We start from the raw sequence: 60,948 nt of genomic DNA on the forward strand, positions 1-60,948 counted from the left end.
CGTTTATGCGTGTTTACGGATAGTTTTAAGACGAATAGTGTCAGTGGGTTGTTCGAGGGTAATTTCCTCTTCAATGTAGGCGATATGATTGTCGATGTCAACAGATGCGATGGGTTTCATTCGTGACGTTGCGTCAGACGCAGGATTTAGTTCTCCAGGTATGGGGATAACTTTGAAATTGTACATAAGCGTTTTTTCACGGAACTTAAACACTCTAGGATTTTCGATTTTCTCTAGAGCGCGACTGTTGAAAATAGGAGCGAGAGGTTTATGGTCGACTGTTACGATTAATGAAGGGCAGGCGAGGACGAACATTCTGCAGCTGTGAAGTCCGATCATAAGGGCTAATGCTTCACCCTCGATAGGGGCGTATCGGCTTTCCGAGTCTCGTGAATCGGGAACCAGCGTAAATTGTTTTCCAATGATCGGGGCAATGTTTTTGAAACAGGGTGAAACTTATACCGGTTTTCGACCAATGTGTCGATAACCAGGTCTGGCGGTTGAGCTGAAAAGATTTAACCCCGTCTTTGATAGCGTCAATAATTGCTACCTTCGATCGTTGAAATACAGTTTCTAGGGTATCGTCCCAATGAAATTTCTTACTCTTCTCTAATAATTCTCGAAAGGGTGACATTACTGGGGCTTGGGCAAAGGCGTATGTAGTTTGGTTGATTAAGCCGAACCAGGAACGTATATCTTTAATGTTTTTCGGTGTTGGGAATTCCTGGATGGCTTGTAATATTCGAGCTGGTGGTCGGTAACCATCCTCAGTTATATCAAAACCGGCAAACTCTACAACGTCCCCAGCAAAGTGAAATTTTTCTGGATTAAAGATGATACCGTTTGTTGCACACAGGTTGATGTATCTAACGCAATGCCAAAACGATTTGGTAATGTCATTATCCCAAAGGATGGAATCGTCAATACATCGAGCTACTCTAGGAAAGTCTTTGGTGATATCATCAAAGCGCTTGGTGTATCCGTCCCCGGAAGCATGGAAACCTTGAGGTGCGCGAAGGTATCTATAGCGTCCCCACTCGGTGATGAACGTTGTTGCATCACGGGCTTCTTCGGACAAGGCGACACTGTGATATCCGTTCCAAGCGTCTAGGACGGTTTTCTTGACTCTTGGGGGTATGGCGCTGACAATATTGAACGGCGTTTGGGTGTGGTGCGTCTCTCGACGAGTAGCTTTATTCAGCTCCTGTAGGTCGACGGTTCGCCTGGGTGTTCCGTCCTTTTTGGGGACAACGACCATACGAGAACACCATGTTGTTGGGTGACCAGAAGAAATGGGTTCAATGATCCCAAGCGCCACGTCGGAATCGAGTTGGGATTTCACGGTGTATTTCCAGTGATGTGGAATCGGGATTGGGGTGTGTACGGCCTTGGGTGGATTGTCTGGTAGGTACGATATGCGAAGAGGTTCACCAGTCATTACTTCGAGTTTCTGGTGTATACATACATTAAACGAGCTACTGGCGTAATAGTCTTTAATCCATTTCTCAATATCCATTCGGTGGTCATTTGTTGGCAGAAATGGTAGCTTGTCAGGTAATGGGGGGCATTCTGTTCTAATATTACAACCACACGGTGCGATGGAGGTGTCTGGTGTGCTGGGTTTAGTTATAGCGGCGTTAACGGAAGGATCGTTGCGAAACGAATCGCGTAAAATGTCTAAGCGTTTCAGGGCGGTTTGTGAGAGGTAGGTGGTGCTAACCCCCTCACATATGTATAACAGTTCTGTAGTTTTGCCGTTGGCTGTGATAATATCGACGAGGAGGGTTCCGATAATTGTTAGTTTGTTATTACCCACTCCCCTCAGGCGATTTTTTGTAGGTGGAAGCCATCGCTTGGCTTGCGTAATGTTCTTGAGTATATGTGGTCCGGTAGTGCATATCTGTGCACCGGTGTCGGCAACAGCTCTCTCGTTGACTAGTTGTGGAATTTCAGGCCAGTGTTCATTAGGCCGTAGGTTCATATAAGCTTTCTTGTTTATTTTTCTGGTGTGCTTGGGATAAAACGATTAATGACTAGATCACCATGTGGGAGTCCATCTAGTCACAATGGGGATGGGGTATCTACTGCTGACAATAGGAATTCGGCAGATTTATCGGGTGGGACTTCAATCGCCGAGGTCTTGGGGCTACGGCAGACGTTAGCGAAGTGGTTCAACTTATTACAGTTTCTACAAGTCTTACCGTAGGCAGGGCAAGTTGAACGACCCTTTGGGTGGAAAGGCTTTCCGCATCCGATGCAAGTTTTGTTGTTGTTGTTGTTGGTGGGTGGACGGGATGATGGCTTTGATTTCAAGGCGGATACGTCAGATGTCGACTGGTGTGGTGATTGAAATTCGGATGAAGCGCGTTCAGTTGATTCCAATGTCAAAAGACGGGTTGTAAGCTGGCTCAATGTTGTTAATATTTCCATTTCAGAAAGTACTTTCGATTGATGGGACGAATTTTGGAGACCGGCAATCAGCTGGGATCGAATCATTTCGTCAGCGTATGAAGGGGTGCATCTGTTGTCTCCACAGGTTCCAGAGCAACTAAATCTACAAAGCATAGCTTGGGCTTTCAAACGGGAAATAAATGACGTAACTGTTTCACCATCACTTTGTTTTAATTTGTAAAAGTGTTGGCGATAAACTTCGGGGTGTACGGCTTTTATGGATACTGACTTGATGAATCCAAGCAAGTCATTCTCAGACGCAGTAAGCAGAGTGTCAGGGCCGATAAAATTAAACAACATCTCGTTTACCTTTTGAGAGCATGCAGCTCTGAGTTCGTTTCTGATGTCCTGCTTACTCGACAAGCCGGCCATCTCCTTATAGCGGCTCCATTCGTCCTTGAAGATGATCCAACGGTTATCGGTGGAATCGGCGTCAATAATGGGTCTCGTAAGCTTTGCACGTGATCTTCCTCCGACCTCTCGGCTTGACTAGGGGACGGAGCGGCGGGTAACGGGGCGGTGGGCGGTATGCCGTTATCTTGTGACATGGCCAAAACAAAATGGCGGAGTGACCACGGATGAAAACGATTCAGAATGTTTTGTAACCCCTTTGCAACAATTATGAGCAAAAGAGATATGAAAAGTATGCTGAAGTGAGTTGGTGTGTTTTATACAATATACAACGTTTCAATAATTAATGTAATGTTCAAGGTGCGTTCGATGTGACGTGAAGAGATTTCGTTTAGAAGATACAGAATGTTTGTTATGTTTTTGTTGTTGAACGTGTAAACGAGCGTGGAATGTGTTGAATGTCTGTTTCTGATGTGTTCAGTTTCCACTTACGATGTTTTTTGTTGATAAGAGAGTGCTTGCTTGCGTGCAATCTCACCAATTGATAGAAAAATATCTAGGAGTCGAAGGCCCACTTCTGACACCATGTATATTCGTTGACAACTGAATGTTATTCTCTGACCTAACATACTAAGATAAAATACAAATCGGGTTAACTATCGGATAAATATAAACGGGATACATATACAGTATTGCGCCAATGTGATTATTCCAAATTGCATTTTGCAAGTTGTAAGCAAAATTGCAACCAGCCAGTATTTTGTCTGTAGCGCTTGTTATTTCTTTTCGATATATTACGGCGCAGTGCTAACACATTGCAGCTGATGTTGGAATACATCTTAAAGTTACCTGTCATTAATAGAATTAAAGAGCGCCAATAATCCCTGACCGTACCCTTCGTATATCAATTTTGTTATTACTAACTCGTCTATCTACCTGTGATTCTTCGTTAACCCCTTTCACTAGGCATTGGATCTTCTGGATAGTCATTGTCCTGCTTAATTTAATTAATTGTCACTAAATTGAGCTTTTCGATTGCTAGGCGCCCCAAAAGGATTATTTTTACAAATTCACACACATACAACTTGTCACTAACAGTTTCCTCGTGAACTTTCAGAGACACGTTTATAAATCCATAACATTTGAATCGATGCGAGTCTGGTCCGATTAACTTTTTAGTTGTTGGATGGAGGTCGTTAACTTGATACCCTATCTGCTCCAAATGATTAAGTCCAATCACAGAAATATCAGCACTGGTATAGATTTTCATTTTCAAATTGTTTTTATCAACACGCTCATTAACTTTCCACCTGCTTTCAATTGAATCTACAGAGGCCCCCACTCTCCCGAGACAAAGGGCATCTACCCCTTCACCAGTAGCTTCACTGCAATGATAGAGCTGTGACAAAATTTGACGTTCGGAAGGAACTTAACAGTTTCGAATGACATATTTTATATTCCACTAAAATATTTGGAACATCCCTTTTTTCTGGAAAAAGCCTTTTCAGAGGTGTTTTATCCTTCACACCTTCGAGATGAGTTGAGCATATTTTTTGTTATAAAAAATCATTAAAAAAAATCAAAGTTAAGGAGTATGCATATAAGCTTTCTCTTGTAACCCTGAATTCCGTCTGTTAATAATTCTGAACGCGTGCACGCACATTTAGCATAAAGAAAAAGTTCACACTTCCATCTTCTTTCCGTATACTCAGTTCACACATTTTCATAACACCTACGAAAATCTTTAAAAACAAATATCTCGTTAGTAAATTTTTGCATACATGCCTTTACGATTGTGGTCTCTTTTTCCGAAAGCTTCCTATTGGCTCATTGAAATTTTCGGTAATGGAAAGCTGAATAAATTATGCACAAAAGGTTCCCGGATTTTTTTGTATAAACTACTGATTAGCGAATTATGACGATAAAAAGAAAATAATATAATTTTTTTTTTTGAATGATTATATATAATTACAAATCACTTTAAAAATTATGGAATGTGTTGGGCTATACAACTAGCAATAAAGAACCAATGTATATATGTTATGTTATGAAGAATGCCCTTGTTCCACCTATATTGGATCTATCAGTAGACAGGTTTCTTTCTTAAGAGGTGGAAGAAGAGGTGGACTGACTATGCAATGTTGACTGGACTGGAGGAAAAAAGTCCACAACACATCAGTGCAATGATACGTTACACTTTCACTAGCGAGACAAGAAGTATATATGAGTTGTTTTCGTTAACAGAAGAGCAAAAGAATGATCCAGTAGCAATAATTGAAAACCTTGAAAAGTTTGCTAAAGGACTTGTGCATGAAACATTAGAACGTCATATTTTTAACTCACGCATTCAAGACGAAAGTGGGAAATTTGATGACTTCCTGACAGATGTTACAAACTTGAGGAATAACTGTAATTTTTGCCCAACTTGCCATCCAGGTTTAGTGTGAGATCGAATTGTCTCTGGTATTGCCCGTAGTGCTACTCAAAAGAAACTTTTATCAAGCCAGATCAACACTCGAAAAAGCTGTGGATATTTGCAGAGCTGATAAAAAAGCAACCGAAGGTCCCATCATATTGAAAGCGAAAAAAGAAGAGGAAGATAATGTCAACTATCTCCACGGTAAATCAAAATTTGCAGTTATGAGGAATAATTTCTCCAACAGAAAAAATGTTTCGTGCAAATTTTGAGCAAATATGCATTTGGGAAAAGGCACTGCACCGCATGGGGGGAAAAGTGTATTAATTGTGGCCAACTGAATCATTTTGCTAAAAGTATACTCTATGGGAAACAAAATTATCAAGGCGGATTTAATAAGGACACAAAGGGAGCGCATGACATTCTGGGAGAGAAAATTTTGAACATTGCAGCAAGGCACAATGAAATACTCAACCTGTTAAGTTTTAGGGTTAAATCATAGAGGTTTTGTTCCTCCAAAGTTACTGACAAAAAGACAAGTAAACTTCCTTTTCGCAGGATACACAATATCAGTGAAAAAAAACACACATACACAAAAAAACACACACATACTCACATCTGCGCCTTCTGGGGACCAAAGTTAGAAAGCGCCTTCCCAGCCAAACGCGAAAGTAAAAAAATAAAAATGAAAAATATCCTTCTACATGAGGTTGTTATATATAATTGTTTTTATAGTTTCTAAACATAACATCTTACCTACTCAATAATAATAAAACGGTTTATTGGACAGATTTTCGCATGGTTCACAAAAAAGTTGGAAAGCGACTTGTGGGCCACATGTCAAGGTTGTGAAGTTTCAAAGTGCCTTGTGGGGACAAATATTGTTTCCCATGATTATAGCTTTCTTATATCTGTCGCGATGCATCAAGTTTGTTCTGGGGACCATGGATTGAATCCCGCTCACTGACAGACAGTATGTTAGCAATACAAGAAGTAGCTTTACTTCAATTACATTACACCAATAATACTCGGCCGTCATGATGGATGGTTCGATCGTAGTGAACAATTCTCATGAATGCTTGTCTTGGCTGGAATTTCCATGACAAGCATTCATGAGAAACGCCAACGTGGGCGTTGTTAACATATTGACACACGCAGTGTAATTAGTTTGTCTGCGGCTCTGAGTTTTGGGACGGCTGACCCAATTCCGCTTACTGCCAGTCATTGTGTTGACAATTCTAAAAGTGGCTCTACTTTAATTACGTTAAACTTTTTAATTAAACAATGTTTTTTACGGGAACAATAATCAACCTTTATTTTTTTTCTCCGGGACTCGGAAAATTGAGGAGTATCCCATTGTTTTGCCAGGACTTTTGAGCGCTGTCCTTGATACTTTGAGGGAAGAAAGTGTTTGCAGAATAAACTTTTGCGGTTTTCGCGATTTTTGGAAAATTCGCACAAGTTTATTAGCGCAAAATGTTCCAATTAGAATTTACAACTATGTTTTTAAAAATAAAAAATAACTTAATACAGTACAGTTTGATCTGGTAATAATATATTTAGTAAAACACCCGTTTTAGTTCCCTCTCGAACAACTATTTAATTTAACTTTTTGGGAACAAACGTCCTTTTAATATAACTAGTGAGATGCAAATGTTCTGTGCGTTTAATAAACTTAAACTATCTAAACTTTCAAAATAACTACCGGTCAACACTATAAAATTTATATCAGAAAACGAGGGTAATAAAGTAAACTGAGCTTTTACAGTACTCAGAGTTTCATGTATTCACTATACAATCCTCAGCTGTAAAATAAATTCAACTGATCTAAATTCCTATAAGTATAACAAAATTAATTGAGGCTGTAAAACGTGCAATAAAATCAGTAATTTACAATAAAAAAAGTGTCAAAATGTCATTATCAGTCTTTTGACTTATAATTGGCCAATAAATATTTGTTTATATGGCGGCATTTTGAAACGATCTCCGACCTTTTGTTTAAAAGTTCGTCTTTATTTTCGTAACTAAGGATTTCCAATTTCTCTTGCAGACAAAGTGGACACGATTTGCTTTTGTTCGAGTAACTTCTCACACATTTTACGATCGACCAGTTTAACTCCGGCGTGATATTTTGGTCCTTTAACTGCCAGATGTAAGTGGACAGCGTGGTACTGTTCATGTACTTTTTGTTGTTGAAAGATAATTTGTGCCCACCGTAGCGTTCTTTGAACTCTTTCTCAGTTAACCCGATGTAGGCCTTTTTTGGTTGGTTTTGAGCGGTGACTTCGCATTTGTAGATGACAGACTGAACTCTGCAATTTCCTTGTAGAGGGCACGTTCTTTTAACTCTGCAATTGCATGTTGGTGTATCGATTATTTGTTTTGAAGAAACTTTTTTATTATGTGAATTAATGATGGACTTCACGTTTTCCGTACAACTGTAGCTGACTTTAACGTTATTCTTATTGAAAACTTTTTGAAGGTTGTTTTCTTTTGTAAAGTGCTTCCTAATTAGTTTCAGAAAGGATCTTCCGACGTCGTTAACAACATTCTTATTGAAGGGTGGGTTAAACCATATCACGTTTCGTTTCCTATTTCTGCCAATCCGATTGGGTTCCTTTTTATTGAAGGACAAGTTCAGGTTTTTGTATCCGCTTTTTCGGAGGGCTTCTTCGTATTCCGGTTTGGCTTGGTCAAAAACTTGTTCGTTTGACGAATTTTTGACAAGCCTATCGTTGATTGATATTGGTAGTTGTTTCAAAATATTTTTTGGATGGTTAGATAAAATGTGGACGTATTGGAGCTGATCGTTTGGCTTTTTGTAGGGTTTGAAAGTTTCTGAATCTAAATCAAGTGTAACGTCGAGGAAGTCTACTCTTTTTAGGTTAGTTTGAATCTCGATGTCGAATCCGCACGTTTTGAAGGTTTCGATTATTTTTTTACGTTTGGTGTCTGTTGATCTACCTCTTGAGTTTCTTAATACTAATAATCCGTCATCACGGTATAAGCCGATGTCGTCTTTTCTCACGATTGAAGAGAGCTTTTGCAGAATAAGAATGCCAACTAACTCACAAATTTCGGCTCCATCAAAGCTTCCCATCGTAACGTCAAAACATCCATGTATATCTTTTTTCTTCCATGGCTCTTCATTGAAAAACAAAAGTGACTTTCGGCAGTGTAAGATAGTTCTTATTTCTTTGTCTAATATCGTAGTGTGTTCCTTTGCAAAGCGTAATGCCTCGTCTAGAATGTGGTTTGTAATTGATGGGTAAAATTCTTTGATATCAAGCTGGATGAAAGTACAGGTTTGTTTGTTGTGCAATGAAGAAAACCAATCCAATACCTGGTCGGTGTTTTTCCACTGGTTAACATGAAGTAAGTTTCGTAGGTCTGAATTAATTCGGTCCAAAATCGATTTGCTAATGGCACCAAGTTCACTTTTACATGGGTTTATAAGACGACAAGGATGTTTTTGATGAAAGTTTCTTTGTGATCTTTCAAGGATATGAATGCAGGAGATTTTGCGAGTTTTTCAGCGCGATTGTCTATTTTGTAAGAAGATGCAATTTCTTTTGCTTCGGAGTTGATCGCTTTTTCGAGAAGGGGCGGTGCTTTTTTGTACGTTTTGGTGACGTTTTCTTTCAATAGCTTTTCGTGGAGGTCTGGTGCCATCGTGTAAATGTTTGAAGTCTTATCGGCAAAAACGTAAACCTTGTTTGATTTGCGAATGCTTGAAATGTCCTTTTTCAGTTTTCGTTGGAAGGTGTCATGTGTGTTACGAAATTCGATGTTTTCAAATAGGTCCAGTAAATCTGATTCGAAGTTTTCCAGTTCGGTGCAAGGTGGAGGAGTGTTCTTACTTTTAAATCCGAAGGTTTCTGCTTGTGGAATTGTATTTCCGTCCCTGTTGTTAATCCAGTACATTTTCCAGCGCATACGTTTTATAACTGCTTCGATTTTATCAATTAATTTAGTCTTGTAAGAATTTTTATGTTCTTCAAGGAGTAAGCAAAGTTTATTTTCTCCATTGATAAAAGCAAAACAAAGTGCTCGACAAGATAAATCCAGGAGCTGTTTATATTCAATACAGATGCGTAATGCTATCCTCAAAACAGTGCTCGACTATAACATTAAATCACAGGAGCCATATAACAAGGGTAATAAAGTAAACTTAGCTTTTACAGTACTCAGAGTTTCATGTATTCACTATACAATCCTCAGCTGTAAAATAAATTCAACTGATCTAAACGTTTTGTTTTCGTTATTCATCAAACAGGATAAGATGTTGTTTCCTGTGTAATAAAAAGAGAAAAACCTAAAAATAACGGTGCACAAGAAAATATTGCATGTTGTTGTGATTTTTTTGCGGATTTATACTATTTGTTGAAAATGTGTTGTGCGAAGGTCTGGTACGTTTATTCAACAAGCGATTGAGATGGATTAAGGAACTTGGGTGTTAAAAATTCGGTAAACCTAAGTCGATGCATGTTGCTGTTTTGTAAGAAACACGATTTTAACTTACGAAATATTGAGAAGATTAATTTTTAAAAAATCAGTTTAAGTTAAAAAAAGTTTCCAGCTGAGATAAAAAAGTATGTTTCTTATAAAAAAAAGGAGTGCAAGTCATAAGAACGTTATCTTAGATATAAAAATCGCGAGCACCGTTTTGTCATATCGGTTGTCTATTTGCATCGCGCAATTATAAAAACCAGCAAAATTGGCTAATATAACTTGTAAAGGCTGGTTTACGTTTTGATTGGCTGTTAAGTTGAAGCGCAAAATGTAGCTCGCAAAAAGTAGAGCTTGTTCAACTTTTTTTCAATCGCCCCTGTGCATGCAAAAGCGCGAGGTCAGTGGCATTATTTTGATAATGCGCATGCGTAGATTAAAAGTCTCGGAGCAGTTTACGACTGGGCGCAAAGTGCAGCCGTATGGAAACCGACTTTAAGGCCGATAACAATTAGATAGCTTAAATACATGCAAAAATAATAACGTCCGAAATTTTTTGAATTTGTAACGTCTGATAATTGTCCAAACTGTAATTTTGTTTTATCTTGAATTTCGGACTGTAAAATCACAAAAATTATAAGAATTACAGTGTTTTACTGAAGCATGAAAACTACGGTAAACATCGAAGCCGTTGTTCTGATAATAAAAAAATTAAAATATTTTTTTTTTTATTGTTGTTCTTAACAACACTTTTAAGTTTAAAGTCTGGTCTGAGGATTAGGTGAAAAAACATCTGGAATATTTCGTGATTAATGTAGTAATCTAATAAAAAATCTCAAGCATTTTATATTTCTTTGCTTGCCAATCCTTTAAAAATAAAATATTGAGAATATAAAGTTAAAAAGTTAAGTTAAACAAGTTAATTTTATATCAAAAAAGCTTGAAAAGGTGTGTAGGAATTTGTATAATTTCCAAAAATTTCGATATTATAACAGCAATTACATGTTTTAGAGCTAGTTGATGACGTCATAATTTCACACAAATAATAAAACTCTAAGAGTTATCTCAAAAACCAATAAAGAGTTTTTAAAAATTTTTAAAAGATTTCAAGATTACTTTCAAAGGCCTTTTATATGAACCCAACTTGTTTTTCGCAGGAGGTACGCTTTAACTATAAATAGTATATATTAAGAACGTACTCAAGGACATGAAATACATTAATGAGTATATTATTAAATCCTGCTAGCTTCGCTTTTGCACGAAACAACATAAACGTCTTTTCCATACAGTCTAGTTTGTATTTGAATGAACTTCGATAGAATGCGCAGCACCGAAATGAAATTTGCCGGCCCACTGTTCTGATATAGTTTTTTCCCTCAAGCAGTTTCTTTTAAAAAAATATTGTAACATCAGGAGTGAAATAAAACCAATCAACGTATGCGAGATGAGAAGCATTGTAAATCTCATTCGATTCCTGTATTGCCCATGTTCATTATCTCCATATGCAACTCTCAAACTTAAATTAACCCTTCGCGAATTGTGTGATCCTAGACCTTCATTGGTAATGAATATCTCACTTGTTTTCCACCCAGATTCCGATATTGCGAAAGAATGAGTAACATTTGGGTAAAGAGTCTCGTACAATTTTGTCATATGCTTTAATGGAAAGCGTTTTTAGATGGAATGTCAACTTGGAATCAATCCAGTATTTTTTCCCAATAGGGTCAAACTTTTTTTAGGTATATTGCAGGTACAGGGGAAGCTCATGTGATAAAATATCATTTAACGCACTCCTTCCTTTTTGATTATTAAGAACACTATCAATAAAAATCATTGGTTGAAATTCATCACCAAGGTTGTATTGGTTGTTGAATACATGTCTCGAATGAATCTGTTCATAACTTGAGACCCAACGTTTCGTTTGTTAGTATGGCAATCGGATTTTCGGAGATATGCCTCAGAGAAGTCCATTATATCTACATCAAAAAAAAGAACTAACTCTGTTAGAATACTGTATGATTCATTTTTACGTTAAAGTTGTTGACTTTTATATTGACATATCTTCTTATTTCACATCTAAGTTTAAATAGAAGGAAAAAACAATGACTTCAGGTTTAAAAAGTATTCTTAATTGTAAGCTTGTTTAACAATTAAGATTTACACATATAAAATTGCTAAACTAAGACAATTTGTAAGGTATAAAATATCATATTATCAGTACATAATGAGGCAAATAAAGCACCATATCTTTCTTACCTGAATAAGCAGAACAAATATGTGGGTCCATTGTGCAACAGACATGCAAATAAAAAAAGTGTGAAGCATAAATCTGATAGATTAGTCGCACTAATTTGAATCAAAATTGTCATGAAGTAATTACTCTCAAAAAAAGTTTGCACAACACTCACGCGCCTAAAAAATGTGTTCTTCTTTTGTCCTCAAAACCCAATGAAAGTCATTGGTAACTCTTTTTGCTAGACAATGTTTTATTTTAGACATATTTGAGGGATACTTGTTTTTTTCATAAAAGAAATTGCGCTATTGTTGCTGACAAATCAAATATTTCTATATATTTAAACCAAAGTTTCAGTTATTTTTGAACTTTCATAAGAGCTCATTCCACGAATGGGAAATGTCGAGTCATTGTTTTACAATAGGCTGATTCCTGTTCCTCAATTTAAACCGCTGCTGTGCATCGTAAGGTACTTGTGCACTAAGTGCCAATCCCGGTGCGTGGCAACTTAACTCAGTTACAAGAGCACCAGACAACTTGAACTTTCATTATCTTGAACTCTTATGTCCCTTAAACTTTTCTCAAGACATTTTTAAGAAAAACTCCGGTTAACTCAAATCATGATAACTGGAACATTCGTAACTCAACCCATTGTTAGCTTCCATAAGGATAATTTCACGGAAAATTAACGCATTAGCGTTAATTTTCTTCGTGTCAATTTCGTTATCGTCAATTTTGGTCATTGTTAATTTCCTGGAATAAGCTATACTGCTTTTATTATAAATTCCATGAAATAAATTTCTCTGCCAAGTGTCAGCGTCAAAAATGTAGAAGAATGTTACTGGGGTCATTGATAAAGGACGTTCGCACCTTAGCGCAGGAGGGGTTAGCAAAAATTATGACAAAAGCAGGAGGGAGGGGTTGTTTAGCCTTAAGCATACATCCTTTACAAATATTCCTTTGGATTTCTTGCTCATTTCGTTTTCTTTTTAGAGAAAAAAGATTAAAAAGTAATTTTATTTTTCATTAGAGTGGAAAGCATTTTGAATAGCAAATTCTTCAAGAGTCGTGCACATTTTATGTGCACCTGCATTGGGTATATGTGTTATAGATATAAATATATGTGTTATAGATATAAATATAGAAAGTGTTGCGGAGAGGTTGCCAAGGCAAAGGCATTAAGCACGGCAAGGAAAGGGCAAAGGCAGGCAAGGAAATAGGAAGAGGAATCAGGAAGGCAGGGGTAGGCAAGGCATGGGAGCCACAGGCAAGGACATAGTAGGCAGGCACCGGAAAAGGCATAGGAAGGGTAGGCAAAGAAAGGCACGGTCAGTGCTGGCAAGGCAATGGAACGGCAAGGCAGGGGTGCATGACTTTAATAGAAAATCTCCACCTTACAACTCAAAGATTGCGTATACTCAATATTATCAAATTTTTTAGGTCAATATACAGTGAATCATAGCCATTACAAGTATTTAAACAATCGGTCATAACGACATATCATTTTTTGATAAATCTGAGATTAACTTGGTTCCAATGACAACAACATTAAAAAGTCAAGATATAGAAATAATCAGAGAAGTCTTACTTAAAGATTACCTATTATATGAAAACCTGGTTGTTGTAGGTGCAAGATAATTATGTTTTTCCTAGCCCTGTCCAGGATTTGAACCTGGATCTCTCATTTGCATGAGTGTCATAGCCATTAGACCAGCAGGGCATAAACATAAATATATATACAAAACTTTACAGGTGAGTATTATATACACTTAGGAATTTACGCTGGTTAAGCCACAAGTAACTGTGTTACCTGGCGTTAAACGCTTGATGGAACAATTAATACAAATTTTAAACTGTACCACACAATCATAAATCGAGTGAAACACACAACATTTAAGGTGTGTCGGGTGTGTAATTATATTTTTCAGATTCACAAAATATATATTTCCTTCAACTTTAGCTTGAATAGAAACACAATTTACATATTGTGCCATATCATAGCGAAAACTGTTTCACAAAATGTTCCCGGTAAAACTTAAAATATATATGTACTTTAATCTGTGGTGCGCCATTAGTATAGGTAAACAAACCCTTTCAAAAAAACTTTAGCACAACTTCTGTTAAATAGAAACACAGGTAATAGCTTGTCGTTAACACTAGGCTGAGTGATTAGTACAAATATACTGTGGCGCACATCCGAAAAACTTTGGTTCAAATAAACAGACAGTAAACACCCTGTTGTTATCCTACACAGCTAAAACAATCATGCAGCACTTTTATTTTGCGGAAAAGTTTTTGTAACATTTAAAAATAAAAACACTGCTCAAAACCTGTTTTTATGCTCCAAAAGAATCCTGCAATATTTTATGGGAAAAGTTTGTGCTAGATCAAAAATTAATCATAAAATCGGACAGCCGTAATACATTTTTAAAAAAACCTTTACTGCAACTTCGGTTTAAAAAAACACAGCGGAAACAGCCTGTTGTTAGCCTGTGCAGCTAAAAATCAAATAGCAGTATATGTTTTGTTTGCAAACAAGTTTTCATGACAGTAGGATAAAAATCTCTTATTCCAGACTGAACAAAAACATCATTAGAGCCACATGTGTAAGGATCGGGTCAAGTTACAAAAACAGAAATTATTGGGACATTATTTGTATACATGTCGTGAAATTAGGTAAAAAATAATGAATACACTTTGAGATTTTGAATACATGTTGACGATTAAACGAGATATCTATCTACATCTACATCTACATCTATCTATCTATATATATATATTGAAATAATTTTCGCTTCTGCAACTTAAGCCGCACTGATGTATGCTCAGCGGCAGGGTTAAAAAAATTTATTTCCTGACGTGTGTACAATATATACAGCTAGCTACAACCGTCCTCGAAAATATAGCTCTCTATTCCCCCTTAATGTTAAGAACTGTCCATTTGTGGCTAAGCAACGTAAACAATTACACGTGACATACCTGTATATAAACATTTACTATCTGCAAAATATCTAGCTGGCTATGTTTGGCCATTTTGTGGACGATTGTAGCTAGAACAAGCTGTATGATGGGACATTCCTACAGAGTAGAATTATCTCACTCACTGTGTAGTATAAATGTATAATAGCTAGCTAGATAGAGGATAGGTAGAAAATCAGTCTCAAACAATTTTTCTATGCTAGCTATGTTGCTGATTTTATGCCAGCAAAAATAGCAATTTATTGCTAGCTACATGGGTAGTTCTATCCCAGCTAAGTAGTTAATTTTCTGCAAGCTTTGTAGCTAGTTTTATGCTAGCTATATTGCATTGTTTGTTTGTTTTTATGCTAGCTAACTCTTACAGTAGCTAGGTAGCTAAATGCTATCTAAGCTCTATTATTATTCTATCTAAATCTGCAGTTTTAAGCTAGCTAGCTTTAGGTGTGAGTGAGAATAAGAATGGGTTCATTAAATGTAAAAAATAGTGATATACAAGCGAGCTAAACATACCCTTTCTTCATTTTTTCTTGAACAAGCCCTTCCGTCAGTTGCGATATAGCTTAGATTAACGAAAGTTTCAGTTTGAGGTGCTATGTGTCCGAGAAAAAAGTCATGTGATATTAGCGAAATTAATATGTGTATCACGTGGCTAAAAATTGTAAGCAAAATTAATCTCAACTGAAAACAGCACTATTTACGCTTGGTTAAAAAACAACAAAAACTCCATCGCCGTGCTAAAAACATATTGTCTCGCTTACTAAAAAATGTAATTAAGAATGACCATATTAAATCGCTGGGAAACTGACTCAAAAACGGCCGAATTTTGGATATTTTTGATGTATAGGGGGACGAGGCGCGGAAATCGTATAGAAATCCTATATACTCTCCACCGTACTTCCTTTTTCTTTTATATTTGGCTTATTTAATGAGGAAATGGGCTCCGCTTCTCTCCGCAAAAATATAAACAACAGACCAAAGTCTGCCCTGAGAAACAATTCCAATGTAATTTTAATCTTATATTCCTAATCAACAAATTAACGTAAATAGCCAATTTGACCTATGTGATCCTCTTTTTTTGCCTGTCTAGACGCACGCGCATATAAGAAATATCGTAAACATTCGCAAATCATCTATAGCTAGCTATGAGTCAGGAAAGAACTGTTAACTAAGTTGGACGTAATGCTTCTCCAATAAGCAGAGTATTCAAAATTTGGGTGATGACCGCCTAAATTTACACACAAAAAAAATCACTGACCAAACCAAAATATATAGCTAGCTACACAACACTTGCTTCAACACATGGTGAGAAGCCATTTGTTTGGAAAGTAAAAAAAGTCTGCTTGAACCCTGGTAGTAGCAAGCTGGTTAATAGGCGAATTTATAGGCGCTGACTAGCTAATTAAGATTTCTGCCTAAGAAATAGCTAGCTAGCTACAATCCCGGTCAAAATATATTGGCAGTAAGCTACAAAAAGTGCAGTATAATTCTTTCTTACCCCCTCTCCCCCATTATCAATGTTTGGAAACGCGTTAGCACAACTTTTGAACATTGATACTGGGGGAAAGGGGGCTTTGTACTTATCTTGCTCTTGCTACACGTGTAAAAAGGGTTTACTGCCATTATTTTTGACCGGGATTGTCTGAATTGCAAGAAAAAAAATTGAAAAGAGTTGTGGCCTTTTTTTTCCTAGAGAAAGTCAAAACGACCTCTGTAACTCGAATTTGTTACACACACACGTGGACTAGAGCCTAGGTTCTATGAAACTACTATTCTGTAACAAATCCAGTGAAATGATAAGAAAAATTAGCCGCCAAAATTCGAAGAAAACGAAAGTGAAATCAAATGATATTCAACACAAGAAATAAGCTCTCATCCTAGCCTAAAATAACGTATAAAATAAGGTATAAAATACCTGCCAAGGCCTAAAAACCAGTTTGCCATTGACATGGTTATAGGCAGGGAAAATTCCATGCTAATTTTGGCTACAAGCAAAGGTTCAATTAAACATGTTGAAAAATATAGCCAGAGATCAACGCGAAACAGATATGATGAGTTCAAGAGGACGAGAATTTAAATACATTGAAGAAATCCTAAAGGAATCGATGAAAGACTTAGCTAGAACCTTGCCCGCACTGTTTTTGCACCCCGGTTATCAAAGGTATGGATGCCTAAAATGTATAATATATATAGAAAAACTATGTTCGTATTTAAAAGTTCTTATATTCCATGCGTCACAAGTGCGTCACATATGCGTCACAAGCTATATAGTACTACGCTGTGAAGGAATTTAAGGCGTCACATGCGTCACATCTAAAGTTTTAAAAGAATAGTACATATTTCTTAAAAAAAATGTTGTGACGCATGTGACGCATACATTTAACAGTTAAACACATGCAAAAAACCGAGTGACGCATTAGTGACGCACTGTGACGCATGGAAATTACAGCTAAATATCTTTAAAAACTTAATATTTTGTTCTGGCACCTTTCTGCTTTTGCACAAGTGCCAACCTTACATGCAAAACAAACATAAACAAGGTCTTTTTTCAGTTTGATCTTCCCTTACAGAGCTTAGCACTACCTTATTGGTACTAATTTTCTGAATTTTTGACTCAATATACATGTACCCTTTCATTCTTGAAAAGGTATATATAAATTCTTTGCGCGTAGTACTTTTCACCCAAAACATTTTGCGCGTTGCTTCTGTACTAAATTTTGCGCGCAAATAATTTTTTTTCGCACAACTGCGTCAAAATTAATACCCACAAAAATTAGTAACAATAACGTATTCATCTAACTACAATTTTTCACGGAATATTATAATGTCTCGCGATTATCGAAAAATGCCCCATTCGCCTCGTCATCTATTGTTTTAGCATTTCTATTGTTTCCAATTTTAGCATGGAACAAAAGAAACAATGCTGGTACATACTTCAAAACATATATATAGTATCCACCTTTAGAATTAATTTAAAAATTAAGTCAAAAAAATTACTGCAAAAAATTGCCGAAAAAATTCTAAGTCTAAAATTTCAGAGACAATCCCGGTCAAAATATATTGGCAGTAAGCTACAAAAAGTGCAGTATAATAAAAACACTGCTCAAAACCTGTTTTTATGCTCCAAAAGAATCCTGCAATATTTTATGGGAAAAGTTTGTGCTAGATCAAAAATTAATCATAAAATCGGACAGCCGTAATACATTTTTAAAAAAACCTTTACTGCAACTTCGGTTTAAAAAAACACAGCGGAAACAGCCTGTTGTTAGCCTGTGCAGCTAAAAATCAAATAGCAGTATATGTTTTGTTTGCAAACAAGTTTTCATGACAGTAGGATAAAATCTCTTATTCCAGACTGAACAAAAACATCATTAGAGCCACATGTGTAAGGATCGGGTCAAGTTACAAAAACAGAAATTATTGGGACATTATTTGTATACATGTCGTGAAATTAGGTAAAAAATAATGAATACACTTTGAGATTTTGAATACATGTTGACGATTAAACGAGATATCTATCTACATCTACATCTACATCTACATCTATCTATCTATATATATATATTGAAATAATTTTCGCTTCTGCAACTTAAGCCGCACTGATGTATGCTCAGCGGCAGGGTTAAAAAATTTTATTTCCTGACGTGTGTACAATATATACAGCTAGCTACAACCGTCCTCGAAAATATAGCTCTCTATTCCCCCTTAATGTTAAGAACTGTCCATTTGTGGCTAAGCAACGTAAACAATTACACGTGACATACCTGTATATAAACATTTACTATCTGCAAAATATCTAGCTGGCTATGTTTGGCCATTTTGTGGACGATTGTAGCTAGAACAAGCTGTATGATGGGACATTCCTACAGAGTAGAATTATCTCACTCACTGTGTAGTATAAATGTATAATAGCTAGCTAGATAGAGGATAGGTAGAAAATCAGTCTCAAACAATTTTTCTATGCTAGCTATGTTGCTGATTTTATGCCAGCAAAAATAGCAATTTATTGCTAGCTACATGGGTAGTTCTATCCCAGCTAAGTAGTTAATTTTCTGCAAGCTTTGTAGCTAGTTTTATGCTAGCTATATTGCATTGTTTGTTTGTTTTTATGCTAGCTAACTCTTACAGTAGCTAGGTAGCTAAATGCTATCTAAGCTCTATTATTATTCTATCTAAATCTGCAGTTTTAAGCTAGCTAGCTTTAGGTGTGAGTGAGAATAAGAATGGGTTCATTAAATGTAAAAAATAGTGATATACAAGCGAGCTAAACATACCCTTTCTTCATTTTTTCTTGAACAAGCCCTTCCGTCAGTTGCGATATAGCTTAGATTAACGAAAGTTTCAGTTTGAGGTGCTATGTGTCCGAGAAAAAAGTCATGTGATATTAGCGAAATTAATATGTGTATCACGTGGCTAAAAATTGTAAGCAAAATTAATCTCAACTGAAAACAGCACTATTTACGCTTGGTTAAAAAACAACAAAAACTCCATCGCCGTGCTAAAAACATATTGTCTCGCTTACTAAAAAATGTAATTAAGAATGACCATATTAAATCGCTGGGAAACTGACTCAAAAACGGCCGAATTTTGGATATTTTTGATGTATAGGGGGACGAGGCGCGGAAATCGTATAGAAATCCTATATACTCTCCACCGTACTTCCTTTTTCTTTTATATTTGGCTTATTTAATGAGGAAATGGGCTCCGCTTCTCTCCGCAAAAATATAAACAACAGACCAAAGTCTGCCCTGAGAAACAATTCCAATGTAATTTTAATCTTATATTCCTAATCAACAAATTAACGTAAATAGCCAATTTGACCTATGTGATCCTCTTTTTTTGCCTGTCTAGACGCACGCGCATATAAGAAATATCGTAAACATTCGCAAATCATCTATAGCTAGCTATGAGTCAGGAAAGAACTGTTAACTAAGTTGGACGTAATGCTTCTCCAATAAGCAGAGTATTCAAAATTTGGGTGATGACCGCCTAAATTTACACACAAAAAAAATCACTGACCAAACCAAAATATATAGCTAGCTACACAACACTTGCTTCAACACATGGTGAGAAGCCATTTGTTTGGAAAGTAAAAAAAGTCTGCTTGAACCCTGGTAGTAGCAAGCTGGTTAATAGGCGAATTTATAGGCGCTGACTAGCTAATTAAGATTTCTGCCTAAGAAATAGCTAGCTAGCTACAATCCCGGTCAAAATATATTGGCAGTAAGCTACAAAAAGTGCAGTATAATTCTTTCTTACCCCCTCTCCCCCATTATCAATGTTTGGAAACGCGTTAGCACAACTTTTGAACATTGATACTGGGGGAAAGGGGGCTTTGTACTTATCTTGCTCTTGCTACACGTGTAAAAAGGGTTTACTGCCATTATTTTTGACCGGGATTGTCTGAATTGCAAGAAAAAAAATTGAAAAGAGTTGTGGCCTTTTTTTTCCTAGAGAAAGTCAAAACGACCTCTGTAACTCGAATTTGTTACACACACACGTGGACTAGAGCCTAGGTTCTATGAAACTACTATTCTGTAACAAATCCAGTGAAATGATAAGAAAAATTAGCCGCCAAAATTCGAAGAAAACGAAAGTGAAATCAAATGATATTCAACACAAGAAATAAGCTCTCATCCTAGCCTAAAATAACGTATAAAATAAGGTATAAAATACCTGCCAAGGCCTAAAAACCAGTTTGCCATTGACATGGTTATAGGCAGGGAAAATTCCATGCTAATTTTGGCTACAAGCAAAGGTTCAATTAAACATGTTGAAAAATATAGCCAGAGATCAACGCGAAACAGATATGATGAGTTCAAGAGGACGAGAATTTAAATACATTGAAGAAATCCTAAAGGAATCGATGAAAGACTTAGCTAGAACCTTGCCCGCACTGTTTTTGCACCCCGGTTATCAAAGGTATGGATGCCTAAAATGTATAATATATATAGAAAAACTATGTTCGTATTTAAAAGTTCTTATATTCCATGCGTCACAAGTGCGTCACATATGCGTCACAAGCTATATAGTACTACGCTGTGAAGGAATTTAAGGCGTCACATGCGTCACATCTAAAGTTTTAAAAGAATAGTACATATTTCTTAAAAAAAATGTTGTGACGCATGTGACGCATACATTTAACAGTTAAACACATGCAAAAAACCGAGTGACGCATTAGTGACGCACTGTGACGCATGGAAATTACAGCTAAATATCTTTAAAAACTTAATATTTTGTTCTGGCACCTTTCTGCTTTTGCACAAGTGCCAACCTTACATGCAAAACAAACATAAACAAGGTCTTTTTTCAGTTTGATCTTCCCTTACAGAGCTTAGCACTACCTTATTGGTACTAATTTTCTGAATTTTTGACTCAATATACATGTACCCTTTCATTCTTGAAAAGGTATATATAAATTCTTTGCGCGTAGTACTTTTCACCCAAAACATTTTGCGCGTTGCTTCTGTACTAAATTTTGCGCGCAAATAATTTTTTTTCGCACAACTGCGTCAAAATTAATACCCACAAAAATTAGTAACAATAACGTATTCATCTAACTACAATTTTTCACGGAATATTATAATGTCTCGCGATTATCGAAAAATGCCCCATTCGCCTCGTCATCTATTGTTTTAGCATTTCTATTGTTTCCAATTTTAGCATGGAACAAAAGAAACAATGCTGGTACATACTTCAAAACATATATATAGTATCCACCTTTAGAATTAATTTAAAAATTAAGTCAAAAAAATTACTGCAAAAAATTGCCGAAAAAATTCTAAGTCTAAAATTTCAGAGACAATCCCGGTCAAAATATATTGGCAGTAAGCTACAAAAAGTGCAGTATAATTCTTTCTTACCCCCTCTCCCCCATTATCAATGTTTGGAAACGCGTTAGCACAACTTTTGAACATTGATACTGGGGGAAAGGGGGCTTTGTACTTATCTTGCTCTTGCTACACGTGTAAAAAGGGTTTACTGCTATTATTTTTGACCGGGATTGTAGCTACGGAATTAAAAAGTAATATAATAATACTAACCAGGTTGTTTTTTACGCCAACAGCAGTTTTACAGCCATCACTACAGTCAAAAGTGTTTTTTTATTCAATATTTACATCTCTAGTCACTTGTTGATTATCCATTATCTTGTAGGATCTTGTGATTATACTACTATAGTAGAACAAAAAGTTAACTAATCAGAAACGCAACGACCTCTAACGAAAAACTGCTTTAGCTGATAAAATTGTGCAGCTACATCCGCAATATTGCATCGGCTATTACCAGGCCTTTTTCCCGCTTTGAAGTTTTACTGTATGGCATGAATATAAGGCGGTTTTGTACCTTTCACGCTATACATTAATATTATGTATGAGGATGCGTTGTATCTCTGCATAAATCGGAGATTTACATTATCCGAGATCAAAAGATTAACAGGCGTCGAATAAGTCTTCTTCTCGCACTTAGGTGAATAGATTTGGAGAACGTCAAAACCGAACAATAAAGAACTCATTCGAATAATTTGAAATGTAATCCTAAAATCTAGCCGAAAATCATCGAGAATATCCTTTTTGTTTATTGCGTTGGTCAACATTATTTTGTCAAGTACTCCACCTTCATGCTGATTTATAACCTTGTTTTTTGGCTCATCCTCGAATCCTTTGGGAAACAGGAGCATGTACGTCTTTATGGCTCACCAATGAGCTGTATGAGCTCACTGAAGGTGATAAGGAAATATAGAAAGTAAAGGTGGACCAATACTCTCATGGACACAGGACAAAAGTTAATTTGTAAGGCTCTAGCAGCCTTGAAGTCACCAAGGGATATTAAACTACTTAAAAAACGTCGACCCACTTTCCGGCTTGTGGCGACCATATTCAGTGACTGCACGATGGTAGTGGGTATTATAACTCATTCCGAAAAAAATGTAAAACTCGTTCTTTTTATGTCTTGTGAAGAATGGAAGGTTGTAGTAACATTTCGTCTTCTCGATTAGCAGATTTATGGTTTCAGTTGTGGTCTTTCTGTTTAAAGTTAGGTAGTTTAAGTCTGATGACGAATCCCCCGTTGATTTAGGCTTTCTTTTGTTTCGACTACAATTTACTTCCATATGGTAAAGATTTATTACACTTTTTTTGCGCCTAAGAGCGACTTGATTTCATTTTATATGTCCCTGTTATGTATAGTATTTTAGATATTTCTTCAGAATAATCAGGTTTTTGTGGCGTTGAATAAAAAATACCAAAAATACAGTTTGAAATTTAGTTGTCAGTTGTTAAAGAAGATCAAAACATATTGAAGAAAAAGAACATTTATTTCACCTACTAGCTATATTGTTCTGCTAATCAATCAAGCGCTTAACAGACCTGTGTCATCTATTAAAATTCTCACTACTAGAAATTGTTCCGCTGAAATGTTTTCGGTGTTCTATAGAAGTCCTAACTCCCTGGAATACCATAAAAATAATCCATAGAGTCAAAATTTTGCGTTTCACTCTTGATTTTCTGCCACTTTTTATTCAAAACGTTTCCCGAATAAAACTAGACGCGAAAGTCTTAATTTCACGCTTCCTACTTCACCGCGAGACAAGGCTGCACATTGCATTATACAGGCCATAAATGCAATATCAAGTAAAATATTTAAGATTTATAAGACGTGTAATTATTTAAAACTTATAAAAAAATAAAAAATCTGTTTCTCAGTCTCTTATGTCGCTGGTTCGGTGTTTGTGTTATTAATGTAGAATTATAATTAGAATGTTGTGAACATATTTTCTAACTTTCATTAAATATGGTAACATTGTATTCGTGCACGAAATTAATATCCAGCTGCCACACCTTCTTTTCTGGGATCAGATTTCGCGTAAATTTTTCCACCGTCAACATATATACCTTGAACTATAGCATTAAGACTGGATTGTAGAATTCTGTGATTCTTTTTTTTCAATCCCTCCACAATATCGTCGGAGAGGAGGTACCCTTTTTCATTTCGAATGTATTCTGGAAAAAATGCGTGTTGCGGACGAGCATCTTCCACAGCCGAAGTTAGATTGTACGAAAACATCAACTTCTTGATGATAACCTAAAAAAGGAGTTAGAATGTTAAAAAGAAAGTTATGACAGCAAGCAATGCAATTAAAAACTTTTCGATGACTACAACCTAAGATTTAGACACTTCTTATCTCATTATTTCTTCCAGATAAATTCGCTTAACTAAAGACCTCTTTGGAAGGACACTGAGTAATAATATAGCGCTAATTAATAATACTTTATGCTTTGCCGCAAAACTGCGTGTGGACGCGCTTTTAACTCTTATAACTCAATTTAAATTGTAAGGAGGTTTTATAAATGGAAGTTATGCTTCTTGTATAGAAATATAATTGCTATTTACTAAACTCTTACCCAAGCGGTAGAAAGTGTTATCCTGGTACCTCCCGAACCACCAACCACCATCACAACATTTCCATCTTTATCAACTAAAATTGACGGACAGGTCGATGAAAGAGGTCGGCGTCCAGCACCGGGAGCATTATATAACGGCGTTGGATATTTATCACCGTAAGTGGAGTTTAAGAAAAAATCAGCTAGTTCGTTGTTGTATATAATACCAGTTTTCATTGATCGAAATTTTGCGCCAAACCTAGGAAGGAGGAACTTTAACTATGCTATTCAAGCAATGAAAAAAGTGAGTTTTTACTAAAGTGAAGTATAACATTATTAATATCGATCAAGACATACAGATAAAAAATCACGATTGTTTCACTGGATGTGAAGATTACTTTATTGCATGTTAAAGTAGCAGGTGGCACGTAAAAATGCAATGTGACAAAATCAAGTTTTTTTAAAATAAAATTAAAAAAAAAACTTGAATGCCTGCTGAAAATTCATAAAAACAGACGAATAATTAGTGAGCCATTTGTAAATAATACTTAAGAAGATTATTTATCGTTGTCTAAATTTAAAAGAATCAAGTTAATGGTAAGAACCGCATTTCTTGAGAAATGTAAATTGAAATTTCTACAAACTATGCGGGTTTAGGCATCAAGAGATTAAACAAAAATTTAAATAAAAAAGACATACGCAAAATTGATCGTATCCGTAGCTGATACAGCATTCCCATCTTTATCAATCACTGAAACATGTGTAGTACCATCGTCTTCAGTTGTCGTAAAGAATTGATCGTAATAACTATTTTTTTGCGTGGAAGTGTCATTCACTTTCATACGATTCATTTCAGCTTTCGCTAGACTTATTATGTCTTCTTTCATCTAAAATACAACGCACGCGATTATACTTTTATTGAATAGGAGAGTAGAAGTTAAAAATGGGATATATTTGTTTAAGGAATGAAAATAAAAACTTCCACCGCAAAAATATGTATAAAATCAACTGAATGTTTACTTTATCAAATTCGGTTTTATTTTCAACAGGTACTTTATTGGGATCACCAAGATGTGGACGTTTCGAATAGCTAAATTTGAAACTTTCCACAATTCTGTGATATGTTAACACTTTCTCATCGACTGTGTCCAAATATGATGCGTTGAACTTGTAGCCTATGAAAGCGTAAGGAAATGGAACCAAACTAATACACTTTGGCACTAGGAAAAAGAAACACCGCAGTTAGTTGCTATTGTCTGTCTCCTATTAATTTTTTCCTTTGACCTTACGATGTTTTATTAGAGGTTACAGGCACAGTTGTTATTTTTTTAACCTCACAAACAGTTACACAAACCAAGCTGTAACCTGGAGAGTGCAATGAAAGTTGAAAATTGATGCTTTTTGCAACATATCGTTAATTCTTGTGTAAGCCATATTTTACTACATTGACGCGATCACATTTTAAGATGAGAAAACAGAAAGTTGCAAGGAGTTTTTTATCTTATTTACTCAGGTAACCAGACTGGATACTCTGATGAATTAAAAGAAATCCCTTTTCTCGTAGTCGCAAACGTTAAAAAGTTTTGTTGTTGTTTTATTTAGCAATGCCGTAATACACAACCGATAAATAAATAATAAAATCATACCTTTTACCATATTTAAGATGTGTATTAAAACAGAACCACCTCCTGGTAAAGGAGTTGTATGAAGTGTCAAACCATTCAATGTTGTGGTTATAGGTACTTTCTCTAAAACTTTGTAATTTTTCAGATCGTCCGCCGTCATGTTACCATTATTGCTGTTGACATCACTTAAAAATGACTTCGAGATATTTCCTGTGTAAAGATCTTCTGGATAGTCTTTAAGTATTCGGAGTGTATCAGCGTATTTCTTGTTAACAATAATATCTCCCGCCTTTTTGAAAGTACCATCTTCTTTTACTAGAATTTCTCTAAAAAAAACACGGTTCGCCCGTGTTACATATTACGGTCACCATTATGTGTACCTTTGCCCCAAATTTGCAATTCGGTTACTATTTTGAATAAAATTCTACTTTAATATAAGAGAGTACGGGTAATAAAAATACAGAGAATGTTTAGAAGATAACGTACCCTCATTCTTTAGGCAATGTCATGCAATGAAAGTTTTTCTGAACAATTTAGATCCGGAAATTTTTGTGTAACTTCTGGAATGAGTTTATATCCCTTTTTTGTTAATGGTCTACTGATTTGTCGGTATTTGGAGTATACAGGTAACTAATTATAGCTTGCCAGTTATTTATTTCGCGCATGCTCGAATTGATAGCTGAACTTCCACATAATTATTTATTCACCAAAAATTGATAAAATTATTCATTTTAAGATTTATATTTCGGAAGCTTCAAAGAGGTTATAACTGAGAAACAACAACTTTGGAATGAGATTGTAACAACCTCAATTAACCTTAGTTGCCAAGTTCTTTATTCTTCGTCCTCAAATGATGCAGCTTTTAATAATAGAAACTCTATTTTTGATACTTAATACAGCATAAGTTTACAGGCGTTGAATTCTTTCACGCTTCGATATTTGCCAACAGTACTTCTTACAGAACGAGCTAAGTGTGGGAGAAGCCTAGTTGGCTTTAAAGGTTACCTCCTGCAAAAAATCAAGTTGAGCAAATATGAAATAACTTTTAAAGTTCTCTAGAAATATTTTTATTTTTTTGAAAAGCCTTTATCGAGACATTTGTCTTAAAAGTTGCACTAATTATGCAAAATTATGACGTCATGATTTAACATTGAGTATAATTATGTTTGAAACGCGTCAAAGTGAACGGCCAGAATTTTTTTAACTGTATATGGCTTGTCAGAAATGTTACATACAACACTCTCGCAGAGCATACTTATGACATCATGCATAGTTAGTGAATCTTCTTAAAAACAAATCAAGAATTTTAAAAAAATATTCAAATTCCTAGACACCCCTTCAAGCTCTTTCATATGCAATTAACTTTATTCAATTGAAGAATATTGTACTAAGCTAGATAAACGTTTTTATGGGTTCTAAATCTAAAGTTATTATCGTAGAACTTTTCAGACATTGGAAAAATGTTTGGTCTTGGGTACGATGTGGGTATAATCCCTGAACTGAAGTAGAGTAATCTTTAGGAGTAAACACTTGCTGCCCAGGGTACTCTGATATATCTAGGATATATCTTGATATATTTTCCCAATTGGCAAGTGAAATACTATAGTCAAAATAGAGCATGTTAACATGGTAACAACCAGAAACTAAATCCGAAATTATGTAAATGCTTCTCCTCCACTTTTTTAGTCCCCTATAACATTGCAGGTAAAAAGTCGGTTTTGATTAGAATTTTGACGTAAGACAAAGCACACTAAAATTTCGAAGCAGCTTGCCCAGAAATTTCTGGTACTTTTTTCTAAATATAAATATGTCGTCTCTTACTTCAATCCAGGATCCGCCATGATTGCTTTCTTTGTAGAACTTGATAATTTCGAAGCCATGTGCTTTCCGACCGTGATACCTTTTTCAGCCAGCTTGATTGATGGTTCAAATAATTGAGACCAAGGTAATTTTCCATACCTTTCATGAACTAACTTTAAACCTCTGATCTCTCCAGGAACGCCGACTGCTAATCCACCTTAAAATAAAATTCTGAGGGTTGTGCAATATAGCTTTTAGTGTTATAACAACGTCAGACTTTGAAGCCAAAAAACAGAAAGAAAACGTCGTTTTTGTGGACCAAATTATTCCAGAAGAAACCGCTATTCTAAAAAACAACAAATTTTTCAGTCATATGTGTTTACAGAGCTTTTTATCCTTTTTTTCAAGTGTTTGTAGCGATGTTGTTTGATGTATAGGTATCATTAACAGACGATTAAATAGGGTCTCACACAAGGCCCACAAAAAAGGTAAAGTTATATGTGTATACAGAGCGTTTTACAGAACTTGCTGACCAGAGTTATTTCTGTACTTATAATTTGAAAGATTTGGACATGCTTACAAAAATACCCGGAAGTTAAAAAAAATTAAGCTGGAAGATCTTTATCAGGAGCAAAATTGTGAGCACTGAAATGGTATGAAGTTTATGTTACTTAAAAGTGCTAAAATTAAAAGTTTTTTAAATCTGTCGCTCTGAAATTTTTGTTGAAAAGATGCATGAATTAAATATTGCGACTTTTGTAAGTTTCAGTTGCCTTCAGGAAAGCTTTTTTTTTAAACAACTTCTGTTGTCATGGTCATTTCTCAAGGGTAAACCGGCCACAAAACCGACCTGAATAAAGTTAAATTACTATGTACATACCTACTTTTGCGGCGTTTTTGTCATGAGCATAAGAGTTTGCATGTAAGCCAGCTGGACCAGTTTCTCTATAGTCAAACACTGTAGTTTTCTTCTTTGCTTTATCGTACAGCGTCATAAAACCTCCACCACTGATTCCAGTAGAGTGCAGATTTACCACTCCTACGCAAATTAAACTTGCAATAGCAGCATCTACAGCATGCCCTCCTGCTTTTAACATTTCCAAACCAATCTTAAGAGATATGTTATGTGGCATGCAGGTTGACGTTATGAATTATATACGATTGTTAAAAATAATTGCATTTAATGCATTAGTGAGAGTTTTTTGAACTAATGTTGCGGCTATGATGTGAAGAATAGACAGCAACATTAGAAGAAGGTAGGTTTACATACGACTGCATTTTCCGCTCGAGCGGAAAAATCTCAAGAGCTTTTTCCACAAGCATGTGCAATGAAGTAGAATGACCGCTGACCCGACGTAAAAAGATGCTCCCCAGCTACTCTGAAAAAGTTTAACTCATTCAAATTTTTCAGCGCGTATTTCTCTCAAGCTTTTCGGCCAATGAAATTTAAGAAAAATGTAAACATTGCGTAATCCTTTTAGTGAAATAAATTTTGGCGCAATTCCTTTTCATAACAAGCTCAAGGAAATATCAAGATGGCAGAGAGACGTACTCTTGAAAGCTCACAAGAAAAACTTAACTCGATAGGCTCAATTTTATAATCGCCCACAAACTAACGAAGCCAGTATAGCAGAAGAAGGAGATATAGTGAACGAGGATGTACAGAGACGAAGCAACGACTTTGTAACCAGAGGTTAAAATTTGATAAATTTACGAACAGGATCAATCAGGATACAACAACAGAATCAACAGTCATCACGACAAGATGAGGATGATATTGTAACTGACTTCTCACAAGTAACAGGAGAAAACACTGTGGCCAATTATGACGTTGAAATCTTCATAAACGAGATGGAAGGTTTCCCATGCTTATGGAATACTTCAACCAGGTCACACCATGACCAAAACATAAGAAAGATAGCATGGCAACAACTGGCAACAAAGTTCGGAAAACCAGGTTAGAGTATTATCGTACATTGAATACTCAATATAAACCCTAAGCAGACATAGAACAATTTATCAACAATTACTGCATTAGGTTAGCTAGCTATTTTTTTAAATGCTGTTTTTCAATAAAACTATCTAGATAAACTTAAAGATTTATTTATTTTAGTTGAATTCCTGAAAGCGCAGTGGAAAAACCTGCGTGATAACCTAAAGCGATGCTTGGTAAGGCGTGCAGAATTGACACGATCTGGTGCAACAGCACATACATTGCCGAAATGTAAATATTTCTCACAGTTGCAGTTCGTACAAGACAAAGTCACGAATAAAGAGACTTCTAGTAATGTTTCTGTCCCCACCTTCACCAATCATAAGTGATGGCATGATGACCCCTAGTTCAAGCCTTTCGTAAAATGATGAAGAAGAAAACTTGGATAGTACTAGTAGCTGTATTGAACCTATTCCAAAGAAGCCACGACAAAGTCAGAGTAATAAAAGACCCCGCGTACAAGCTGCAACTGAAATGGACGTTCAATTTTTAAAAACATTGGAGGACATAAATTCAACGACTAGGGCTGCCCTACTTCCAAACGATGCAGAAGACGACGAAGATATGCTTTTTGCCAAAAGTATAGTGCCAACATTAAGAAAATTAGCAGCTCGAAAGAATAAAATTGCTAAGCTTAAAATTCAAACATTGCTGTTTGAGCTGGAGTTTGATGAAAAGAACATCTTTTTTTAACATATATTTTATATTTTCAACATTTTTACTTGTATATATATTACACACTTTTTAGATAATAGAAGTTACATTATTGTAAATATTTTTATAAAAGAGAGGTTACCTTCTTGTGTTATATGTTGGTTCTTTAATTGGCTTTTCTCTCCTTACTTCAGACATGTCTAAAAATAACTTTAAAAATAATTTAAGAGCGAAGATGTCGATTTTTTAGGAATCACTAAACCAAAAAGCATAATCATTATAAAAAGTGTGTATCTAGTTTCATATTTCAAAAAAAATATATAGTTATATATTTCCATATTTTTTTTCTTGTATATAGTTATATATTTCCATATTTTTTTTCTTATACATAGTTATATATTTCCATATTTTTTTTTTTGTATATAGTTATATATAGTTGCAAATAATTTTGTTGGTTTGCACTTGGGTCTATCGTTCTGAATACATAGTCCCACTGCCAACTTACAGCTCCTTCTTGTGTGGTAAAATAATCTTTATAATCTTCACGCACATCCTTTGCATTTTTCGTATAGTGGTTTGATCGCGTAGTGCCAATAGGTAAAAAGCCAGTATATCCATTGGTTTCATTCCTATAGTTTCCAAGCTGTCAGTCCGCGCCATTTTCAGTATCCACAAATCCTGGTGGTCAGTACCTGCACTTACCATGGTTTTCTTGGCTTTTCATTAAAAAGTTGTGTAGAGCAACTACTGCTTTTGTTATTAAATTCACAGTTTCAACCTGTGCAATAATGGAACGTCTAAAAATGCGAAACCTTGCTACTGATATGCCAAAACAATTTTCAATTATTCTTCTGGCCCTTGATAAACGGTAGTTAAATATTTTCTTTTTAATGCAAGAATCCACACGAGCGAATGGTTTTAGCATATGTGGTTTTAATTGAAAGGCATCATCAGCCACAAAAACATATGGATATAGCTTATTTCCTGCATCTTTTATTTTATCTGGGGGTGGTCTATTAATTGAGTTTGTTTCTATGGCCTGGCCAATTTTGCTTTTTTTTGTTTTGCTCCATCTCTTTGAAGCCCTGCATCACCAATGTCTATCAACGTAAATTTGTAACGTGCATTGCACACAGCAAGCAACACTATGCTATGTAATTAAAGTAGTCTGAACCACCTCGGGCTGGTGCTTGCATTACTACATGTTTGCCATCTATTGCCCCTAAACAATGTGGAAAGTTCCATCGGTCTTTGAATCTCTTTCCACTTGCTTTCTGTGTCAGGAACATCTAATAATCCATGACTCTGCAATTGATCCCATATTGCTTCGCACGTTTCGCGTATAATGCGACAGACAGTTGGAGGGCTGACTCTATAGCTACTTCCAATTGTAATCTGAGAATCTCCTGTAGTTAAATACCACAATGTAATGCATAAACGCTCGCTAGGACTTGTAACATCCCTGATTTTAGATGACTTGACGATGACAGGGGCTATCCAAGAGAGTAGCTGTTCAAATCTTACTGGTGTCATTCGAAACGATTTAAAGAAATATTCACTATCAAATAATCATAAACCTCTGACTAAAACATTGTACAACCCTTTGGTCCTTCTTTCCTGGAAAAGTCTCCTTATCCACATTCTTTTCTGTTTATGTTTTCAAGTTCTGCTTCTTTTTACACGGTGCCACATAAAGTTATAATTAATTTTAAATTTTGTTATGAAACATATCTTCTGTTTACGGCAGCCATTTTAATCTGAATAGGCACGTTTTCTCTTAAGCGGGAAATTAATTTCCATTCACGTCAATCCCGAGAGAAAAAAGCTCGCGAGCTTTTTCAGCCCAAGCGGAAAATGCAGTCGTATGGAAACCTACCTTAAAAGTATATACCAAATGCAAAAGGTTTTGTTTACTCATAACCTATAATGCGTTTTTTTTTCATAGATCAACAATTCATCAAGTTGCAAGAGAGGAACTTGAACGTTTCATTCATTTGAAAATACAAAGAATTAAAGTAATTTCTAACTAAGTATAAACCAAAGAATGATTAAAGATTAAATATATATTTAAAAGATATTGAACATCCATTTGTTTAATTTTTCGTTGTTGTTTATTACCGCATGTCCTCTTTCTAGTGCCCTTCCCTCTTTAAAGACACAGACCCGTTTAACAGTTTATGCTGATTTGCATACCGTTTGGTTAATATGAAATTCAGTGACACGTGTAAAAACAAGTAAAGTATTGAATTCTTTTTTTATGTTAAAATACTTCTTATAGGGCTATTGAAGTTTAGAAATAAATAAAACCTACATCTGAACAGTTTTTAGCATCTGTTGCGACAGCACCATTTGTGTAATAGTCCTTTACAGCAGCATAATTGCTTCCATCGCCGTCGTCATCTTTGCTTAGTGTGACGCCTAAAGTGATGGCGACAGCTACGACGACAATGACAACCACTAGCGCGATTATGATACTATAAGTAAATTTGAGAACAGTTTCAAAGATCAGCAGCGAAAATGCTTGTTTTTGTGTTTTTTGACACATGACGTAATCTGGTAAAAACTCTGATAAGTTTTATCATCATTGCTCAATTCAAAGTTTACTGGTCAAATAACGGATTTCCTGAATAAGAATCAACTAGCCAAGGAAAAAACATCAGGGATTTGCCTGTCGCTATCAAGCAAGACAGTTAATTTTGAACTTTGCGCCACAAGTAATTGCATAGCCCGTTATACGTATTTTGATCTTGGTAAATTCACTCAACACCGCCATTTTGCCCGAATTTTAAATCGTTTGTGGGTATCAAGTTAGCTTATTTTGTTGCGTGGGTGTGGTAAGGAATGCCGCTGACAGACTTTAAACGCTGGCCAGAAAGGAATCCGTCATAAAATTGAGGAGATTTGACTGTGGTTTATTTTATAATTTTTTTCGTTACGTAGTGTATTGGTTTGTACTTGACCTTTTTGTGCGCGACATGTGTTCACATTATTAAGAAATGGCAAGCAACACAAAAGTTTAAAAATTTGTTTGAGTTTGTGAACCACTGCTTTATGAAGCAGAATCAATAAAAAATATTTTGTATTTAATTCCTTTTTTTTCAAAACGAAATTGGGATAGATACTTTTTCTCAAAATAAAAGAAAATCCAGTTTTAAAAAAATTAAGATCACTAAAATGTTGACAAGCCAAACCGACTGAACACAAAATAATAAGAAAATTTATCAAATTGTTATTTATTGCCTTAAACCCAAGAAAAAATGTGCAAAACAAAATAATAATTCAAATTGATAATTTGTAAAAATAAAGTTTACGTCGCTTTTTTATCCTGTTTAACAAGACAGTTTTGACCACAACACTCTACAACTATTTATTTCCGTACCGCTATGCTAGACTGGTACCGTTTCTCGATACACTGGTCTTTGTATTAAAAACGGCGACAAAAGAGTATTTTAAAGTTCTACAGGCTTAAAGGCTGTAGAAGAAGTTTTTTTAACAACTAGGAAAGTAAGAAACAAATAAAACTCAAAAACGATTTCAAACATTTTATTTTTATAAAACATAAAAATCAATAGACACAACTATATAATGTTTAGTTATCTACGAGTTTCGGCTAGTTTAAAACTCCTTATAAAGAAAACAAATATCTTCATAGAACTTTAAATGGAAATAAAACATCGTCAATGTTCGGAAAATTTTGTATTGGCAAATGAAAATCTGGCTCCATAACCAACTAAATAGAAAATAATATTTCAAAATTATTTATTTAAAAAAGAAGATGGTTTTGTATCTTGTTCAACTAGATTTTTTGGCTTACAACACAAACCTACTATTGGTCTCCGTATCACTATACTCAAGAATTATACCGATTCGTAGTTCACCAGTCTCGGTATTATAAAGAGAAACAAACATGGAGCCTATTTCAAAGTCTTAGCAGCTTAGAAGCCGTGGAACAAATAATCAAAAAAATATATAGCATGAATAAACAAAACTCACTGCTTTTTTTCCATTTATACTTTGTTTACACACTTCTGCTTCTGTCCGCCAGAAAAAAAGAGATGACTATCTTGGTTAACGTTTAAAGAATGTGCTGATCAAAACAAATCTAGCAACGACTTGCTTTCCCAACCGTTAACATATATTAATATTTTCTACATATTGAATTTGTGAATACAATGAACAGAAAATAAATAGAGAAACAAAATTCCAGCTGGGTTTAACACATCATTGTAAATCCATTAAGATAACCTTTTAGTATGGCATCTTTTTATTTTTAATACATTAATGATAAGTGCGTCACGTGCACATCCGGTAGTACACACAGATATTTTTATTAAATTTTATTTTTGTTTATGTTTTGTTTTTTACATGTCAAACAGTGTGATGTACTTGCGGAAAAAGTAAAGCTGTTAGTCAATATAAATGAAAGAAATTTTAGACGCTTTAAAATGGCCTTGAATTGCCTGTCATTTTAGGAGTTTTTCCATGTCAACAGAAAAGGCACTTTTAATAAATTTTAATAAAGGCCGCATGTCCACCACACTGCCTCCCAACGTTGCCGCCCTATCCTTATTTTTCCCAAAGATTTCAGCTCGGAAGTTTTTTAATCAAATTTATTTTGTTTTTTTAAAGACTTATTTAAACTTGTTCAATGAAAAAATAATATTTTTTCTGTCTCATCCTGGCATTCACTAAAATTAGTTTGAAGACTTACACCATACACTTACTGAGTGCTATTCGTTAGATAAACAATTTCGCCATTGACAATTGTGCAAATCAACTTGTATGTTATGGTTACCTCTCTCTCTTATCACTCTGCAAGAAAAATAACTCAACAATAACAAAAGTTGACAATGTGATAAATTTGTGCCATTCCAAAAATATAATTTTTAACCACTTTTCAAATGTAATCCACAACAAAAATATTAAAATAGTATTTTTGAGCACGTAGTTAAGGCCCTGATAGACGATAACGTTCTTTCTGCAACATTTTCAAAAGTAGTAACATGACTAATATGCTTGAGAATATGTTGAAGATTGATACACGATAAGTTTTACTGAAACATAGTGTCTCAATAGAGAAGTTTCAAAATGGGAGATAAATAAATAGCAGAAAATGAGGTAACTTGCACGAATTTGGCTTGTTCAGCTGCAACGCGTCTTCAAGAAAACGAGGAAACAAAGAAAAACAGAAAAACATAAATACGAGAGTTCTTGCGAAATCAAAATGATTATTGAGGCCACCCTGTTACAGTAATTGCATTATTAGGCGAATCAAGGTCTTCCAGATTACTTTATGTAGACTGGACAACGAGGTTATCTTTTCAAAATTTCAGGGTGTCAAAAATTTTTATGTCGGTATATAAATAAAGACAAGTCTTCATCGTAGTCATGACTAACAACAATATTTCTTTCATGTTTAAGTTTCTTTTCTACAACACCATGATGAGATGGCGCCAAATATTCATTTAACAACAAAACGAACGGGCAAACTGGAGGCTTCATACTTATTTTTTCTTGATCTTTTTTACTCACAATTTGTTCAGTAAGTGCAGTAGTATAAAATAATAAAAATATATACATCACTAGCCAGGACAACCAGGACAATTTTTTTTACCACCAGAATAGCTTAGGTGGGAAAAATTACAAACAATTTTTCTGCAGTCGGAATTTCAACCGCGCTTTTTGATTGGTTTTTCTATTGTTCCTTGCTCACGTGGTCAATATCAGGAAATCCTTTGTTTCGAGCGTGCATGGCTATATTCACCCGAACAAATATAATTATTTCTTGCATTATTAAGAGGGTAAGATGTGACCACGTCAACTTTGTGTTAATTGGTTGATTATAATTCAAGGTTTGCTATAAGGTGGATTCGATTTTTAGGGCATTGCCTTGACATGTGTTTGCGTCTAAGCTTTAGTTTGATAGAAAGTAAATTTGATATGCTCAAAGAATGCTTAGTTAACCCTATTCGGTCCGGGGTTTTCGAATATACTATGACCGGCGGGGGGAGGGGGGGGGGGCGGATTCCGCCCCCCCCCCCTCAATAACTTTTCATAGGATTGTTCAAATTGAATCAAACTTGGCACACTTATAGTACGTCATAAAAGGAACAAAATGGCGCCAATAAACTTTTGCTTGCGTCAGCACATTTTCAGGAGTTATTATATTTTCCCCATTATAAGGATTTCATAGAGATTTTTAGGGGTAGTTTCGAGTAATGGCCAATATCAAAGCCTCTGAAAGGTATGGGACCTAAAAAATTAGCATGCAGGTATCTAATAGATAAATGCTGAAACTCAGTAAGTATCATAGCTATATTACAAAGTAATCAGGAGTTATTAAAAAAACCCGTCAGGGGGGTGGGCGGAATTCCCCTCCCCCCCCCCCCGGACCGAATAGGGTTAACTAGGCGAGTCCGTCACATGTTGTTTAACATTTTTGCTATTTTGATCTTTAACTTTTTCTTGTTTCATTATTTTATGCGTGTTGACCTGTGACCATCACTATAAAGAGAAATATATTTCATTGTATTTTAATTCAGTCACATTTGGTAAATATGTAAAAAACTAAAATTAATTCACAAAGATATAAACAAAACTGGTATTTTTAACAGGGCTTGTTGATAAGACAATTTTAACCTGTATCTTTTATATAATGACGAAAAAAATATCTATCTCTTAGACTGTTTTATATTTTGGGTCTAGTGTGTTGTCGTTCTGCAAAATTTCAGGTGAAAATACTGTTTTTTTACGTGAAAATACAAATTTTTGTAAAGGCCGTTTTACATTATTGCTTTAATATGAAATGGCCTCAACTCTACGAACATTTTTAATATCAAAACATTTTTAGTATTTCTTTGTTTCCAGAATTTTTTTGTTATGATGGGTCTAACATTTAAATTGATTTATTATAGAGCAGACCATGCCAGCCGGCGTGGTTTTCAAAATTAACACAGTAATTACAAACTTTTATTTAGCAGTTCGCAGTTCGCCTCTTTTCTGAGATAAAAAGATGACTCCGTATTGTACAGACACACTTGGCGTCCAAAATTTCAATCAACTTGAGTTAACTTGAACGATTTTGGCTTGATGATGGCTGCAATATTTAAATTGATTTAATATAGAGCAGACCATGCCAGTCGGTCTGTACAGACACACTTGGCGTCCAAAATTTTAATCAACTTGAATGTCTCTTTGTTATTCCATTTTCTTTATTTTTCCGCATTCTTTGTTGGTCTTTCGCGCTTACGTTTGTCTTCTCTTTCCACCTCGTTCCAGGTTTCACTGGCCACACTACAGAAACAAAATAAACAGAGAAAAATAAAATAAACTGCACAAGTTTGATTGACAAAATGGCGTCATTTCGGTGCTCCAAATAAAATCACAGTTTTATCTTTGCGTTTCGTCCGACTTGCCTTTGACAACCGCCTCCTTTGATATAATTAAGCCCTACGTTGCTGCAAATAGTTATTTACAAACAGCTCTTCTGATATTTTTATAAACCAAAAATTATTGTTGGCTTCCCTCCATTTTGACAATCTTGACATTGTATACGTTATTAATTACACTGCTTCACAAAAAATTAGAATTGTCTAAGAAAGTTGCTAGCTACTGGAATGGAAGAAATAAATGTGGATAAGACTATGGGATAAAGTAATACAGAACTAATGTTTGCCAATTTGTCTCGTAAAGTATTCGCTCAATTAATATAGCTGTATAGTTTAAGTTATATGATTATTATTTATTGTGTTTTAGGTAGAAATCTTTTTCTGAACTCCTTAAACATTAAAAAAGTTGCATAAAACAACGTTATTACAAGGATTATTTATCGTTGGGTTAACACGCCTAAAACAATAACGCACTCCTGTCCCCAGGGTTTTTTGCGGGGCAAAGCGTCAGCGAACGGAGCGTATCAAAGTCCATTTCCTCATTAATTAGCCAAATATAAGGGACGGTGGAGGGTGTATAGGTTTTCCGCACCTATACATCAAAAAATTTTAATTTTAGTCAATTTTTTGACTGGTTTCCCCAGTAATTTATCTGGCTATTTTCCCTTAAATTCCCAATTCAACAAGATCACGTGTTTTAGCACAGCGATGGAGTTTTTTTTTTTTAAAGATGGTGCTATTCTGCCCCAACTTAGAAAACGGCCCGTCTTAAGACGGCCCATCTTTTCATATGCTCCCTTGTCAATTGACGGGCCAGGACCAACTTGCGACATGGCATTAAAAGGTGTTTGCATACATCAAGACCTAGTATTTAACGTAAAATAACTCCAATAAAGTGAAAGAACTGAGCTGCTGAAACAATTTCTGGCGTATTGTTGTATATAGCTAGCTGAGATTAAATCGAGTTTTGCATTTCAAGTTTTTTGTGGGTAGCAAAAACAACACTACTTTTTTAAAGTGGTTATAGAGACCTCCTTGTTGCATGATTATAGATAGTTTCCCTGAATTGTTGTGTGCATAATGACCGACTAAATAATTATGACTCAATATCAAGATATAACATTCAGCTCAATGCAATGTAATGATATATATATAAATCTAGTTAGCTATTTTTTCAAAGCTATTTATGTTTACTTTTCAAGATAATCTTCGATGGAATTATTGCAACTTGACCTATTACGTAATTTGAGAGGCAGAATCGCTTTGGTTGGGGCAGAGACTTGTGGCTATAGTTTAAAGAATATTATGTCTTAATTTATATTTTATGTTAGTAGTATCGAGTATCAGGAGTGGTTCACAAAAACGCAGTTCTGGAATCCTTAATCTTCTATTAGAGCTACAGAAACTTCTTTGAAATTCTTGCCCAACTAGACGACAGCCTTATGTGGGGATCAAACCCCCACAACCACCTGGACATAGTCGAACATAAAATTATTTGTCAATTTTTCTGTGTTTGTTCAATTTTTTAATAAAAGCAGAATTTATGACATGGTATTCGTATTGCTCATTACTTTTTGCTATATTTGTAATTGATTATATTTATAGAATTCATGATTTATTCTAATGAACCTATATCTATAGGTTCATTGGTGTATTTCTCAAACATTTACTGACTACGTTTCTATAAAAATCTATTATTTATCTGCAAATAAGCTATTTCTTTCTCTCTAGAATCTGTCAACAAGCGTTTTAAAGATGCGAACGAACAAGAGATGAGGCGCATAATTAGGACGAAGCTGCGAAACGCTCCCACTCAAAGTATCAGAGACATAAGGGGTACATTAAATGTATAAATTTCTAAATAACAAAGGAAAGCCCTTTCGAATTAACTCATTTATGAATATCATTTAAATACATTTAATATATCTCTTTCTGTTTTTTTCTGAACAGACTTCCTTATTATGTCCAATATTTATTTTGTTTATTTCGGCCTTGCAAGCGTTACGACAAATTTCAACTACTAGCAATTTTCACAATTTTTTTTCTATGGCCTAAGAATTCGTATTAAAGATTATTGCAATGGTCACAATTTGCAAATATGAATATAAAAATGATTTAATTGCACTCGTAAACGTGCGATTACATATACTAATTGTAGCTATAGTGTTGAATATTAATAATATTTTATTTATTTATTTCCGGTTATATATAAATTATATTTATGTAATTGTAAAATATATATATTGTACGATTTTGATATAAAAAGTTATCACGAAATAGTTGTCGTCTTTCATGTCGTTTACTGCAATTTGTTAACGTCTTATAGATAGATAAAAAAAGTCTTAAAGATGCATTTAAAAAGTTGCATTTAAGATGCATTTTAGTCAGTTCTACATCTGTAAAAGGTCTAAAAGACGTCTTTAAAAAGACGGATTGCAAAAAAATTTCTTAAAAACGTCTGAAAGAAGTCTTAAAGATGCATTTAAAAAGTTGCATTTTAGTCGGTTCCACATCTGTAAAAGGTCTAAAAGATATTTATCATTTGAAAAGATGTCTTTTAAAAGATGTTTTAAAGAGATCTTCTCAAATGCATCTTTGAAAAGACCTCTTTTAGACGAAAAGATGCATTATAGACGGACAAATCAGCGCTAAAAAAGATGTCTTTTAGAAATGCGGAAGATGTCTAAAAGACGTCTTTTAGAGCTCTTTGTGCCGGCTGGGTTGACTTTATTTAATAAAGGTGTATTTGACTACACGTTTTTTAGAATAATCTAGTTTATAAGAACGTTGAGGCCTATATTTTGCCGAATATTAACAACGTATAAGAACGTACTCAGTCTGAATGCCTTCATAGATTATAGTAACAAAATAATGAGTCTACAATTGCTATAATAAAATTGAAGAACACTTGGCGCTGAAAAAGCGTAAATAAATAAGAATATCTAGCCTTACCTAAAATTCAGACGTTAGAAAAAACGTGCCTTATTAACATAAAAGCAGGGTTAAGGTTTAAAAAAAATTATTGTATTTCTGGTGATATGTGTTTTATGTGGAGTATAAGTAAAAAAATATTTTCAAAAGTAGTCCTAATTTTTGTATTATTTTTTTCTACACCTGTTCACTTGCTTAAAGTCAGTAAAATTATGTATATATACTTCTCCTGTCTCGTATATACGTTTTCTGTCCTGGTGGTTTTAAAATTAGATGGATGAATATGTAGTGCATGGACAAACTTACCATGTGACAAGTATGCTTTTATGTCCTCTAGAGTTTCCAAATATTGTTGGTTCATGTGAACAGGGAGGTTTTCCATGCACCTTCCTGGGCAGAGCCTTGTGAAAATATGTCCTTCGCAAACTTGTTTAGGGTATAAAAATGTGTGAGAATAAAAGCGTAGGGGAAAAAAATACTTAAAACCTGCTAAAGTATCCCATGAAAACCCCAATTTCGCACTAATTAATTCTTCACTTCTTACGGTAGCGATGTTTTACTCAAAATATAAAATATTTATGTATCAGGTTGATAAAGATTTATATACGTTTTGCATCATATAAAGTATTGAGATAATAAATGTCCTCTTCAAATCATAGAAGTGCTACCTTAAAGAGATAATGATGGAATAATAAACTTGTGTTCACTCAATTTGTGCTACAATTGTATTATTGTTCCTCATTTTTTTAATGTTTCTTCTTTTGTAGATCAACCTTTATTAAAACATCCTCAGTTTTCAGATTGAGCGAGAGAGTAAGAGTAACGCCTAAATACCGAAACAGTTAATGAACTTGTTCAGGAGTTCAATTTTACGTAAAAGGATTTATCATAAAATTTCCAAAATTTTCTAGATCAATTTTAAAGACATCGAGTTAAAGCCTTCCTTTTTTTTGAGAATACCATGTAAAATATTTTAATTTTTTACTTTTATGTAGACATTCTTTTCTGCGTGACATTCATGTTTTATCTCCACAGTGGTTTTATCTATTTTTATTTTAAAGATTTTATTTTAAAGAACAAAAAAATCACGTGATTTCACAATAACAATAAAGACCCAGCGTGATATTTCCGGGAAATCGAAAGTCGCTGAAGTGGGAAAAATTACGCTGTGTCGCTAACAAAAATGTTTGCAGCCAGATTACTTCTATTGTTCTTCCATCATGTGTTGAATATCGGGAAACCCTTAAGCTGGCCTTGTGCTTATTAGGCAATTTAAATTCGGGGTTATCTATGCTGGTTGCACAAATATTCAAGACATTACGGCTTTTTGTTCGCATTGATACGGGATAATTCTTTCAGATTCTATAAATTTTATCCGCAGAATTAATAGGAGAGGAATTTGAAAATATTCGCAATTTTTCGTTCTGATACATGATAATTTAATTTAGGTTCGACAACCTCGCCTCAGGTTCTATATATATTAGCCGTAAAATTGATAAACGAGGCATTTGAAAGTAACGACTGTTATATTTTTGCGATTTTGCGACATTTGGACCGAAGGTTTTGTTTTTTAGTGTATACAGTATACTCGTTTGAATTGTTTGAGTTGATGTTGAAGTATTCGTCGAAGATGACGCCAAGAAAACATGATTTTTTTTCTAAAGTTTATTTGGGTTAACTTGGTCATGTTTAAACCCACTCTCCATACGGTGTTTCTTTATCTGGGATGTGTTTTTATTCTCGCAGCAAATGCCACGTCATCAAATTTGTCTGAAAGTGTACCATTTTGACCTGGGGGCGACATTCACGAAACAGCCACTCCGCTAGTAGGTAAACATGGTTAAAAGCTGTTGTGTTTATGGCTGCTTAGCAAATCTTAAGATTAATCAAATTATATACTGCCTGCTAATGAAAAACGAAGAAAATTATGGTTAAAGGCTATCAGAAGAAAAGAAGATTCTTTAAAAGATAAGTTGTGGTCACCTAAATCAAAGCACGTTTACGCTTGTTCAAGACATTTTGTGACTGGTAAGCTTTAGCTAGCTGGAGATGATTATACGAAATTTTATAGCTACATTGATAATGTACCTATATAATTGGTACATTTATTGTTAGGACAGAAGGAAAATTTTGAAAAACATGTGGACTACGTGCCTTCAATTAACATGTCTTGTATATGTTGTGCATCAAAGTCACCTCACCGACAAAACCAGAAGCTTGGACGGCTGGAGAGAAGACTGAAAAGGCTACAAAATTATATATGTAACTGAGGAGCCAAATAAAGAGTTTTTAGAGGAGGGACAAATCTACGTTGAGATGGACAAACTTCGAAAAGAGCGCGATAATTTAAAACAACAAGTGCTGGATTTAACGAAATGGTCCAACTGTTTTAGTTATTTTTTTTAAAGGAAAATATCGCAAAATCACCTATGCTAACTGGTTTAAAGTTTGATGTGTTAGAAACCCTTCTTGTTTATTTAACAAGAAGGGTGGAATATGGAAGAAGTTGTACCAAGGAAGAGCTATACAACCAAATTTTAATAACCATTATTAAATTGCGACATAACTTAAGTTTTGAGCCGATTGCTTTAATTTACAGAGTCTCAAAGCAAACTGCGTTTAACCACTTCTGGAAGTGGATCGATATTATGTATCAAAAACTGAAGTTTCTCATAAGAATGCAAGACAGAGACCACATCTTCAAAACAATTCCGCTTATTTTTAAAGCCAAATTCCCTAGGCTAACTTCGATAATTGATTGTTTTAAGTTATTTGTCGAATCTTTACAATCTTTGATGGCACGTGCTCAGATGTATAGTCAGTATAAAAAGCATTGTACTATAAAAAGTTTTAAAGGGGAAGTCCGGTAAATTTTCAAAATTTTTAAAATCACAATATTACATGTCTGTATAACAGCCAAAAAAAAAGTTTAAACTAAAAGGTTCTAAGTCATAAAAAAAAGCAATTTTGCCTTATGTCATTTATGCTTTCACTTTATCATATATTTCCGCAACGAGTAGTCTGGACACTAACATTCTTCTGACGTCATTCGTGACAACAACATTCGGTGCGTTACTTTCTTGCAGTAGTAAACTAGTTATGTCATCTTCCTCTTCTGATGTAAGCGATGTTGAATATAATGAAGATGAAGAATTTGGTTTATCTCCCTTCATGTTCGAACCGGAACGGAGTCAAAGTGAAGTGGCTGCAGCTTTAGAAGCTTTGGAAAACAACGTTGGTGCTAAAAACTGCAATGTTGAAGCTGGAAATCGTGTTGGAAATGTTAAGTGGTGCCAGTGCAAAAAGTGTAAAACTATGGTCTCTGAAACGGAAAGTTTATGTTGTCGTGATAATAATGATATTCCGGACGGTCATTTTCAAGGTTTCTGTTGATTAAAATATCTTCTTATCGTGTATTTTACTTCCTTGTTTGCTAGATCAATCACTTTCTGTTCTGTCATAACAAAGTTTCAGAAAGCTAAACGTTGTTTATTTACACACGGGGGTACGCCTTTTGAAAGATCTTTTTTCTTTTTTCGCTTAGGTCATACGTGTGTTACAAAGTCGGATGAATTCAAAATGGTTTGTTTGCCGGAACCTGTGTTACGGACAGCACTGGGTGCTATTCACAACATGAGAGGGATTCGTAATGAACTTTTCAACAGATCCTATCGGTTTGCTGCTTATAAACAATATATATGGTGGGTGTATGAAAGACTGGGCATAGGTTATCGAAAGCCTATACCATCATGTGTTGTGTGGGTAATCCGTAATGAATACCCGCAGCCCGGTGGGGTATACGTGCCATACACAGAATCAGGAATGGATTTGGACAAATAAAATATATAAGAACATGTATAATTGTAAAGATCATGAATGAAATTTTTACAATATATGTTTTTAAAATATAACAAATGTCCCCCGGAATTGTAAAATAAGCGTCTCTTGATGTAATGCTAAATATCATTTATAAACCAGGGAATGTTTACTTTAAGGTAAATCTTGAACGCATATTCGAGACAACAACTTCCTTCCCAGGGTTTATTTTTAATGCAATATTTCTGGGTGTTTCAGGCAACTTAAAAAATATAGGACGTTTGATTTTTTGAACCAAATCAAACACTTCCTTCATCAAGTCCTCTTGGTATTTCTTTTCTTTCGGATCCATTACTTTTTTTGCCACCCACTCCTTCGTAATTTTGGTGAAAGAAACTTTGAACTTCAACCTCCCATCGGATGTAGTGGCTTGTTGTCGTTCTACACCCGAGTTGTGGTCAAGCACAGCTAGTTGCGTCCTAGCAACCATCCCAGCGTACGAGAATGCTAAGCGTCTGGGACAGTACTTATTCATCAGGGAATGGTAAACCTCGAGCTGTTCAGTGTGCTTGAAATCAGCTACGTATTTTAAATCGTTTAGTAGCTGTTTTTCATTAACAATTTTCTCCAAGGCGATGTAAGCAGGGTTTTCTTTGGTTAACCACTTCTTCTGAGCTTGTTGTAGCAGGGTAAGTTCTTCATGAGCACACTTATGATATAGCGTATTATTTACCCAAAAATGTACCCCACGGATATGATAGAGTAAACTCTGCCACTTTTCCTTTAATAATTTTGGATCTACTTCGCAAGTCGAACAAGCCCACCAGAAGTGGTTTATGATAGACTTCATCCAGTCATTCAAGTCACGACAGCTCTTTTTTTTGCAGCTTTCAAAATCTACCCACAGTAAGGTAATTCACGCAGGATTAATAAATAAAGGAAACACCTGTTACGCCAATTCTATCCTGCAAGCATTAACTGCAATCCCATCATTTTGGTTACGTTGTGCTTCGGAATCTTCTCTTGTTTCTCCCCTATTGAAGTCTGTTATGCTGAGTATATCCATGCTGTCCCGGTGTTCCACAGTTGTTGACCCTTCCGCCTTCTTAAGAGACTTGCAGCGTGAGATGTCCAGTATTAGGAAGACCCCATTCAACATTAATACCCAGCAGGACGTGCCAGAAATACTGCTTCATGTCTTGGGTGAATTAACAGGCCCTTCGGTTATCGCAAATAATATCACCAACATTATAACCACTACGACGTCATGTAATGCATGCTTCTTATCAACTAGCAGGGAGAAAATGCCTATTGTGCCACTCCCTATCTCAAACAGCGTTACAGGTTCAATTAATTGTTTTTTGCAGCCCGAAAATTTGTCTGGAAATGACAGGTGGCTTTGCCCGCAGTGCTCTTCTTATCAAGACAGTACAAGCAAAACGATTTTCACCCAGTGCGGAGACATTCTAATTATTCAACTGAAGAGGTTTAAGTTTCTTGATGTTAAAAAATAAGAAATTTGTTACCTGCCTTGCTTCAAATGACGAAATTTTTAGAGTTCGTTCTCAGCCAACGGATGACATATCATTTAACAACAAATATTCGTTAGCTGCCACTATTAATCATTCGGGCACCCTAGCAGGTCACTATTGGGCATTCATTAAAGATCGCAGCTGTGGCTCATGGTTAAAATGTGACGATAAAGCAGTCGTTAGAGTTGCACCATCCGATTTAAATAACTCTTCTGTGTATGTGTTGTTTTTTGTGAAAATGTAAAAATTGTCTGATTAACATTCACATAAAAGGGGGAGGGTTATCTTTCCCTAGCGGTTTTGTATTACCCTGGCTGTTTCTGTCACAAGCAGTCTACCGTGAACCTAGAGTTTGCTCACTCTTCACTCTCTTATAGAGTAATCATAAGAAGCATAGCAAGGGGGTTCTTGTCTTTGGGTGCGACGACCCAACTTTTTACCCCAGTCCAATTGGGAGGGCAAGTTTGCTCACTTGGTCTACAGGGTTAATGATCCTGCTGTACCCATAGTTATTCTTGTAAGAAGCTCTGCAAGGGGGTGTAAAATTTCTCTTTCATGTCTTCGTGGTTTTACGCCCACATCATTGTGAAGGTGTTTGTGTCTTTGGAATAGTACATTGGTTACCTTTGTCATAATGAAAATTGGTGTCATAATTGTAACACAAATAACTTCTCCTTCAAGCCATAATTTCTTTTTTCCACTCTTTTTAGTGCACCTGCCAATTTTTGCATGACTTAGGAAGTTGTAATTGACATGTCATATTGTCATTTATTTTGCGTACTATTGCCTTGTTTTTACATTTTAAAATGGAGCGTGACGTACCATTACAATTTCACCAGCATTAACACAGTTATCTTCTAAATAATTTGTTTAACATTTTGTAGGGCTTCCCATTTTATCTTTACACAGGGGCCGCACCTGCAACATAAAATTTCCTAAATATGGAACTAGAGAGTAAAATGGTGTGATTATTTTTATCCAATCCTATTAATGTTGAAAACATCATTCATTGGATGAAATAAAATGGAATGATACAATTTCAGCCAATTAGACAACGCAAAAAATATTAATGCGCATTTCAAAGTGGTGAGATAGACGTTCAACCAATCAGATTTCGCTAGAAAGTCTTGGGGTCAAAGGTCACTTTAATTGTTATGGAAAAAAGTATAAATACCGATGACAGCAACTTCATTTTCATTCCACATTTAGCCGTCGAAACTGACAGTGCTTCATATTCTACACCGGTGAGTATTTTAATGTTACACTTTACTCTTCAATATTTAATTACTTAAAAGGATTATTTTTATCTTTCCATTATCCTCATGTTTTCCTTAATTTAGAAATGTCTAACAAAAAAACTACAAAAACAGCTGTCAATTTCTTAGACCAATTCGCTAAGGATTTTATACGTGGTTATGGTCCTGCAACCAAAGAAGAAACAGGTTCGGATGATGATTTTCGCAAAAAGTTAAAGTCATTCACATGCGAATGGCTGAACCGACCTAGCGTAGCCTTGTCAGAGTCATCCGAAACACTTGAAACCAACTCTGAGACAATTGAGGAAAACTTGCCGTTGCTTGGCGATAAGAAGCTCAACAACATGGTAAAAGACCGAATATCTAAAGTGAAGGAATCGTTACAACCCTTTAATAGAAAATCTGAACAAGAAAAACCCTAAAAGTCAAAATTGAAAAAAGTTACTTTGGCAGTAACAGGTGCTACGCTGCCCGAAAAGGATGAAGAAGTAATTAAATTAATGCACTAATGTCACAATGTCTTATAATTCTCATTTTATATTTAGATATTCGATAAGTACTTAGATGTCGCCCTAAAGACTGGTGCAGCGCTGTACTTAACGTCACTTCATCTAAAATGCGCTCGATTCGTCCATACGAATTTACCCTTTGTTGCGGAGCAAGGTGGAGCAGGGAAAGAAAGTTGGAAAACGTTCAAGGACAAACCGACTTTAAAAAATTATTACGACTTGTGCATGGATAAGTCACCAAGCACGTCTGCTTCATCTTCCTCCGCTTCAAAGAGGTCTTTATTGGACATGCTTAATGACGTAGACGAGGAGGACAGCGTTGCACCAATTGAAGAAGCAGAAAAAGAGTCAAAGAAAAAGAAAAGAAGAACCAAGAAGAAGTAATAGGATTGACAAGATGTTGTATTATTTACATTGCATACACATCGTACATACATAGATTTTGTAAAGATTTATTACAATATTAATTACTGTGTTAAAATGGCGTTAAAGTTTGTACCTTAAATCATATTTTTTTATACTTAGACTATTTTCAGAACAAAGGACACAAAATGTTACGGCGGAAATAATGTAGCGCTTCTGAAACTGGAAAATACTGCTCTATAATAATAGATATATATATAATATATATAATATATATATATATATTTTAGTACAAAGAAATACGTACGCATAAAGTACTATTTTAAACTTATTTTTAATTGAAAGACATTAAATTGCACATCATGGAAAGGGAAAACACAAAAAGGAAACGATCTTCAGTGAGACATTTATTAACTTATTCACTACTTGTTAAGAAATTTACTATATTTTATTTTTTGCATTATTTACTTATATATTTTTTACGCGATTTTTAATAACTTTAATAACTTTAGAAACCGCTGAATCCATTGACTTCTCATACATGGTCGAAAAGGCGCTGTCATCTGCTACTTCACGACGAAAAAGTATATTCTTTTTTGTATTAAATAGCATTACTACATTATGCGATAACTATTTAGATAAAGGAAAGAACAGAAGCAAAAAGTGAGGAAGATTTACACAGAAAAGACTGGTTGGAAATTTGCAAAACGCAATTTTCCTTAAATCGTGTTTATTCACCTTCCATAAACCATATTCCGTTACAAACAGGAAAGGAAATACGACACTGGTGCTGCCAATATGCTTGGACATTTTGTGAACAATGCCAAATGCTCCAAAGAGACAAAATGTTACCTAATTATTGCAGAATGAAAAAATTATCAAAGATTTCAACGTGCGAACGTGGTGACAATAAATATAATGTACCACGAATGTGCAACGTCCCTACGCCGTTGGTGTATCTCAGTCAAGAGGAAGAACAAATTCTTTCACTATTCACCGTTGATGTGGGCAAATACAAGAAAGAAAAACATGGTTATCGTGTTAAAACCGCCGGATTTTCCATCTATACGCGTACAGAGCCAGTTTCAGTGCGAATTGAACGTGTAGAAGACACAAACCAAAGAAATAATTGCAAGCTGCATATAGTTATTTACATGCAAATACAAATTCAACTTACAGGTTTCATTTCTTCCATATCTTTGGTCCTTTATGTAATTCTTACAAACGCTGTATTTTAATTCATTACTTCTTTTTAGCCATTACGAGCAAATTGTCAGTGATATGGAATGTGCTTCCAAAATACCTTTTTGGAGAATCTTCAGAATGGAAGGCATAGAATGTGCAATTTGGCCTTGCAAATATTACAACGCCAACTTGTGTGAAAGCACAATTGAGGGTGGCTCAGGCAGGCTAAGTGCAAAAAAAGCATTTATTTTAAAATGCTGTAGTGAAATTATTGATTATTCCGTTAATTTTGAACTCCTACAATATCAGTATGATCGTTGGATGTACAAAACAGTTTCTGGTAAGTTTTAAGTACTTATTACATTGCAAAAAGTAATATCTTTTCATTTAACAAATGTATGATTCAATTTTTTATAGGTGCTATTGAAAGTGGAAAAAAATTTGGATCTACTCCAGTGGCATCCCTAGATCGCAAAATTTTTAGCAGTGGTTACTGGAAATGGCAACATCGATACTTGCTAGATGCTGTGCGGCAGTTTGGATATCCCAAACTTTTTATGACTATTTCACCATACGAGTGGACATTTCCTAAGGTACTTTCACTTTAATTATGAAAGTTGTTGTAATGAAAATAATTTTTATAAAACATACTTTTAGCCACCGTGGTTGGAAGAAATAATGGAACTCACTCAACGTACGCCAACAAACTTGTCGGGTCCAGAAACTTTGCATATTGCACACGTACTAGAGCAAATTATGAGAGGGTACATGTACGGCTCAAACACAAATAAGTGGCGACACCACCTCTTTACAGATATCAGGTCAGTTGAACTTTTGTTCTACAACAGACACCTTCATATACAATTTTCTCATTTTTTTATATTTGTTATATTTAGACACCCTGAACGTTCCAATCTACACACATATTTTTACCGTTTCGAATTTATGCACAAAGGAACGCTTCATTGCCATACCCTGGTATGCCCCAAAAATATGAAGAGCATGGATGTGTCGCAAATAACCGCTCGCATGAAAATGAAGACTACGATTTTCAGGTAATTACTATCGTTACATTTTATCATAAACAATTAAACATATCGTTTCGCAAATACGCTATCATGTTCAAGTGACATATTTTTTATTATATTTTTCATTTATCGCAGATTTATCATTGCCAAAAATCTAATCAAAAAGTCTTAAATATGCAAGTGCACAGTGAGAAAACGAGTTATGACGATAATGGCGTGCATATTTGCCACACAGCTGAGGCAAATAATAATAACGTCGGAGCTTACATCGACACGTTAACGAGAAGCTTACAATGCTCAATGGACGTGCAATATGCTGACGGAAAAAAATTTGCTCTTAAAATACGTTGCATCCTATGTATCAAAATATAAGGATACATATATTTCAAATGATTAGTATTTTTCTACTTCCTTATGCACTTTTTTACGCACAAAACTTATTACTTTCTCATTTATTTTAAAGCTGTCATTGCTGAAGATTTAACAGGGCATCAAGCCGCATTTCGTTTTGTTCGAGATTTAACTCCTTGTGAACCAGAGATGTGGCTGGCGCTGAGCGAGATAAAAGCTGCGTGGACAAGTTCACGCACAAAACGATTTGTCATACCACCGTATGAAAAAACAGAAAACAATAAAATCGTAGTAAAATACCAGTCGCGTGACTGTGACGAGTATTTAAATCTGTTACAATATCTACGACTTTATGATACTGAAAAAGCTCAACCAAAGAAATATAAAGGTATCACTTAATAAACCGACATGTAGAAGAGAATATTACATATTTAGCTACTTCTATAATACTTATTTTTATTGATTTAAGGTAACAACACTTTGGTTGGTGTGAAATTTTGCAATATTTTCCAGCAGTTATATTTCTGGCAACACACCATAATGGACGTCCCATTCAGATCGATAAACAATCTCAAAGTCTCAAGAAATATACCGGAATACTTGAAGTTCTTTGTCTATGCAATAAATGCAAATGGTACTTTTTGGCGTAATACCGAATTAGTAAAGTCGTACTTAGAAAAAGATGGACACAGAAATTACTATGTTAATAATTTCATTAATTACCTACAAGGAATGTTCAACACCTTGACTTTATGGGAATTACAGGTTTTAAGGTATAATGGTTACTTCAATACAATTACTAACGTTCTTACTGCATCACTTGCATTTTCCTATGTATCATAATTCTTTTCCTTTTTAACGTTTAGATCTGCTGAACTATCTTCATTACAGAATTTTGACTCACCACAAAATGTATTGGTTGGGCAACAGATTATGTGCTATGAAACGTTTAAAAAGTAGTATCACTGAATTACGTAACGATCAACAGATCCAGTATCCATTCCTGTTAATAACAGGAAAACCTGGCACAGGTAACCTTCATTTTCATGAACTGCAATGTTATGCTTTCTTCCAAAATAACGCTTATTTTCTTATTTAGGAAAATCGGAAGTATTAAAACACATGATTGAACATGCTGTGAAAGAAGACTGCGAAACTTTAGTTGTTTGTCCCACTGGATACCTGACGTGGTCGTATCAAGCTATATTTGGTCCTAGCATAAAATGCGATACAGTTCATTCGTCCTTTTACATCCCTGTGAATAAGGAATATAACGCAACTATGAACTGGAATTTATGCTATTATTATGTAATGATATTTGACGAGGTAATTTTTGCGGAGAGTAGCGGAGCCCATTTCCTCATTAAATAAGCCAAATATAAAAGAAAAAGTAAGCACGGTGGAGAGTATATAGGATTTCTATACGATTTCCGCGCCCCGTCCCTCTATACATCAAAAATATCAAAAATCCGTCGTTTCGGGGCCCAGTCTCCCAGCGATTTCATATGGTCATTCTTAAGTACATTTTTCTAGTGAGCGAGACAACATGTTTTTAGCACGGCGATGGAGTTTTTGTTGTTTTTTAAATATGGGACCAAGCGTAAATGGTGCCGTTTCCAGTTTAGGTTAAATCTGCCTACACTTTTTAGCCACGTGATACATAAATCACTTTTACTAACATCACATGACATTTTCTCGGACACATAGCGCCTCAAACTCAATCTATGCCATATCGCAACTGACGGAAGGGCTTGTTATGTTCAGGAAAGCGAAGAAAAAAAGGGTATGTAATGAACCCTTTCTTATTCTCACTAACACCTAAGGCTAGCTAGCATAAAACTACTGACTGAGCTGGAATAATAATAGAACTTAAATAGCTAGCTAGAGCTACTTGAATTGAAGAGCTAGCTAGCTAATAGCATAAAAAAGATCAAACAATATCATAATGGCTAGTATAAAACTAGCTAGCTACAAAGAAATAGATTTTCTGGCTATAGCTAGCTATAGCTCTACATATACTACACAGTGAGTGAGATAATACACTCAATCATAGTGCCGTGTTTAATTTTTAATCTTTAACAGAAACTTTTCCATTAAATATTGCGGGGGTTTTTTGCTTAGAGAAGGTAAAAACAGGTTATAAACTGTATTTTTATTTTTAAATGTTACAAAATTTTCCACAAAGTATATAAAATTGTTTTAGCTGTGTAGGATAAGAACAGGTTGTTAACTGTCTGTTTGTTTGAACTGAAGTTAGGATAGTTTTTTAGAAATGGGTATTGTGCCGAAACAGTATACCTGTACAAATCACTCAGCCCTGTGTTAACAACAAGCTGTTACCTGTGTTTCTATTTAACAGAAGTTTAAGCTAATCTTTTGTTTGAAATGGTATTAAACCTATATGGATGTGCAACATACCTGTACTAAGCACTCACCCTGGATTGAAATTCACTTTTTAAGTTTTGCCAGAAACATTTTGAAAAAATTCGCTAATTTTTTTTTCCCGCAAAAGTTTCTTGCGAAAGTTTCTCCAATTAAAGTACTAAAATTGTATTGCTTTGATGCAAAATTTAGCATTCATATAAAAGGCTTTTTGTATTAAAATTTAATACCGAGGAAGGTTTCAGACACATTTGTGTCCTATGTTTCTGTATTATATCTTTAAAGCAATTGCTAAAGTTTTGCCACATAAAGGTAGTCTTCCATAGACTAGCTGTTGTTATTTGGTTGGTCTCCTGACTGCCATAGATTGTATTATGTATATGAACTCATTGTCATCTCATTATACGTAATACATAAAATTGTAATTAAAACAGCAAATAAATACTACTTTTAGCGACCAAATGAGATAATATAATACTTAGTTGGATTAGCATACAAGAATTAGCATATAAAAGTACAGTATTAAATTCATTTGAGAGGAACCTTTATGTAGGAGTTGAAACAGCGAGTTGAATTATTGGAGGGAAAAGTTGCTGAGTTAGAGGAGAAGGTTAAAGTAAGTTATGCACTAGAAATAATTGCTTTAAAGTGTAGAATGTGGTAAAACAGTAACAATAACTTAGTGAAAGATTAGAAAGTTTAGAATGTAGCATTTCCACAAATGTCTTATGTTTTAGGAATTATCAGCTGAGAAAACTGATTTATCTTGGGACGCCTTCCGGGACTTTTGTTCCCAAAATAAATCGTTGGGAGCTTATATAAGCTCCCAAAATTACAAGTCCTGGAAGGCGTCTGGTGGCTCCCGCACCTTCACGGAGGAGGACGATGTGCGGGAGCGGATGAAGCTAAAGAGGGGCAGTGGAAGAGGAAGAGGAGGAGGAAAAGGAGGAGGGTATCGCTGGTGAAAAAATAAAAAAATGCTAAAACTTGCTGTTCTTAATTCATTCCTCTCAACCCATCCCCAGACCTTTCTTCTTATAAAATTTTTCTTTTGCACAACAGCATGCGGTTTTAATATTTTAACGTAGTATATAGTTATATAGTCAGTTAGCAAGCCTAACTTTAGGTTATAAAATTCTTTACTAAGCTATTATAAAACGAGTTATTTAGCTAACATAAAATTCTGGTAGACTGGTGCGTTTTGTCATTACACCCTATCAACAGCTAGTAGCTAGCTAATTAACTAGATATGCTAGCTAACCGAATAAAATATTGAGCAGAGGGTTCCGTTGGTATTGTATTTATAAACTATTTTTGTTGCTTCAGTTTTGTTCCAAGATTCTGCATAAAATGTGCGTAATTATACTCTCTTGGTCTACCTTATTCCATGAAATTACCGAGTCATGAAATTAACGCTGTTTTTCAAAATTCGCGTTAATTAATGACCGTTAATTAAATGCAGTGTTAATTTAAGGACTGTTAATTTCATGACTCGTTAATTAAAATACAATTAGTGACTTTTTTACAATATATAAAATCCTAAAAAACATAAAAATACAAATTTTCTGTTATTATCTCCTCCTTGGACGATAGCTCAGCAGTGTTCTTTTTTTTCAGAGATCTTTTTTAAATAGCTTTTGTATCATCTTCATACTCTGATCCAAGTGATAAAACCACTTTTTCTTCCAAAATTTAAAAATTTTTAACATTGTCTTTCCAAACAACAAAAACTTTTATTTTGATTTCCAAACCTCATTGTAATAGAGGAGACCGCTTTACTACCGTGGATTCGACTGTTGCCGTAATTTTATTGTTAATTTAATTCGGGTTAGTTTCTTGACTCGTTAATTTCATGGAATAAGGTAGTTTGTTCTGATAATAGTCGTTCCTTTATATTGGGAAAATTTTCTATAAACATACTTAGTTTCACCTCAAGTTTTGGGATTAAGCCTGAAATACACGATCCTTTAAAACGAAAGGTGAACCTGGATAATGGATGGATAATGACCAATCTTTTTTAAAAGCTTAGTTAATTAGACATAAGCGTAAACATTTCAGTATATGTAATTAACAAAATTACATCATTATTACGCCCTGTTGGTCTAATGGCTATGACACTCTTGCAAACGAGAGATCTAGGTTCGAATCCTGGACAGGGCATGAAAAACAATTATCTTGCACCTACAACAACCAGGTTGTATTATATTGGCACATAATTCTGCTAAGATGATTCACTGTATATTGACCTTATATAAATGTAATACTTTACATTGAGTATATCTTTGAGTTGTAGGGGGAGAGAGTTTCTATTAACGTGCCTGCCCCTGCCTTGCCGTCCCCTTGCCATTGCCTACCCTTCCTATGCCTTTTCTGTTGCCTGCCTTCTATGGCCTTGCCTGTGCGTCCCATGCCTTGCCTACCCCTGCCTTGCTGATTCCTCTTCCTGTTTCCTTGCCTGCTTTGCCGTGCATTGCCGTGCCCTTTTCTTGCCGTGCTTAATGCCTTTGCCTACCCTTCCCATGCCTTTTCTGGTGCCTGCCTACTATGCCCTTGCCTGTGCCTCCCATGCCTTGCCTACCCCTGCCTTGCTGATTCCTCTTCCTCTTTCCTTGGCTGCCTTTGCCGTGCTTAATGCCTTTGCCTTGGCAACCTCTCCGCAACACTTTCTATACTAGTTTTAAAACATTGTCATTACTATGTTAACATTACAAAATGCACATCTTTATCTCTGTCTATTTATATTTTAGGTAAGTCAAATCCTTCTTGCGTTCCTAATTTGGAATTTAGCCTCCAAATACACCGTCTTTAATATACGGTTTTGCTACACGATTTTTCGTATTTGTGCAAATTAGCTTACGCAAGGACCGCCGCGAGACTCTGTGGAGCAAGATAAGATAGATAAGAAGATTATCTTCCAGTTTAACTATATACATCGTTTGTTGCAATATTTACAAATTTAAAAAAAAACATATGACAACAATCTCAAATATGGATATAACAAAAAGATAGCTATGATGAAATAGAAATAGAATGATTTTTAATAATTATGTGTAATGAAATTTAAAAGGAAAGTAGCAATTGGTTAACTGCACACAGACCTCCCAAGAAACTCAAAGAGAATTGAACATCTACTTGAACATCTACTTGATCAGGATGAAATTGATCAATTCCTGCAGTATCAGCAATTTTAGATATCACTTTTAGTGTAGCAGAGTTCGTTGATTCAGATTGATCTTCCTCCCCAATTTGGAAAGGAACTCCAACTATTTTCACGTTAAGACTCGTTCTGTGATATTGCATTTCTTCATTCCTCGTGGCTTTCTCCTGTTCCATTTCATGTTGCAGTGCTTTCAGTTGATTTTCAGAATGTTATTCTCCTTTTCCATTCTTGTATTTATGGTTACTATGTTGTTTGTAACTTTCTTGCTCTTTTCATACTCATTCGATAAATAGGTCTGGCTTTTTTCAATCTCAGTAACATCTGATTTCAATTTTACAATATCTTGCTGGAAAGTTGATTCTAGTTTTTCCAGTTTCGTTGCAATGTTTTTCACATCGGAAGAAAGCTCAGTGAAGTTTTTCGTTCTCTCAAGTAAAATGGCTATATCAGCTTTAAGTTCTTCCATTACTTCTGATATTAAGGCAATTATATCAATATAAGTTATAAAAATAAAACTGGCATCGTGTTGCACATCTCGGGAGATTGACCACGCAACTCGGCCGCCATCATGAAAAAAATACGATCAAATTTCAGCCGCCATCATGAAAAAAATACGATCAAATTCGCCCTGAATTATAAATTCTTATTTTTATCTTGCTGAAAGAGTTTCCTGCATTAAAAATTATTTTTTACATCTTAATAAAGAATGAACAGTTGTTTTGTGAGGATTTTTTTTCAAGCCTAGTGTGGCCAATTGAGTCCAAACACAAAAAAACACAAGTCTGGTTTTACAGATGTACATCTTCTTGTTGTCATCATACATGCAGGACTGATTATTTTACAAAGACCTACCCATTGCCCATGCTTGTACACTCCATCAGCAAGGAAAGACGGATCCCCATGTGTCCTTAGATTAGTTGACATATCATACATGTATATTGTTTAGTTTTAGCTATATATATATTATATCAAGTGTCGATTACACCACAAATATATACGCATAGTATAAAGCGCCAAGTATAACATAACATCCCGTTTTTAAAATTTATAAAACATAACCAAGGTCATGTGGTTTGTCTGTATTACACGTTTCTATATCTCTTCATAGTCTAACACTCTTTTATGTTTAATTTTTCTTTCGATTCTTAATCGTTGCACTACATCATCACTTGAATCGTATCCTACGTTGTCGTCCTCTGACACAGATATGTTACTATCTTCACTGTCATCATACGGAATGGTAGCATCGCTGTGTATCTCCTCGCATTTGTTATACAGAATAGTGTCTTCGCTGTTGTTTGCATTAACGGGGAGTGTTTCCCAAGGAGAAGGTTTGGAGTAATAAACCTCTTTCCCAGGAGGAAAGAGAGACACCCCATAGACTCACCTGAGAGCAATTTGATTCTGCCGAATGATATTTCAATTTCGAAGTTGAACTACATATGAACGAGGCGCAACTTCATTCAATATTTTCCCTTTCATTGTCCATTCTCGAGTGTCCTGATGTTGAATGGAGACTATTTGGCCCGGTTGAAATATCGAGGCTGTACAAGAACACTTTTGGTCATGGTAGGTTTTTGTTGTGTGACAAACAACTGACGGTAAGGTGTCGGAGAGATTGAACACAAGCAGTAAGGGCAGGCGACTTTCCGCATCTTAACGGTGCATTACGGATGGCTAAAAATTCTAAGTGAAAATCGTCATTTGATCTTTGTGTTTTCGTTAGAAGAAGTTTTACATTTTTCACTATTGATTCAGCCAGACCGTTACATCTGGGGTATCTAGGACTGCTAGTAATGTGGTTAAATCCTCATTTGTTTGCAAACTGTTTAAATTGATAAGATGCATACTGGCTCCCATTATCAGAGACTAATGTTTCTGGAATGCCATGTTGAGAAAATGAAAATAATGACACAAGCAGCATCAGGACGATTAAGTAAATATACTTCTGACCATAATGAGTAGTAATCCGCAACTATAAGGTATGATCTACCAGCATATTGAAACAGGTCAGTGCCAACTTTTTGCCAAGCAATATCTGGTGATGAGTGAGGCAATAATGGAGCATTGGTTTTTGATGGTAGCATTTTTTGACAAGTCAAACATTTCTTTATGAAGTCTTCAATGTCTCGTTTCATTTTAGGCCAAAAAGCAGTCTGGCGAGCTCTGCATTTACACTTCTCTGTACCCAAGTGTCCATGATGCAATTTCATCAATATAGAACGTTGCAGTCCTTTTGGTGCTACGATTCTTTCTCCAAGTAGTAGCAAACCATTATTGTAAGTGAGATTAGCACGGCCTTCCCAGTACGGTTGAATTTTATTTGAACAGTTTCTGCGTTGTTCTGGCCATCTAGTTTGGGTTGCTCTTATCACTGCTTGTAATACGACATCATTTGCTGTGGCTTCTTTAATCTCTACTAATCGTTGCTTTGATGCTGGTACAGCTTGTATCACTTCATTCACAAATGCAGTCACTTCAGTTTCACCAATTGCATCATCTGTTGTTTCCTAGCATGGTGCACGTGATAATGCATCAGCATCCAGTAGTTCTTTCCATGGTACATGGGTTGCAGTAAATCTGAATTTCATCATACGCATTCTTAGTTGTTGTATACATGGCGACAATTCATTCAGTGGTTTGTTATTCAAAGCTGGTGTTAACGGCTTGTGATCTGTTTCTAGTACAAAAGGAGAAATCCCGTACAAATAAACTGCAATTCTTTCCATTCCCCACAAAGCTGCTAACATTTCCACCTCGATCAGTGCATAATTCTTTTCTGTTGCTGTTAGGAAACGTGACGCACAATCAACCAGTCGCCATTCACTATGGTATTGATAAAGTATGACACTGATACCATTCGTAACACTTCCATCTGTTCTATTTTTTGTCTTCTTTTTAACATCGTAATGGGCAAGAATCGGTTGCATTGACAATAATTCTTTACAATTGTTAAAAGCGTTTGTATGAACAACTGTCCATATCCATTCATTCTTCGAACTTAAAAGGTCTCTTAGTGACTCTGCAGTTTTAGCAAGATCTGCACTGAAACGTGACATTTGTATATGTCATGCTGATTTACGGACACATCCTGGAACATAGAAAAAGAGAATTTGAACCACGTTTGAAGATGCTTATATCAAATAAGAAAAATCACCTTGGTATGTTCCGAAAGCGTTTTCATAAAATTAGCCCGCAAGGGTGCTGTAGAAAATTAATTTTTTACTATTAAGTCTGATTGGGTGAAATAGGTAACAACATAGTTCCGACATTTACCCAATTAGATGTGCGTTTTCGAATGTGTTCTAGAAATGTAAAAAGAATTTTAGTGTTTTGCATCGTATAAACTGCCATAATTTTAATCATGTACATAAAAGAATGTTAAGCAACACCACCACCACCAAAACTACTAATTAGCAAACTAGTTACAAGAATTGTATTGCGTTACACATTATTTTCCTGATTTTGATATTAAGCGAAAGTATTAGTCTATAAGATCCGTGCTAATTCTTATTTTGGCATATGTTTTTAAGAACTTATGCTGTGGAGTGTTTTTGCCTGAATCCAAACAGTTGAGAATACAAAATATCATGTTGTGACAAAAACTGCTTCTACACGTTTGTAGACCAGTTTTTCAAAAACTGGTTCAATATTAGATAGCAAAGAGATTGCCAATTTTTAATTGGGATGGAAATACACCAGAAGCGAAAGAAAGATTGATCAGAATTGAGAGTGACTTGGCAAATTCAAATTCATCAGTGTCCAGTTGGTAAGAGAGAAACGAATTTGAATTTCTGTTTTGAAGAAAATGAGAGAAAGGCTTTGAAGAAAAATGAATTTTAGATTGTAAGGTATCAGCAATAGAAGAAAAATAATCATTATAGGAATTAGAGATTACAGAAGAATAAGTGACATTAGTATTATGAAGATTGAGACAAGTAGGAAAAGAAGATTTAGACTTTTTGGTAGCTATGATAGAATTGATGCCTTCCCACACCTTGTGAATATTGCGAAGGTTATCACTGAAATAGCTTGCATAAAGTATTTTCTTGCTTTGCCTGCACAAGGTTACAATTAAGTTTCTATACTGCTTATAACGTTTATTGAGAGCAGATCTAATTAAAGGATGTTTAGCCTTCATAGAGGATTTATAAAGACGATTGCATTGTTGAATAGACTTAAGTGATTCAAGGATTTCAACCACGTTTATGTTGACGCTTAGTCAGTGCTTTTATAGGTGCATGCTGATCCAGGAGGCCTTTAACCCTGTTAAAGAATTTGTCGAAGGAGAGGTCTACATTGCCAGAACTTTTTTTAAGAGTTTGTTCCCAGTTTGTATCAAAAGTATCAAGTACAGATAATACCAGGCATGGTGTCAGAGAATATATTATCTATAAGAGTACTGGAGGAGTTAGTTATCCTAGTAGAAAAGGTGATGTGAGGAAGCAAGGAGAAAGAGGAAGCTATATCTAAAAATTTCTTGACAGGCTTATCTGTGTCACAGTTTAAGAGGTTGATGGTCAAATTCTTCAATTTCATAATACAATTGGCTCCCTCCCACGTCATAGGACTGATCACAAATTTCAGGTGAAAAGGAATTTAATTGCGAGAAAAACGTTCTCAACAAAGTGGATAAAAATATGTTGCATTTGATATTCGTGCTTCCGTTGGCATAACTTTTTTTTTTTGCTCACAGACAGAATACGGGCATTATTAACA

General features: G+C 35.2%; 4 protein-coding genes across 4 annotated transcripts in view; 1 reads left to right on the top strand and 3 right to left on the bottom strand.

Moving 5' to 3' along the window:
- LOC130620726 (uncharacterized protein K02A2.6-like) overlaps positions 1–315 on the bottom strand; it is a 1,044-nt gene extending 729 nt beyond the window's left edge. Inside the window, exon 1 of the mRNA XM_057436397.1 lies at positions 18–315. Coding sequence (XP_057292380.1) covers positions 18–315 — 298 coding nt within the window. The remainder of the gene's footprint in view (positions 1–17) is intronic.
- Positions 316–2,061: 1,746 nt separating this feature from the next.
- LOC130621057 (uncharacterized) lies at positions 2,062–2,751 on the bottom strand. Its single transcript, XM_057436409.1, has one exon. It carries the CDS (start codon positions 2,749–2,751, stop codon positions 2,062–2,064), a length of 690 nt encoding a protein of 229 aa, XP_057292392.1.
- Positions 2,752–23,124: 20,373 nt separating this feature from the next.
- LOC130648374 (glutathione hydrolase 1 proenzyme-like) lies at positions 23,125–35,133 on the bottom strand. The gene is made up of 9 exons (XM_057454418.1): positions 34,322–35,133; positions 32,640–32,802; positions 28,562–28,790; positions 27,703–27,898; positions 25,903–26,207; positions 25,277–25,431; positions 24,956–25,143; positions 24,278–24,515; positions 23,125–23,957 (listed from the first exon to the last, which is right to left on the bottom strand). The coding sequence occupies exons 1-9, from the start codon at positions 34,333–34,335 to the stop codon at positions 23,694–23,696; spliced, it is 1,752 nt and encodes a 583-aa protein (XP_057310401.1). The 5' UTR covers positions 34,336–35,133; the 3' UTR covers positions 23,125–23,693.
- Positions 35,134–47,416: 12,283 nt separating this feature from the next.
- Positions 47,417–50,422, top strand: LOC130638095 (uncharacterized). Its single transcript, XM_057446979.1, has 2 exons — positions 47,417–49,648; positions 49,726–50,422. Exons 1-2 carry the CDS (start codon positions 49,405–49,407, stop codon positions 49,914–49,916), a joined length of 435 nt encoding a protein of 144 aa, XP_057302962.1. The 5' UTR covers positions 47,417–49,404; the 3' UTR covers positions 49,917–50,422.
- The last annotated feature ends 10,526 nt before the right edge of the window (positions 50,423–60,948 follow it).

The sequence above is a fragment of the Hydractinia symbiolongicarpus genome, chromosome 1 (assembly GCF_029227915.1).
Source record: "Hydractinia symbiolongicarpus strain clone_291-10 chromosome 1, HSymV2.1, whole genome shotgun sequence".
Taxonomy (NCBI): Eukaryota; Metazoa; Cnidaria; class Hydrozoa; order Anthoathecata; family Hydractiniidae; genus Hydractinia; species Hydractinia symbiolongicarpus.

Bases quoted from the DNA above. Each gene is read 5' to 3' on its own strand.
- LOC130621057 (XM_057436409.1), bottom strand. From the start codon at position 2,751: ATGTTGTTTAATTTTATCGGCCCTGACACTCTGCTTACTGCGTCTGAG.
- LOC130648374 (XM_057454418.1), bottom strand. The intron at 28,791-32,639 runs GTAGGTTTTATT...ATATCTCTTAAG, and splicing joins ATGCTAAAAACTGTTCAGAT to ATTGGTTTGGAAATGTTAAA. The intron at 25,144-25,276 runs GTAAACATTCAG...GTTGTATTTTAG, and splicing joins ATAAAACCGAATTTGATAAA to ATGAAAGAAGACATAATAAG.
- LOC130638095 (XM_057446979.1), top strand. From the start codon at position 49,405: ATGGAATGTGCTTCCAAAATACCTTTTTGGAGAATCTTCAGAATGGAA. The intron at 49,649-49,725 runs GTAAGTTTTAAG...AATTTTTTATAG, and splicing joins GATGTACAAAACAGTTTCTG to GTGCTATTGAAAGTGGAAAA.